Consider the following 72089-nt stretch of genomic DNA (forward strand, 5'->3'; position numbering starts at 1 on the left):
CCGGGCGTTCCTGGGCTGGGCGGCACGGAGGAGACTGCTCGGCCCTGCGCGGGGAGTGTGGGCGCCGCAGCTGGAAGCTTCCAGCTCCTGATCCCCCCCACCCCCACCCCCCACCGCGTGCGGCCTGGCCCCGCCAGTTCGGGGGAGCCCCGGGGTGGGGGCCGTTCCCCAGCTTCGCAGGGCACTCGCGGCCGATGGGGGTTTCAGAGTTGGGCTCCTGGTTGCACTCGGACCAGAGCGAACGAATCCTGCCGCCCTCCCTTCTGAGCCTTTGCCGCTCTGCGCCTGGCCCAGGCCGGGTGAGAGGTACTGGGCTGCACGCGACCCGCAGGCGTTTGGGGCCTTAAACTCGTCCCGAAATTCTTCGGTTTCTGGCCTGGCCTATTGTTCTATAAGTACCTCCACAAGTCCACCTACATTTTCTGGACCTAATTCACTGGAAGGGCTTTGCATTTCCCTGGCGCTTTCCAGAAGTCAAGGATTACTAATAAAAAATAATTATTGGGACTTCTTACACAATGAGTACTGCACTTGGGCCTTCTCGCCTTCCAAGGCTCCTTGAAATTTAATGTAGTTCAATGAAAGACTTTCTTTGAGAATTTTAAAGATAAAGCATTCTAAATCAAGGGCCTTGTATCTCTTTGTAGGATTCGGATTAAATTCTGAAGCTTATTTACTGCATTTTAGGCATGGAATAGACAGATAGTGCCATTGCTGTCTACCCCGCCTCATGATTTCAGGAGGAGCTTCAGAGTCATGTTCCGGCCACGATGGCATCTGTAGTATGGACGCTTCACTCTTACCCCAGCTGCTCAGAGTCTGACTGCAGCACCACCCCCCGCCCCCGACTCTGCTCCCACCCTGCTGTATGCGGGCCCTTCCACGCTCCTTCTCCCCATCTTCCTCCCTCCTTCCTGCCTGGCCCGAAGGGTGGATTGGGCCTGGAATTGGAGGTCTGGGGCTGCAGTCTGAGGCTTTGATGTGGCTTTGAGAGGGAAGGTTCCAGTTGCAGAACAGGGAGATCTGGGAGCACAGTGAATGGTTCTGATTGGGTGGTGATCTGCCATGAGCCAGTGGTCAGTGTAGGGTGATGGCAAGTCCATAACTTTGGAGTCAGATGGACTAGGGCTTCAGCTTGGGTGCCATCCTATGTTCTCAGACTGGCTTGGGGAAGGTGAGTTTCCTTCTCTAGGTCTTAATTTTGCATCTATAAAATTGAAACACTAACTTCTTCATAGAGGCTTGAATAAGACACTGTGTAAGACTTCCTTACCGCCAGACAACGGCTCAGTAATGCTCATTTCCCTCCTTTTCTACTCATTACCCTCCTTCCTCCTCATCTGTGCAATTACCTTGGGTATGAGGCTAAGAGCCAACGGATTAGATACCCATCGAGGGGTACGGAATGTGGATAGGGAAGGTTTTTTGAATTCCATAGCATATACAGTAGTTCTCCCTTATCCACAAGAGATACATTCCAAGACCCCCAGTGGATGCCTGAAATCACAGATAGTACCGAACCCTTTGTGTGTACTGTGTTTTTTCCTATAATACATACCTATGATAAAGTCTAATTTGTAAATTAGGCATAGTAAGAGACCAACAGCAATAACTCACAATAAAATAGAACAACTGTAAAAATATACTATATTAAAAGTTATATGAATATGGTCTCACTCTCTCAAGAGCTTTATTATACTGCATTCACCCTTCTCATGATGCTCTGAGATGAGAAAATGTCTACGTCATGACATGAACCAGGTGAATGACATAGGCATTGTGACGTAGCTTTAGGCTGCTATTGACCTTCTGAAGATACGCCAGAAGAAGGATCATCTGCTTCTGGACCATGATTGACTATGGGTAACTGAAATCATGGATAAGGGAGGACTACTGTACTTTTAGCACATATACTGTTCCTCATCCATGGCTTTAATGGCAACCCAAATATTGGATACTGAGGTCTTATCAAAGTATACACACACACACACACACACACACACACACACACACACACACACACACACACAATGGAGTATTATGCAGCCATCAAAAGGAATGAAATCTTGCCATTTGCAACAACGTGGATGGAACTGGAGGGTATTATGCTGAGCAAAATAAGTCAATCAGAGAAAGACATGTATCATACGATCTCACTGATATAAGGAATTCTTAATCTCAGGAAACAAACTGAGGGTTGCTGGAGTGGTTGGGGGTGGGAGGGATGGGGTGGCTGGGTGATGGACATTGGGGAGGCTATGTGCTATCGTGAGCGCTGTGAATTGTGTAAGACTGTTGAATCACAGACCTGTACCTCTGAAACAAATAATACATTATATGTTAAAAAAAAAAAATGAGGGGCACCTGGGTGGCTCAGTCGTTAAGCGTCTGCCTTCGGCTCAGGTCATGATCCCAGCGTCCTGGGATCGAGCCCCACATCGGGCTCCCTGCTCAGCGGGAAGCCTGCTTCTCCCTCTCCCGCTCCCCCTGCTTGTGTTCCTGTTCTCCCTATCTCTCTCTCTCTCTGTCAAATAAATAAATAAAATCTTTAAAAAAAAAAAGATAGTAAGTAGGAAGGGAGAAATGAAGGGGGGGGAAATCGGTGAGGGAGACGAACCATGAGAGACTATGGACGCAGAAACAAACTGAGGGTTCTAGAGGGGAGGGGGATGAGGGATGGGTTAGCCTGGTGATGGGTATTAAAGAGGGCACATTCTGTGTGGAGCACTGGGTGTTATATGCAAACAATGAATCATGGAACACTGCATCAAAAACTAATGATGTAATGTATGGTGATTAACATAACATAATAAAAAAAAGCTACTTTGGGGCACTTTGAAGAATATCTTCTTGAGTAGCTAGATGTGTGATCTGATTTTAGGTTTCTTTCTGACTTCCTTGGATGATTCAGGCTGTTGCTTTGAAGAAATCTATTTGTCAAACGTAGGTGAACTCAGCTCTCAGTCCTTGAGGGACTAATGTGTCCTCACCTTGGAAAGTCTCGCCACAGCAGGGAGCCACTTCGATAAAAAGATACTGTCTCAGTAAGAATATCCTTAGCATACACCCTCAGCATATCCCTATTTGCAAATAAAAGAATCAGTCCTACTACCACTAACTACTTTCTCAAGGTACTGCGTGTACTTAGCGCTAGACTCACGTTGTCAATAGTTCAGTAGTTTTTGACTACCTTCTTATCAGATCCCATTAGAATATTATTGCTCAGACCTTGTACCAGCGCTGATGAAGAGCTTGAACAGGAAGAGGAGAAAGGCTAGCCCTTCCAGTTCCTTTTGCATTTACTGGTCCTTGCATTATTTCTCTATATTTTTAATCTTTGGCTTACTTGCAGGAATTTTAAAAAGCAACTGGTCCTGTTAGTGAGGATGTGTTTAGTTATGGTGAGATAACAAAATTGTAAGCCCAGTTGTCCAGGCAGACCACGTGTGGTGCGTCGCTGAATGCGAAAGAGAGTGAGGGCATCAGCGTCCATCTTTCTGTCGGTGTAGTTTCCACTGCTCCCTCAGGGAGACTTGTGTACCCAGCAGGTGACACATGGCTGGTCTCACCTGGGCAACTGAGGCAGGATGCCCATCAATCCGTATATTAGAGATGAAGAAAGAATTCTTATTGTTCTAGATTCTTATTTTTTTAGATTAAGGCAGCCTGTGAATTCATAATATTTTCTTCTGGCTCCACAGTGAATATCTTGGCACCACACTTTGCTATTTCTGTCTTTCTTTCTTTTCTTTTCTTTTTTTTTTTTTTTTTTTTCACTTTGCCATTTCTACCTAAGGCTGTGGTGTCCGGACCCAAATGCTCACTGTGGCCAGAGTGTCACGGTGAGCCAAGCACCAGCCGATGCAGCAGGAGGGGACCCAGGGCGGTGGCCCCTGGGGCTGGAACATCCAGCCCCACTCACAGGTGCTGTGCTGTGAGAATGGGTAGGTCCCGGGGTGGCCTGATCAGCCGACTCACACAGGGAAGCCACAAAGTCCAGGTGTTTGATTAAAATCGCTTTTATTTAAAATATCTTAATTTAATATTTAAAAGTAGAGCTGCACAGGCCATAAAAAGCACAAATAAAACTCATAACCTCTGCTTCTGTGGCCTTTCCCAGTGCTCCTGCTTTATTCCCCTCTGTATTCCCGGCACGTAGTCCAGGACCTACAAATGACAGGTGCCCAATAAATTGGAGCACCTGAATGAGCGAATGCACCTGGGCACTGTGGAAGGCAGAATGACAGCTCCCCAGGAAAGTTCACATCTTAACGCCCAGAACAGAGAATATGTTGCTTTACGTGACAAAAGAGTCTTTCCAGCTGTGATCCAATTAAGGATTTTGAGATGAGGGATTACCTCCGATTATCTGTGTGGGCCCTAAGCAAACACAGGCTGTTATAAGAGGGAGAAGATGATATGTTGGAAGCAGAGGTTGGAGTGATGTGACTGCTGGCTGGGGCCACCAGCCAAGAAATGTGGCAGTGTTCTAGAAGTTGCAAAAGGCCCAGAAACAGATTCTCCCCTCCAGCTGCCAGAAAAAATGCAGCCCAGCCGACACCTTGATTTCAGCTCATACGGGACTACAACAAAATACCACAAATATAATGGCCTAATATGTTTGGACTAACTAGTCTCCAGAATTGTAAAGCAACAGATGGGTGTCATATTAAGCCATTACATTTGTGGTAATGTGCTGTAGCCGCAATAGGAACTGGGGCCATGGGCGGGGCATCGAAGCTAGGACATGGGCTCTGTGTCACTAAAGAGGGAGCTGTCAGCTCAACCAGCATCCAGCCAGGGACCAGGACTGCCTCACAGCTTCATTCCAGGGCTGCTTCGGAAGCTACGGAGCCTACAGGAATAGCTCTCTCCCTGGAGTGGTGCGGGCCCCGTCTGCGTGACCTTATGCGGAGGCAGACGGTGGAGGATGCCCCCCCGAGAGGAGCGCAGGGTGGGGCAAGGGCTGGTTTTCTCTTTGCAACCTGAGCAGTTGGCATGGAGACTCCTGTTTGGGAAGGGAATGAAAAGTGAGAACGTGGTGGGTCCTGTTCTACGAGAAGAATTCCAAACCCCAGATTGCCCTGGCCCCACCTGCAAATCCAAGATTTGCATCTTCATGGTGGTCGGGGGCCTGCGACCCACTCTTTCCCCGCCCTCCTGTGGGGCCAGCAACACGTTTGGCCCAGAGATGTGGTACCAGAGGCCCCTGTCACCCTCTAAGCCGACTGAAGCAGCTGCCCATCCTGCAGCCATGGAGCCAATACCTCTTCGCTCACTGACTCTCTTTCCCGACTTCTGTATCAGTGGACCTGAGTTTTGTGGGAGAGACTCTTAGAACTTCCCTTGTTGGGGATTTGCTTTTAATGAACCCAGGAGGTTGGCCTCTCTGGCATGTTAGATGTTTATACTAAGTTATTTCATACTTGGAAGTTTTCTTCTTCCTCAGAGTGTTCTGGATGGTTAGTTACCTCTTGAATAAAAATTCAGCTTCGGTTTGATAAAGCATGCAACGTCAGTGCCACAGGAAAACCTCGGAGCAGATTTGTGAGGTAAAAATGTGGCTTTTCTTTCCAAGTGCAGTGACTCGCCTCACAGGGTCGGTGGGAGGAAGAGCTGCTTTGTAATATTGGCGCTCCTCGGAGCACCTCATCTTAGGACTTTGTTTTTTCGTTGTTGTTGTTGTTTATTTTATTTATTTATTTTTAAGATTTTATTTATTTCTTTGACAGAGAGAGACACAGCAAGAGAGGGAACACAAGCAGGGGGAGACGGAGAGGGAGAGGCAGGCTTCCTGCGGAGCAGGGAGCCCGATGCAGGGCTCTATCCCAGGACCCTGGGATCATGACCCAAGCTGAAGGCAGATGCTTAACACAACCCAGGCGCCCCTCATTTTAGGACTTTTATAATGCAAACACTTTAGCAGAGAAGTTTGTTTTTGTGGTTTTGTATTTTAATTTTTAAAATAAGCTTCTATGCTTGTGATGTATCATCTATACAATACGTTTGGAAGAAAGGCGATACATAAAAAGGTACAGTATAAAATTGTCGACAATGTGATGTTATGAAAAGGCAGCTCTAGTTTTCAGGGAATACAGACAGTTCTGAAATCTCGTTTTTGTAAATACTTTCCTAATTAGTTTCTACAGTCACCAGGCCGGACTGATTGTGTTCTAAAATCCAGAACTGATGTGTCTCCTCCCAACTAAAAACGCATCTTCCCCATTGTGTGCAGCATAAGGTGCAACCTTCTCAAGATGGTGTGTAAACCTCCCCCCCACCGCCGTCAGTGGGTCCCTGCCCATGGGGATCCAGTTGGTCAGTCAGCCATTTGCTCCCCAAACGTTCATTGAGAATTCCTCGCCATATATGTACCAACAAAACAAAGCAAAACAAAACCAAAGCTTCCCTCCCAGGATCCCCCTCTCAGTAAGTGGATTCCTAGCCAGAAATCCGGAAATTCATCTAGGTTGCTCCCTTGACCTTTCCCCTTCCCTCCTAGTCAGTCCAGCTTCTAAAGTATCCCTTGAACCCACCAGCTTCTCCCCCTGCCTGCTTCCCTACTCCCTACCATCCCTTTGAGGCCATTTCCTGCCCTTCAGCCAGAACCATCTAAATTGCAACCCGGGCACAGCATTTCCCTGTTTGATCCTTTTATGGCTCCCCTTGAATAGAGTCTGAACTCTTACCTTGGCTTCCAAAGTTGTCATTTATTGGGTGCCTCCTATGTGCTGAGCACTCTTGGAGGCACTGAGGACTGAGCAGTGAGCAAGACTAGCGAAGGCCCTTGCCCTCAAAACCTCACATTCTGTTTGGGATGGTATGGGACTGGAGCTGGATAATAACCCAGGAAACAAATAAAGAAGGTAACTAGGGCCTAGAAAATAGTCACCACTTTAAACTGACAGTTCAGAGAAGGCCTTTCAGCCCTCTGACCGTTTGCCCCCCGACCCCTCATACCCCTGCCGCACCCACCCCGGCTGCTCCCCCTCACACTGGGCTCAGCCAGAGTGGACCTTTGGCTCCTTACAGTCACTGGTCTCTCTCTCTCCTATCTCTCCACTTGTGTCTCTCCTCTTACTCTCGCCCATCCCTCATTAGGTCTTTCTGGAAGCCATTGTCTTGCCTGCCAGAAACACCCTCAGCCCATCCCCTTTGACTGGGCCGAGTGCTTCTGCTGTGCTCTCCATTTCCCTGGTACTAAGCCACTCTATTCCTTGACTGGCAGTCTATGTCATTCACCTTTGAATCCCCGTGTTTGTGGTTTATTTGGTGTATTTGTGGACAGCACAAGTACATACATAATGGGCCACTTAAATCTGTCAGGGAGAGACACTTTATAGGCACAGTACTCCTTCCCTCATACCCCAGCGGGGCCCCGAACAAGCTGCTGTTGTACCAACTGTCTAATATCCTGGATCGGACATACTCTTCTTTTTGAGCAGCTTTCCTGTCTGATAGACTGCAAGCCCCCATAGTCTCAGTAACTTCCTGCTTCCAACTCCTCATAGTACCTGGCACGTAGTAGGTGCTCAATAAATAGTAAACCAAAATACCCCCAAACAAGCAAAACCCAAATCAAACAAACATACATACAAACAAAAACAGGAAGATGTAGTTTGGAAAAAGAAGTGGGAACTATTTCTAAGGTAGATAAAATGAATCAAATAATCACTAACCACCCTTCCCCTGGGGAGAAATTATAGAGAAATAGAAATGTTTACTTTCCCTGCAAAGTTTTTTACCCCCCTTATTGCCAAACTTTGACTTCCATTCAACCATTTCACCTTTTACTTAAGCACATAAAGCCAGGAAGTTGCTCTGATTTTTGTTCACCTTGACTTGCCCTACCCATGTAATACTGAAATCACACCTTCTCCTTCCCTGCAGGTGGAGATCACCTTTCCTTTTCCTAGGACCCAGTTTTTCTTGTACTTCGATTGGCTTCTTACTATTAATTTGAGGCACTTACTAGGAGCCACAGAAGTTGAAGTCCGTTTGGAGATCTGTGAGCATGAGACTGGCTTCAGGCTGTCAGACCAGTGGTTTTAAACCTGTTTCCTTGTTTTCCCCCTGAGGCAATGGAAATTTCTAGCCACCAGCTGATCCTGGAATTGATTTAGTGCCAAGGAGGTGAACTGTGGGAAAATATATTACTTAGTCATTCTCAGCAGTAGATTTTATGATTTAGAAAACATTTCCTGGTTTTGAGAGCTTAACAATACAGGCTCTGAGTCTGTCAAAGTCAGAGTGAGGGGACTCAGTAACCAGAGGCCAGGACCATACACTAGGCAGGACAGCTAGTGGGTTTATAAATGCTTGTTTCGTCTTTCTGACCTTATTGCTACATTCTCGTTTTCCTGAATTTAATTATTAATGGCTGTTTTTTTAACTAGAGAAGAGTGTTTATACCTACCTGAGAAAGTTTGTAAGAGACCATATTCGTCTCTGTGTCAGCTTCGTATCTTGGTGAAAACACTGGATGGGAGGTGGGAAATGCGGGGGTTTTGTCTTAGCTCTGTTGTGAACAACCTGTTGACTCTACATAAGTCCCTAAGGTTCTCTAGTGACTCTACATAAGTCCCTAAGGTTTACTCAGATATTGAATGAGGGTCTCCGAGGTGAGTGTAGTTTGGTTCAATAAATGCTTGCTTGCTACTTACCTTAGATTGGCTTCCCTAAAGAGAACAGCATAGGCGGGGGTTCTTGTGCAAGTAAAATGCTGAGTGAGGGGACCAGGAAAGAGCTATACGGAAGGCGGGAAGCAGGATAGGGCAGGAGAAGAAACCAAGCAAAGATCTGGGTTTAGCTGACCTAATCTCAGCCTGATCCCAGAGAGCGCTCTAGGATACGAGTAACACAGAGCTCTACGTATTTTATATGTCTGTTTCAATCAGTCACTGGCTATAGGTCCCCCTCTAGGGCAGGGGTTATAATTTCACTGAAATTTCTGGATAACACAGTGAAACAGCTGGAGGTTGGGTATACCAACTTGTTAAAAAGGGATCTCAGTGGCCTACAGAACCTATTATGCTACCTGTGGCCAGGCACTGTGCTAGGTATCGGAGAGGGAAAGATAAACAAAGAGATGGTTCCCAATCATAGGAAACTCATGGAATATTCCAGGAGATAGATGAATAAACAAGGAATTTCAGTACAACATGGTGAATGCTGGAATAAAGGAATATGCAGAGTGTTGTAGGAACAGAGAAGCAGACATTGCAGATTGGGTTCCTCAGGAAGCAGAATCTAAGATGGAGATAATCATACAAGAGCCTTATCAAGGACTGCTCTTAAGGATCAACATTTGTTCTCAGGCCCGTATATTACACCTCCTGGAGATATAGCAGGAGGTGTTTAAAGATCTTTAATTTAAAGACCATGTAAAGATCTTTCATTTAAAGCCTTGGAAGATGGACCCTCACTCCAATAGAGTATTGCTTCTGAGGTTGTGATTCACCTGTACCTTGATCAGGTTGTTTAAACAGTCTGTCAGGTCCTCAGCTTCAGCCGTGTAATATACGATAGGCCAGTGGATCCTATGGTCTTAGGCCCATTACCACACCTTCCTTGGAGTAAAGGGTGTGTCTTTGATTGATGTGATGCTATTTGGCCTCCCCTATTAGTGGATTAAACACTCCATGAGCTCTTCATATAATGGCGCTATCTAGGCAAGAAAGGCAAATATATACCCAGAATATGAGTCTATTTTATTTTTTGAAAGGAATCATTGGTCATTCTAAAAGGAAAGAGTTTCACTGAAGTCAGCTCAACACCAAGTGGACAGTTGGTCTCTCTTCAAGGGATAGTAACATATTAGAGGTTGGTGTTGGATCCTGTTGGAGGCATGTTGGGCATTCAGCAGGAACAGCACCTAGGAAAGCCTTGGGAAGAGGGAGCCCTGACTATTGGGTGCATGCATAGACTCCACCCCTGCCACCATGGCTACCTGTTGTGCCAACCTACGGGGGGCAGATGACAGAGGCTGGCTGAGGTCAACTGACCAAGTCACTCTGTATGCCTGTTGTTGAATGCATATTCTGTGGTGGATGTTTTCTGGTGGGCATTAACGTGCAGTATCATGATTTTCCCACTTAATGCGTCAATCCCAGACCTCCTTATTCCTACTCTTTCAATCTTTTGCATCCTAGGCTCTTGACCATTTGGGCAGGCCATCTGCCACTCTCAATCAGGTTTTATTTATTTGAACCTCTGTCCACTTCTCTCTGTGTGTAAAGTGGACGATTAAGTGTTCTACCCAAAGTTCTATCCCCTTGGAGGGTTTTTTCTTCCTAGTGTTTTTCATGGCCGCCGCCAGAGGGAGCTATGGTGCAGTTGGAGTCTATTCTCATTAGGCACCCATATGATGAAGCTGACTCATCCGTGAACCATGCTCAGGTGTTCTGTTTCTCCATCAGCTGGTACCACGGGATTTGCCCATGCAGCCATATGTGTGAGCCGAGGAAAGGTGCTGGGGCAAGAATGGCGATGATGGAGCTCCGGGGCTACCATCTTGTATGCTCACTTGTGCCTTCTGGTCCTATTTATGCTCAGTTCCGGAGGTACCACTTTCATCTCTTTCATCCATCTGTCATGGTAATTCTGTCGTGTCTGTCTCAAAGACATTTTCTATGCATCTAGGAGCCACTTTAGCAGTGGGTTCATACCATTTCTGGTAGTCTTTGCCAGGGTGTTATAGCCTGTATCCTTGGAGAGTGCTCCCAAATCTATAAACTCTTCCTTATCCAACTTCACGCTTCGCCCCCTTGATCAGGTACCCCCAGTCGTCTGCGTATTCTGGCAGCTACAGGTAGTAGGATACACCTGGAGAGGTCCCACGGCTACACTAGGGTCCAGTCCTTTTCCACCCATATCAAGCCCAACATGTCCCCACGCAGGTTATGTTGTGACTTAACCTTCGTTTTTGGTCTAGTGGCCAGGAGGAGAGATGGGAGTGTAACTTCAGAGGTCAAATGCTGCTTGTGGGGAGAAGCCTCTGCATCCTCCTTCAGCAAGGGCCATGCCAGCCTTAATGGGGGAATAGGCCACCTCTGCAGGCGAAGAGGTTTCAGGGAGAACTAGGGACCCAAGGTATTTGAATGCCTCAACCTAGATGTCTCCAGTTCCTTATGTCAAGGTTCTATTCTTTCCCAACCAGGGTCTTAGATTTGTCAGAGCAAGCCTGTCATAGATGGGACTTTAACTCTATTTGCAGCTGACTAGTCTAATGATTAATTCCTGGGTGGGCATCTTACCTTCCACTGGTCTCCTGCTGTAGGAAAGGAGGACTCTATATGCTACCAGGGAAGCCCTCTTGCTTTCACACTTAGCTTGTAAATGTGAACTGATCTCTCCTAGCTTTTCCTTATCTTTTTCCAAAGCTTCATTCAAATTTAGCAATAGACACCCGATCCCATAGTCCTCATAGCTACTATTTGCACTGTATCTTTCATGGCTTGATCTTTCAAGCTGGCTAATGTGTTCCCTTCTGCTCTTATACCAGTTCACCACCAGTGGTTTGGGATTATCCCTGTGACAGGGAAAGAAGCAGGATTGGGTACATGGAGAAGTAGACTTGCAGTTCAGTTTCAACAGAAGCCTCGACCACCCTTCTTGAGAGTTCTGAAGATAGACTGACCCATCAGAGCTATTTTCAGTTGGGGCAAGAGAACACAGCCTTTGTACGCCCATATCAGATCTGTGGGCTACCCCAGGAATCAGCTGTGGCCTTGGGCAAGGCAGCTTCAGCAGGGTCAGTCCCTGAAGGGAGATGACAGTCTAAAGTGGAATTGTCATTGTGTAATATATTTACTCCTTTTTAAAATTTTTCCCTAGCATCTTTTTATGGTGAAAGCTATGTGGAGCTCAACATCATAGAAGTTTCGCCTGAGTTATCTCTTCAATTAAAATTTCAAACCAGCAAACCACAGGGATTACTTTTTCTTGCAGCTGGGAAAAATGACTACTGTATAATAGAACTTCTATCAGGAAACTTACGGGTAAGATTTTCTTAAATCTTTAAAAACGTGTAAGTTTTCAATTACTGGAGGAAAAACCGTGAGAAAGTAAGGGAACAAAATAGCTATCCATTTGATTACTGTTATTTTACTAGAATAAAATCATGTGCCATTTGAAAAGTTGGGATAGCCTCCGATTTTACCAGCATGCCTGAAATATTCTGACTCTGAAATTTTTAAACTTCATTGTGTAGTCCATACATGTGGAAAGTGGTTTCAAGTCCAAGTTTCTCTCTATCTGTGAATGGCCCTGTTTTCTCAATAAAATACTATGATATGAGATTGATTAATTATGATTCTTTCTATTTCAGGTGAGGGTGAATTTGGGTGCAGGTGAACAAGTGCTCCTTTCTGAGCAAAGACTTCGTGTGGATGACCTGGTTTGGCATTTAGTGGAACTATACTATGTTAAAAACAATCTCTCTCTGGTTATCGACAAACAGTATGAGACAACTGGCCAGATCACTGGTGAGATACACAATTTGCACTTTCAACATGGAATCTACATAGCAGGCCATGGTGGACTCGACGTCCCTTACCTAGATGGAGAGCTTCCCAATTTCCGTGGATGTATGGAGGATGTAGTATTTAACCAGAGGGAGATCCTTGCATCCCTCAGGACTTACCCTGGTTTTAAGAAAGTTTATGAGGTGTCACTAGGATGCAATGATGAATTTTTTGCAGGGGAGGATGAAGCCATCAATTTCTTTAGCTCCAGATCCTACGTTGCCTTCCCAGAATGGAGGGTACAAGGGGAAGGGCTGTTGGAATTTGCTTTGCAGACTGGAACTCAACAAGCTTTGCTTTTTTTTCAGTCAGGTAGAGAAGGAGATTTTGCTGCTTTGGAAATAGTGAATGGTCTGTTGAAGGCTCGTGTAGGAAGGAGGAATAGTAACACCCAGCTCTCTTCTGTTAGCTTAATTAGTGACAACAAGTGGCACGTTATTCAACTCAAATTCACTGGAAGGTATCTGGACCTGATGGTGGATGAGCAAGGGGTAAGGACGTTGCTGCCTTTGCAAAGCGAACCATTTGTATCGGAAGGTCCTCTCTTCGTGGGAGGTCTTGATAAACATAAGGGAGAAGAAGTTAAGAAGTTAGAACTTGCCTCTGTGTCCAGGAAATCTGCACGAGGAATCTCTTTCAAAGGGTGCTTAAGAGGCTTGGAAACCAACTCAGAAAAGAGAGCATTAAAGAATGCCCTTGTGTCCAAAGATGTAGCTGCCGGGTGTAAATTGCAGAGTAGTGATAATGAAAACCCTTTCATAACGACAACAGAAAACCTGCTTCGGTCAGAAGTTCCCCTTTCCACTACTGTCCCCGAGGCAGGCAAGCCTTTTCTTCACCATGCGAGTAGCTATTTCTTGAGTCTGAATAACTTGGAGGTCCAAGAAGGTGGGCGAGTGTTACTGGAACAAAGGCATATGAACGTGGATGTGGCATCAGAAGATTTGGGCATCTATCCTTCTCAAATACTATTTAAAATAGAGGAAATGCCCCTTCATGGGTTCCTTCGAATCAATGTTTCCCCCGCGCAGAGAATGGAGGAGGCTTTCACTATGTTAGATTTGGGGCAAGGGAAAGTTTGGTATGTCCATGATGGTTCAGAAGAACCTAGGGATTTTTTCACATTTTCAGTCTCATCCCAGAACAAGAAGGAAATGCCATTATATCTGCAAGGACATGTTCCATATGTGTTTAACATTACTGTCCTTCCAGTAAATGATCCCCCAGTCCTTAAGCTCCCTGAAGGAAACTTGCTTCTCCTGTTTGAGAATTCTAAGAAACGACTAACTCCAAATATAATACACGTGTCAGACCCTGACACAGATTCCTTGAGTCTTAATTTCTCAGTTCTTGGCAACTTCAATTCAGATGCTGGGTTTTTAGAAAACACCAATGGTCCTGGGAAAGCCATTAATGGTTTTACGCATGGGGATTTAAGAGATGGCAACATTTTCTACGTGCACAGAGGTCATCGGAACTCCCGGATCCTTCTGAGAGCAAGCGATGGAGAGCTGGTTAGCAATACGGTAGTGTTACGGGTTGTGGCTGTTCCTTGGGACTTCGAAGTGGCTGTTAGAACTGGGGTAGTTGTCCAGCAGGGTGGCACAGCTCTGATTACACAGAGCAACTTGTCAGTGGAGGTTAACGGTGAACCCCACGAGATGGAGACCCGCTATGCTCTCACTCATCCACCCCAGTTTGGCCAGATTCAGCGGCAAGGGTCAAGGGATGAATGGAAACAAGTTAGTACCTTTTCTCAGCGTTCCATTGATCAGGGTCGGGTCCGGTACCGCAGTACATTTCAAGAATTACAGCTAGAAAATGTTACAGATCACTTTAAATTTAAAGTTAACATAGAAGGAAAAATCAGTGAAGAGCTGACGTTTCCTATTACTGTACACTGGCTAAAGTTTATACTTCTGAAAAATGTTCCTCTCGAGGTCAGGAAAACAGGCAGACAAGTATTGAACTCTGATCATCTGCAGGCTGTGACGGAGGGTGTGGACGTAACTCAGAGAGAACTGCATTTTAAGTTACTGACCCCACCTAAGAAAGGAAAATTGCTAGTTGGCAATAAAGTTCTAAAAACAAACTCCGTCTTCAGCCAGCAAAACATTGCAGACTCTAAGATAAGTTATGAGGCACAGGAGAGGCCCAGGGAAGACACACAAGATAGCTTTAGGTTCTTGATTGTTGCAAAACACATAGAATCAAAAGATTATACTTTCAGAATAAACTTTGAAGCAGATAAGACATGCATTGTTGTAACTAACAGAGGATTATTTGTAAAAGAAGGAGAAGGGAAATTAATTACGAAATCGGAATTATTTGCTCAAACACTGGACAATCAGACCTTCCAATATAGAATCACCAAGAGTCCTCAACACGGGACGCTAAAACTGGTTAACTTTTCAGATCCTCTGGGAAGTCGTGACAATATCACCGCATTCACTGATCAAGACATAGTAGGCGAGCGGCTGATGTATGTCCATGATGACTCTGAGACCCAGCATGATGAATTCCTCCTTGTGGCCACTGCCACAGGACCAGGCCAAAAGGGAGTGGTCAGGCATCCTGACACGGAACATGTATCTACAGAAATCAAAGTTGCCATTTCTGTAGAGTTAAAGAATGATGAGAAACCAGTGCGTGTGGTAGATAAGGTCTTTCATGTCGTGAGGAATGGCCAGCGCCTACTGACCCTGGCAGATCTCTGTTACCATGACCCCGACTCAGATTTTGATGATGGGCAGTTGCTCTATACCCGGCGGGGCATCCCAAATGGGGACCTGGTGAGACCCACTGATCTGTCTCAGAAACTCTACCAGTTTAGGCAAGAAGACCTGCGGGAAGGGAGAGTGCTCTTCAGACATCGGGGAGCAGACTCTGCCCGCTTTGTGCTGTTCGTGACAGATGGTGTCCATTACACATCATCCCTTCTTGAGGTCAGTGTGTCAGACCCTTATGTCCAGATAGCCAACAACACAGGGCTGGTTGTACAGAGAGGAGAGGACAGCAGCCTCACAACAACTAACCTCAGTGTCACCACAAACCAAGATGTCAGAACAGACCACGAGATTGAATTCTACATGCTGCAGCCCCCAAAGCATGGCAGACTGCTGGTCAACCATTCAGTGTCCCACTCATTTTCCCAGCACGACTTGAAGCAAGGACATGTGATTTATAGGCATGATGGCAGCGGCAACTCTGATGTGTTCAACCTGACAGTGAAAGTTAAAGAGATATATGTAGACGTGGGCATCTATGTACGAATGTACTCAGAAAGTCACCAACATCGCACCCAAATTCTGCTCATCAAGACCCTTGTAGTTGAAGAAGGAAAACCAGTAAAACTGAGTAGAGGAAGACTCCAGGTAGGTAGTTGTCCTACCACCAAGCATTCTCTCTCTCCCAGAGTAATCTGCGTCTAAGAGCTGTTTTTGCGTTGATTTCTCCCTCGTATTCAGAATGACTTTTTTCTAAACATAAATGCCTTTAAAAAGAGAAGCTGGAAAGTTTCGTGATTTTGACACTACTGATTTTCCTACAGTTGGAAATGGAATATAAGTGATACTAAGCCTTACGTTAAAGCCGAGTGCACGCCAGCACACAAGTATGTATGTTTGTTTAGTGTAGAATGAATTGGGAATGAGGAGATGATGTACATATTATAGTAAATTAAGGGATCTTTACTTTTTTCATTTTTTATAGACACGCTGCCAATATTTCATTTGATCTCAGTTACATTTGTGATGTGATGAAGCAGGGTATAAAAACTTAGAGAAACTTAAACATAAAAAGCGTTCCTAAAACAGCAGAGGATGCTATCCTACACAGTTAATTTCCATAGCTCTGAAGGCGGCCTTACTTCGTTTCCTGAAACTGATGGATAAAATTGGCGCAGACTAGTGGAATGCCAGGGGTGAGACCTTATACCAGAAGCTACTTGGTTTCCTGGGGCTCTTACTTAGAAACTTCCAGCAGGCAAAGCCCTGCTGATCAGAGTTAGGAGAGAGTGTTTGTTTTAGGGTAATCCTGTACAGGGTTTGTAAACTGTGATTTATGACAGGTGGCCACAAATACAGGCTATTCTGAATATACCCTCAGGACTGCAAAGGAGTTTACTTGTTTGCTAAATGCAGCCAATGACATCAAGAAGAAATGAACTCAAATCAGAAGCGGTTTACTAAATGAGTTTGCTTGAGGAAATATGGGGCTCACCAGCATTTCTCAATTCTTTTTTAGGATCTTGGAGAGTTTATGTTTCACCACAAGGGGGCATGTGTAGTTCAGTGACTATAAATCAGTTAAAATGACAGTTTTGAGATGGATTTTGCTGAATCAGTAAATTAAATATACATTGAAAATGCTGAGCTAGTTAAAAGGGGAGAGAAAAACTTTCCTCTAAAGTCTTGCAATTTAAGTGATTCAACTTCCGCTTCTTCGACCATCTTTCATTCCTTCTTCTTATACAGTTTTATTTCTTTCACCTCAACTTGCTGAGTCCTGGGTGTCTTGCTGCTGTGAATAATGCCTTGTTAAAGCATTAGTAAGCTATTCAGGTCTTGTTGACTGTTACTTTTCTTTGCAACCATTTGCATTAAATGCAAATGTTGACACGGTCACCAGAACAGACCCAGGCTTAAACACTGTATCGACCCTGATAGTAACTTAAGCCATTTGTAGACTTTAATAGAGAACAATTTGGTTCATCAAGGGTCTTGACTCTTATTGAGTATTGATGTGATTTTCTTTTTGTGTTTGTGTGTTGTATATACAAACTCAAGGCTGTCCACGAAGATAATATTCCTTCAGAGGCAGTGTTCACTGTCAGAATTCCACCAATGCATGGATACCTCAGGAAATCTTTACCAGAAGAAGGCAGCTTGAGTGCAGATGCAAAGTCCCCTCTGATTTTTACACAACAAGATATTGATGATGGGGATATTCTTTATGTGCAGACAGCTCCTGACCAACAACAGGACCATTTTTTACTGGAAGTGGTGAATGGTTTCCAAGCTGTAAATGGAATTGAAATCTTAGTGGATATCGTCCCTAAGCGGATTCCTCTCGAGGTACAAAATTTCACAATCCGAGAAGGTGGTTCCAAAGCACTTCTGGAAGACTATCTCAAAATTCGAAACAAATATTTTGAGGGAGTTGACTGTGAATTTGTTCTACTGAAACCACCAAAACATGGTTATGTTGAACATTCTAATTTTCCAAGAGTAAAGCTAATGAAGTTTACCAGGAAACAGGTAATAATTCTCAGTTAATACATTTAGGTACATGGGATAAGAGAAAAAGAAATGCTATTTATTATTTAGATTAATGGACTCTCAGGAGTGGTAAGACTTGAAAGAGTATCTAGTTTAACCTCCTAACAGATGCTAGAAGCCCCTTCCATGGTAACCCCATAGAAAGGTCATCTAGCCATTGATTAAATATATTCAGTGATGGAGAACTCACTACTTCATGCAACGGGCACTTCCAGTTTAAAAATAACTTCAATTGTTAGAAAGTTCTTTCTGCTGACCTGAAGTCTGCTGCTTAGACACTGTCAGCTCACAGCACAAGTCGTCCCTCCTTTCCTGAAAGCTCTTTAAATGTTTGAAAGAAAAAGTTACCCAGTTCCCTCGGATTTTATCTTCTTTACGTTAAACATCTCTAGGTTCTCCTACTTTGGCTCATAAGCCATGGGTTTCTAGCCTCTGGGCCGTCCTGGCTGCCCATTTCTCGAGGAACTCCTCACTGTCACTGTCCCACTCAAAGTGTTACACCTAGATAGTTAACACAGACGTGCTTTAGTCAGTAGTGGGTTTACTCATTTATTCATTCCGGTATTCAATTAACAGATGCTGAGAGAGCACGTATCTGTGCCGTGCCCTAGGTAAGCACAGTGATAGCAATGGCTAAACGGCCCAGTCCCCACAATCCAGCAGCGGGACACCACTTCCCGTCAGTGTTCAGCATAAAATAACCACTCAGCTCAGGGCTGCCATCATGTTTCTTTGCTTTGGGCTAGGTTGGTATTATTGTGAGACCTGGCTTTCTTATCATGAATAAAATAATGATTTCCATTACTGTCTAAGTATTGAAAGTAGCTTGCCACCATTTCCTTTATAAGCTCCTGGGAATATGCACTCTTCAGGTTGGAAGCCATTAACAACCACCTGGCATCTCTGGGGATCTTTGTCCTGTTATCTGTAAACCCATGTGGGCTGCTTTCTTTTGCTTCTAAGGATTTCATCTTATCAATGGACTTGAACTGATTTGCTAAACCCTTCTTCTGTTCAAGTTGCTGTTCAAGGTTGCCATGATAAGGAGCCACATTCCTTGCCCTCAGGAGATGCTGGGGGAGGGGGCATAGGTGCACAAGCTTGACATGAGTACATCCTTCTGATGCTTCACAAAGCATTCTCACCATGGTGCTAAGGAAGTGCAGAGTTGGCACATCTGACTCTAGTTGAAGAGAATAGGGAAGACTTCACTGAGGGAGTAACGTTTAAGCAAGACTTGAGGAAAGAAAGAAAGAGCAGGGAGGTAACAGAGGAGAAACAGAAAAAAAAGGAAAAAAAAGGCAACATGAGCAAAGGGAACAGCGTGGCCAAGGAGGCATTAAAGTGAATGGGTTCTGGGGGCTGGGAAATGGCCCACAAGACTTGCAGGCCGGCTCAGGAGTGGCAGAGAGAACTGAGGCCAGACTGGGGAGAGTCTTGAATTATATGTCGAGAGGGTTAGACTGGGGAGGTCTTAGGGAGCCATGGGAAGAAGCAGAGAATCCTGAGGACTGGAAATGACCTTGGAAATCAGTGTTTCACTACTGGGGACCCAGGGAAGGTGATCCTTTAGTGACTTCCTATAGGCATCTCTTCATCATGCCTTCCTTCTCAAAGGCCGGACAAACCATCCAAGATGACCACTTGCTCTGGTGCAAGTTGAATTTAATACCGTTCACCTCAGGGATGCTAGGTGAGAGACTGAGCACTAAGTTTTTGTCCTGTCTTGGTCAGTTCATTGATTGTGCTTTGTAAGAAGTGTGCATTTAGAATGATTAGTTGAAATCTGTATGTCACGTATGTGTGCTCCCTCTAGGATCTGTGTTATCGTGTAGCCTTGTTCACAGTCAAGGTCATGTGTCCCTGCTCTTCCAGGTGACCCCTTCGTACTTTCTCTTCCTATATGACTCTAAGGTCTCCAGCTTTTGAGATATCATTATTTTCATGTAATGCGGCACTAACCCCTAACAACTGGGGGCTATAACGTTGAGTGGCTTGGAGGAGCCCGTGGCTATGTTTGCCCTTCATTCATTCAGCAAATCGTTTTTGAGTATCTATTATGTGTCAGGCATGCCAGTTGTAAGGAGTGGGGATACAGCAGTGAACAAACCCGGCAATGATCTGTGCCCCCGTGCACTGGAGGGGAAAGAAGGAGGCAGAGAGAGACAATAGAAAAAAGAAATAAGTGAAATAAAAGGTATGCTGAGTGAAGATTAGTGCTATGGAGAAAAATAAAGCAGGAAAGGGAGCTGGGAAGTGCCAGAGCCTTCAGTGGTGTGTGTGTGTGTGTGTGTGTGTGTGTGTGTGTGTGTGTGTGTGTGTCTATCTGTTTGGTTTCAAATCAAGTGGTCAGGGGAGGTCCCACTGAGAAGGCAGCATCTGAGCAGACAACTGGAGGAAGTGATGGATGGGTGAGCCAGGTAGACATGGTGGGAGAGCATTCAGGCAGAGGGAAGAGCAAGTGAATAGCTGTGTGGGAAGCAGCAAGGGCTTTAGTGGACCGCATGCCATAGGGGGAGAGCTGGAAATGAGGTTAGGGAGGTCCAGCATGGGAGGGCCTTCTACGTCACCTTTAACCCTGAGTGAGATGGGGAGCAAAGAGGGAGGGAGAAGGTGAGCAGAGGCATGACACCCTATGCCCTGAACATGATTGGTGACAGGGGACCCAATACTTTTCAGTCTTCTAAGATTTTCTACAAGTTTGTTATATCTTTTAATTTCAGGTCAGCAGATATTTTTCTAGTGTTAGAAGTCAAGAAATAGGCAAACCCCCACCCAATCTTCTCTTTGCCTTTACATTTATACATATTAAATGGCATGTAATTTGGGGGAGTGCCACTCCTTTGAAGAAATGCTATATTTCTCCAGGAAAGATACTGAGGAGGCAATTTGAATTAAATACTATGTTCCTAAAGCACTTTAGGTACAAATTCTCTCACATTCTGATCAATGCCATCTTCTGTGTTTAGTTTCAAGTAGCTTAAAACAGCATGTTTCAGAACTTGTGGTCAAGCCTATGGTCTGGAACTCCTCTGCCCACAGAACTCCAAAGAAATTCTCATAGCACCTGTGTACAAATGGCCACAACTTTCCCTTGAGACTCTTCCTGAACTTTTCAACTCTTGTCAGAAACACCTCTGAGAGATCAAAAGTATTTGCTCAAAGGAAGTGCACCATAGGAACGGGCAAAGTTGAACTGTTAAAATTTTTGGCAGTATTTTATCAAAACAAACACAACCCCAGAGACTTTTTCAGAAGTTCAACTACTCCTGTTGGGCTTTGGAAGTTCTCTGCCATTTTATATTTGGGTCACAGACTCACTGAAGCCAAGTTCCCTTCTAGCTTGAAAATTCTCTTGGTCTCTAATTATGATCCTGTGCTCTTCAGTATTTTCCATCAGAGCCTTAAAGACATGAAAGGCATTCCGATCAAATTTGTGGTTATTACAAATCCAAGAGGAATAATTAATTCATTTGATGACCATTTCAGAATGAAAATTAGAAAATGAAATCTAACAAGGATAAAAGTAAATGTTTGCCATTTGTGTTATTGGTGACAGGGGACCTGTAAGGGAAATCTGCCTTGATAAAATTTGATTTTGATATATTTTATTATATTCTGTCCACAGGAGATGTTTGGTAGCTAGTTATGGGTAGCATCAGCTAAGAGATGCACCAAAAAACGATTGTGTTCTGAAGGAGGAACAGGATTAGGAGGGAGCATGTATAGTCTCCCGTACAAAGAACAGTTAAAGGAATAATGCATGCTTAGTTCAGAAAAGAGAAGTCTGGGGAAACTTAATAGTTGCCCTGGTCCAGATGTCTCCAAACAACAAAAATCCAACAAGTGGGTAGAAGGGTAGAAGCTTCAGAGCCTCAACCTAACATTCTGAATTCTCTAACAAAGTAATCCACAACTTCAAAAATTAGTCACTGTAAGTAAACAAGTAGAGTCCAAATTTCAGTGGGTGTTGTTCCACTGAAAGAACAGCTGGATTGTATCACTTACCTATTGCACATTTCAGTGTTAGAACTAGCCTTTGACTTAGGTCTCCTGATTACCAGTCCAGTGTTCTCTTTCACACTATGTGCTGCGTCGCTCCATTCCTCCTTAAACTTACTCCTGGGATGTGGCATCACTTCATGAAAACTATCCTGTCCGTCATAATTTCCACTCTGAGTGTCAGAATCAAACCTCATAGGACGAACACATGCTTCTGTGTTTTAGAGAGACATAAAAATTAGGATTATAGCAATTTGTTCATGTTTTTAAATCACATTTCAATAAGTTGGTGATTTTTGTTGGTGGTGGTTGTAGGTAGAAAATGAACTGATTTACTACGTGCATGATGATAGCGAGGAGCTTCTTGACAATTTCACCATCTTTGCAAGTAGCTCAGAGCTTGGAAAACAGAGTCTGCCCCAAACTCTTTTTGTAACTGTGGAATCCGTAAATGATGAGGCTCCAGTAATAACAGCCAACAAAATCCTTCAGGTAAGTGCTCCATGTCTTTTGATTTATCATAATAACATTAGGGCTACCAATTTGATTTTCTTTTATATTATTTCTGATGTTAAATAAGAAGACATAGGACTATGTATGTATGGTTAACATATTCCTACTGGTTTTAAATAAATGTTAGTTGTGACTGGGACATTCTGTTGGGTAACTGTTGGAAGATGATGAATCCCAATGAGTTACTGTCTTGTTGTATTTCTTGAGTGGGTGTCCTTCACACTATATTCCCCAAGGCATGGCCTTTTCTAGTTAGGGTGGGAAGGTGAGAATCAGCTCCCTGGTATTGAATGTGTGACCTTAGGCAAATTATTTACTCCCTCAGTGTGCTCTCATCAAGGTGGTAGGAAATGGAGGCAGAGTTGTGAGGAATAAAAGAGAAAATGTTGTAAAACTCTCCCACAGTTCCTGACATGTGGTGTGGTTGGGACTCAATAAATGGTAACATTATTACTGAAAAACTCCAAGGCTAAACCAGTATTAGAATAAAACAAAAACCACTGTACAATCATGTGATGGTATTATGCTGTTTCTGGGAACTTCCGTCAGCCTTCACTCTTTCTGAGAATCCCCTGGGGGTGCTTCTTAGGCACTCACAGATAAACATGTTTTGGCAACCACATGGTGTCCACCATTTGGCTCCTGTCCTGATGTGGGAACCTGAAGCAATGTCATGGCTTCTATTGGCCACACAAAGGGCTTGATGCACAGGAGTCCCTCTGGCTCTTATGGTACCATTTCCTCCCACACCAGCACTACCTATGTCAATGCTGGTGAACCCATTTGTGCCAGTTTACACTCAAGGATCCCAAAGCTTTCATTCAGTAGATTTTTTTGGTCTTACATCACTCCTTCATACTGTCCCTTCTTCTAAGGACTTGGGCATAAATTTGCTATTCTGGCTTGGAGAAGAGTCATAGGTATTACAATAGTAAGTGCTCAAAAAATAATTGTTAGCCATTATTATGTGCCAGGTATCACTCTAAGGGCTTTTAGCTCCCTGAGAGTTGTACTACCGTTTCCCTCATTGGACAGAGGAGGAAATCACATGACAGTTAAATGACAGGCTGAGGACAGAGTGACAGCACAGGAGCCTGATGACTTGTTCATGCCTCTTTTCAGGCTCTCCAGCAATGACCGACACATAACAAACAAGAAGTATTTGTTGAAGGGATGACTAAATGAAAATATAAACTGTCAGTTTCCCCCCAACATTGGCCCATGTTTCAGAGACCAGGCTTTTGCCTTGGCTCTTTCTTCCTTTAGTACAGCTGCATTTCTGGAAGAATCCAGAAATGGCCCCTTGCACATTTCAGCCTCTAGGGGACACATTCATCAGGTATGCCCAGACGTGGGAATCTGAAGGTGTTCACTTCGAAATGTGGCAGAGACAAATCGTCCCACATACGTTTTGGACAACTTCAGCCTTGTTTACACACTCATGAGAGTAAATAGTTAATAATAGATTCTTTAGAAGTCCAGAGGAAATTGGGTAGTCAGAAGAGATGCAGAAGAGGTGGACACAAATAGCGCTCACCGGGGGCTTATCTAACTAGAAAATTTTATATTGTTAAACATGGAAACAGGCTGGGGTTTTTAAAATCTGTTTTTATTTGCTCAAAATAATTGGATTTAGGAATAAGCTTTTTAAGGCTTTTAGGTATTTTACGGCTTGGCTCATTATTCAGCCTCTGTATTTTAAGTGAAAAACTAGTGGTGTTTACACCTTTGGAACGTGTCGCTTTATCTTTAGTTTACTCCAGTCATTGTCTAGGCAGCCTGGGAATGGGACGTTCTAGCTGGTCACATTTGTAGGCCTACCTCTGTTTTCACAGATTCTTGTGGTGTTACTATCTACTGAACTCATTCTCAGCAAAGCGATCTAAGACTAGGTTGTTGGCTCTGGGGAAGGGATCGTAGGCGTCAATGATTATTAAGCACAGTTATAAAAGTTTACATTTATTACGTGCTTACGGAGTACAGTACTGAACATCTTCCAGAAGTGGTATCATTTTCACAACGCTCAAAGCAACTGCTGTTCCTGATGTCCTCATCATAATAGGAGCAGCGAGGCCCAGAATCACCAAGGGAAGGTGTGAAAAGTCTGACTGTCTCACCACCATTCTCTGCCACTTGGCCCACTACTCATGACTGCCTCAAGCTCTCTCAGTGCATCCACATGATCAAGGGCTGTCTTTATTACAAAGAAAAAAGCCCCAAAGCTGTGGTGCTTCTTGCTCCCCCTCACGCAGACTTCAGGGAATAGGTCCACAGCAATTGTATTGAACACACATGTGTTCGCCCAGGAACCTCAGCAGAGGAGTTCGGCATTTTGCTGTGTGGTGCGAAACTGCAGGATGAGAAAGATCCATGGGAGGGACCTAAAATCTGGACAGATATGGGAGAAGAGCTGGAGCTGGCTGAAGGAGAGGAAGACCAAGGAATAACGCAGTGAACTCTTGGGCTTCCTCCTGAAAAGGAATTGAAGCCTTGTTGTGGGTTTGGCTTTCAGTTCTGAGGTGCCATTAGTTATAAGAGGCGCCCTCAACTTAATAATAGCTTTATTATATTGAAATATTCCTGTCAATTTAAGATCTTCAGAACATTAGATTGTGAGAGGAAAAAATGTGTATGCTGGCCTTTGTCTCTGTCTTCCCTTTAAATTAGGGAAATACGGTCACTGCCGAGAACCTTGAGCTTGCTCAGGCAGTTTGCCCACACCCCCTCCCCCATCCTTGAGTTCAGAGTGTTTTTCTCAAGAAAAAAGGAAGAGTCACTGGGGGCAAGGGCCATTTCCTTTATTCTTACCTTCTTCCCTGGAGAGCCTGGATCTAGGCCAGGAAGGGTGCAACTTCCCAGTTTCAATGGATGTGGTCATTTGACTCTGGCTCTTTCTGAGTTTATTCACTTATTTATCTGGTAAGAATCGCATTCCCTGTCTTTAAAATTCTGGATTGAAGTTAGAAGACCGGAGTTCAAGGTTTATAAATTGCCCAACTTAAGCAAAATTTCTCTGAGCCTCATCTTCCTTGACAACAAAACCATGACTGAGTTGTGGGTTGGTGTGTATGTGTGTAAAAGATATATATATCTGGATTTATTATAAGGAATTGGCTTATGTGATTATGGAGGTGGGCAAGTTCCAAGATCTGTGGGGTTAGTCAGCAGGCAAGAGACGCAGGAGAACCAATGGTTTAGTTCCCATATGAAGGTCAACAAGAAGAGCTGATGTCCCAGTTCAAAGGCAGTCAGACAGAAAAGAATTCTCTTTACTCACAGGAGGATCAGTTGGTTTTGTTGTTGTTGTTGTTGTTGTTTCTACTTAGGCCTTCAACTGGTTGTATGAGCCTCACCCACTTAAGGGAGAATAATTCTGCTTTACTCAGTCAACTGATTTAAGTGTTAATCTCATCCAAAATGTTAATCTCATCCATTCTCATAGAAACACCCAGAATAATGTTTAACCAAATATCTGGGTACCCCGTGGCCTAGTCAACTTGACACATAAAATTAACCATCATAGTTTTGAGATTCTATGCTGTCTTTGACTTTTCAAACAGAACTTTCTCAAGACCTTCAGATTATCCCATATGACTACCCAGACTCCTTACTTGTCATCAGAGCTTGGAGCAAGTGGCAAGAAGGGTTATCTGTAGTCTACTTGGGAAAAGGAAGTGGGAGCCTAGGGGGTAGACCCGCTGATAGCATCTCAGACTCTGGATAGGAGTTCAAAGGCAGAAATCTGAATGTTAACCGCTCTATCCTAGCATAGGATACACTCCTTTCTCCTAAAGTACTTTAAACAACATTTCATTTAGCCACAGAACTTGTGGCTGGCTGGTCTCCAAAGTCGTTCAGTGGTGCAGGGAATCATTTCCGATGTGACAGACTGGTGTTAGGAATTGGGGTTAGACCAAGTCCTGAAATGAATCCTTTGCATTTTACTCTGAAATATAGTCTACTGAGTACTTTTGTCTTCAAGCATCACCAGAAATTTTGGTGCATACCTGATCAAATGTATTTGTGTCCACAAGGGGGCTTCACTTTCCTGTTTTTCAACTTTGGCTTTCAATACTGTACATTTTGTTTTGTTGTTGTCTTTTACACCAAAAATAGAATCATTTGTTTGTTTCTGATAAGCATTTGTCATCACTAAAAAGAGCGTTGAGAGCCAGGGACAGTGAAAGAATTAAGGCAGCAAAGCCTGAGATTTTGACAGAAGGCTTAGAAGGGTCAGACAGTGGGATAGTAACTTTATAAACATTTCACATCCCTCATCTGAAACTCAAAACAAAGGTCTGGGTTTTTAAACATTAGAGTCATAATTAGGATTATATTGGATTATAATTAGGTTTCTAAATCCCATTGACCTTCGGTTTAAGTTAAAGGTGAATTTTTAAAAATGTGTTCCAATTAATGTGCTAATTACTTTTTCAAATATGAATTCCTTAAACCATTATTTCTTGGGCTTTGGGTCACTTTTAATTCTGCATTCAGGTCTGCAACCTTTGTTTTTCTTCACCCCATCTACCTGAAGTTGCAATGACCAATGATTTGGCACTAAATCAAGCCTCACCCAAAGCAGTGCGGCTGTTAATTGAACTAAATTTGATTTGAGTGGAAATAAAGAACTAAAGTTACCAGCTCTTGTTTTGAGTGGCAGGTTTTCCACTTGTTTTGAAAGATGGTATATTCCAGAGGCAAGAGGGGGCAAAAGCAGAGTTGCACGGAAGAGTAGCTGCAGTGGAAAACATGCTTCATCCAGCTTTTGTGTGCATGGTGCTGGAAAAAATGAGTATCTACGAGTCACGAGAAGAGAATGGCAGTACATTTCCAAATCAGCTTGAGTTCTTAAAGGAAAATAAGATACATGGATGGATTTTAAAATGTAAAAAGTGAAAAAGTAGAATCAGTGGCTTTGGAATTTTGTTAAGTAGTCCAATTGTGTATTTTATACACACTGTAGCCTTTCCATGGATTAACTGAAGACCAAAACCTTATAATTTGAACATTAGGTTGATGAGCATTTCTGGTAGCTGTTAAAAAACTGACGTCCTTAGAGTTTAGGGCTAAAAAATCCTCAGTGGCCATATTCCAAAAGCCAAGACATAGGAGCATCCATCGACAACACAGTCATGAAACAGATGAACTATCTCACCCCAAATTATGGAGAGATGCTGTGGGATTAAACAAAATCCACAGTACATGTTATAGAATGGCTCCAATAATCATAATCAGGACACTCCAAATGACTTTTGAGTAATGTCTTAAAAAATCATATTTATCTTCAGAACTGAATCTGATGAAGAAGATGGGTGACATAGAGCTAATATTTATTGAACTCTTACTATCTGCCAGGTGAAGCTTCTTCTAAGTACTTTACATATTTTAAATCACTCATTACACATAATAATTTTATCATTCCTAGTTTACTAATGAGGAAATTAAGGCATAGGTAAATTAAGAAATGTGCCCAAGGTTACATAGCTAAGGCATATCATGCCTCATATGAAAATGTAGGATCCTATCTTATATATTTTCTGATATTCCTTTCTCAGATTCTGTTTAAATAGTTATTAGATAATGAGTGAGCATGAATTAAGATATTTCATTAACTCCTTGTGCCACTAAGGAAAACAGCCTCTTAGACCAGAAAGATATCTATTAAATCACTTAGGATTGAATTTTTAAACAAGTTGGTAACAAGCATAGAAGATGATAAGGTTCTAGTCAGAGAGCAAAGAATGACATAAGCTCGAAAATATGCATGGTGTTTCTATAGGGAAGACATTTATAAATACAGACAGAAATGTGAAAATTTAGTTAGTGATAATGCCACCCATTTTTAGTGCTCGTCAAATACCATGTGACTGCATGATTATAGAAACTCAAAACAGCCTCCTTCCTTCAAATGGGATTCAATGTCTAAATATGCGTTTTTCAGCTCAACAAGTTCACAACTGAGCTCCTGATCTTACTTCCCGAATCCACTCCCTGTGCCGCTCTCCTCATTTCAGTTGATGATAACTCCGTCCTTCTAGGTGTTGAGGTCCCAACCATGGAGTCATTCCTCCACCTTTCCTTCTTCCACACCTCACCATGTCCAATTCGCCAGACAGCCTGTTGGCTTTCCCTTCAAAACACACCCAGAATTTGACCCCTTCTTACCACCTCAACAACTTCCGGCCACTCTCTTCTCTCATCTCTCTCCAGGATTATGGCAGTCATTTCCTAACTGGTCTCCCTGCTTCTACCGCTGCCTTCCCATGGTCTGTTCTTGACACAGAAGCCACAGGGTTCTGTTAAGACCAAGTTACTCCTCACCTAAAGCCCTATGATTCTTCCCCATTGCACTCAAGTAAAAGCCCAAGTTCTTACAAATACAATGGCTGTCAAGACCCTGCAGGATTGGGCCTTCCATTACATTTTTGACTCATCTTCTTGCCTTCCTCATCTCACTGCTCCCGCCATACTGACCTCCCTGCTGCTCCTCAAACGGATGACGCTTGCTCCCACCTTAGGGCTGTTCCCTCTGCCTGCATGTTCTTTCCCTAGATAGCCATGTGGCTCCTCCTTCACCTCCTTCCAGTTTTTCTCAAATGAGCCTCTGATTTAACATTCTCCCACCCCTGAGCCCCTTATTTAGCTTTATTTTACATTTTTTTCATAGTGCCGGTGAACTTCTAACAGACTGTATAGTTCATTTCATTACTATGCCTGTTGTTTGTTCCCTGTACTCCTTCATCCCCTCCTGCCCGAATGTAGGCTCTATGAGGATAGGACTCTGTTTTGTTCACTGATGGATTGCAGGCACCCAGAACGTTGCCTGGAACATAGTAGATGCTCAATAAATGATGAATTGTGGAACTAGGATATTTAAGCAAGGTAAATAGATTTTAAATGTAATTGCAAAATAGAGACTATTACTCAGAAATAATTGTAGATGAGCTATCAGCACAGCAGACATTGCAAGGACATAGGCCCCAGATATGTGTTTTCCTGCAAGACAGGTAAAATAAAGGAAAATTCTTAAAATACACAACATGTGTTTTCCCTCAAATATTTAAGAGCTGATGAAATCATTCACTTCTTAAAACGATGAATAGAAATCCTTAAATCAGCCCTGTGAGTAGGTTCTATGATGATCTGAGATTCCATGTAGAATCTTAGCCTATGCTTCCATATTTAGCACATGCCAGGCATACAGAAGGTGCTTAGTTACCATCAGCTTTTATTGTTATTATACTTTATATAAGTATTCTCTTTAAATAATTAATTTTGAATAAATAATTATGAATACTATTTTGGGGGGGACCTTATAAACCTCACAAATTAAACAAACACTATAGCATGCCCTGAATTTCATCTGGTATTTAATTATATGTCTGTTTTGAATTAAGAATCTTCATGCTTTAGGGATGCCTGGGTGGCTCAGTCAGTTGAGCATCTGCCTTCGGCTCAGGTCATGATCCCAGGGTCCTGGGATCAAGCCCCACGTCAAGCTCCCTGCTCAGCAGGGTGTCTGCTTCTCCCTGTGCTCATGCTCTCTCTCTCTCTTAAATAAATAAATAAAATCTTAAAAAAAAAAAGAATCTTCATGCTTTAAAAGCTCTAGTGAATTGCTTTAGTTTCTAAATCTTTGTGCAAGAGGCCAGAGTAGCATAGCTCTCCAGTTTACTTATGTGTCATGATTGGAATTGGTCTTTGCAAGATCTGTGCTTCTCTTGTTTTTAAGGTGTGGGCAAATTCTGTCACTGAGATTACCAGGGGTGACCTCTGTGCAGAAGATGAGGACTCCTCCCCGCAGGACCTCACCTACTGGGTCACTCCACCCAGCAACGGGCATTTGGCTCTCCAGTCCTTTCCTGGCCGAAGCATCCAGAACTTCACCCAGGCTCAAATCAACAAGGGCCAGCTAGTGTTTGTACACACTGGTATGTCATAAAGAAAAGTAATGCGAAACTAAAATGTGTTTGAATCAGAGGTTAACATGATGGTCAAACCTAGTAGTTGCTGCCTGAAAACCACAAGCCATCTAAAAACTTTCTGGGGTCTGTCATTTTTTTTAAGTGGCACGTTGTCGTAAGGCTAATGATAGCAAACACCAGAGAGCACCTATAACTCACACATGGCTTACTCACATGGTCATGTAAGGTCTATGCTCAAATATAACGTTCCCAGAGAGTCTTTTCCGGACCACCCATTAAAATAGCATCTCTACTTGGTCCCTCTCCATCCCTTACTGACTTCCTGCCATTGTAGTATAGATTGCTTTGTTTGTTTGTTGTCTGTCTTCCGCGCTAGAGGGTACAAGAGCAGGATCTTTGTTTTGTTTGCTCTGAGATCCTCAGCACCTCAAAGAGTGATGAGAACAAGTAGGTGCTTAATAAAAATGTGTTGAAAGAATGAAATAATATTGAATACCTTTTATGTTCCAGGTCATGTTCCAGATGCTAGGGATACTTTAGTGAACAAAACAAACATATTTGTAAAATAAATGAACACATGGATAAACTAATGAATGAATATAGCTGTAATTCCAAGAGCCTCGGACATTAAAAGGCTTGTTTTCTTCCTTCTGTTAATCAGTAAGCCAAATAGCTCCTATAAATCTGAGGAAGGGGTGATCCAGTCTGGCTTTGTTTCCAGGTTGCCCCTGTCACTGGACGGAGAGGGGAAGGAGCCTACTCCCATGCTGCTGAGTGAATGGGGGTTGGGCATGCATGAGCCAGGGGGCATGATGGGAAAGCTACCAGTCATAGCTGGTCAGCCATTTTTATTAACTTCTTTGAAAATATAGTCAAGAAAATAAAGATAAAAAAATCTTCTAAATTCAAATGTAGTATTTTCCTGATTATCTCTGCAGTTAATACAAAGAATCCCCAAATAATCTGAAAATAATTTACTATGTGAATGCTCTCAACTAGTAGTTCCAAACCCATAACCTGGGGACCTAGGGGGTTAATTTTATTGCAACAAGATACTAAATCTACTCACATATGTACCAAAGCCTTGATTCTAGACCGGATGATCTTTTCCACGTATGGATGTTCTCATTTTTAAAATGTGTACAGATGTGCCGATTAATAAAATATGATTCATTTAAAGAGGTACTGAAGTAATAGGAAATTTCCTCCAAATTTTATGAGGTTTTGATTATTAGATACCAACAATCCAAGTATTATTAGATGAAGGCCTAGAAAGGTTATTTTTTTGAAAGGATTATATTTTCAAAATGGAGAGAACCACTCTGGACACTCCCCCAAGGGAAGTTTCGGATTTCTACAACGATGCAGTTGGCCAGGAAAAGGAATCCTTGAGTCTCTGGCCACACTGACATCACAGGAGGTGCGGTCACATGACCCATTTCATTTACTCTGCACAAGTCCTCTGAGCCATGTGGAGTAGTGACCCCATTTTAGAGATGAAGAAACTGAGGCTCAGAACGATGTAAGCTGAGCTGACCTTGAAGCTGGGCTTTCTCCGCTGGCTGCCACCCACTGAAGGACAGAGCAGGTTAAAGAATTGCACTTACTAGTTGCAGGACTAAAATGATAATTGGCTCTCTGGATTTATTTATTTGTCAACAACCAGATCCATGTTCACTTTTGGCTGGTAGAGGAAATAATTTCTCCTAAAAAAAAAAAAAAAAGCAGGAAGGAGAGTTAGAGGCAAGCTCTTTGAGAATCAATCCATTACATTCTCTAAATGGCTGCGGAGGCAGTAATGGCCCGCAAAGGGACTGGAGCCCTGCGCAGACGAGGCTGTTGCTGAGACCAGCTGGTTCTCCTGCTACATCTGTCCATTATCAGCCCCAAACAAAGGCTTAGGTTTAATTAGTCTCTCTTAGCATTTATATTTGCAAAGTGCTCTACCACTAATCTAATTCATTTTTCACATGACAACCTAAGTAGGTTGATAAAGCCAAGATGGGGGAGGCTGTGTGATTTAAGGCCGCCCTTTGCAAAGTTCTGTCGGAAAGATCTGAGGTTGTGCAACAGAAAATCTACAGGTCTCCCCTCCTTTCATGTTTCCCTCCTTTCCGCTCTTTGGTCATAGTGTTATAAGTTAGGGTATTCCCAGGACACTATTCTAGTATGTATTTTGATAGGATTCCTTTTGATTCCGTTTCCACGTTGTTTCTGGATTCATGAAATGTGGAAAGTGCCTGGTGGCAGAAAGTATTCTCTTCCTCATTTCATGTTTCATTAAATGCAACTTCAGAGTGCTATTTCTAGTAAAAACAAGCAAACAAGCAAGCAAACAAAATTTGATTGTGGGCCCCTATTCGAAATTAAGCAGACTCAGAATTTTCTCTCTCTCTTTTTAAAAACGATGACTCTTGAGTGTATTGGGAAATTTTTAAAAGTCTGTAACCCTTTTTCGTGAGGACTCGGGGAACTCTGGGTGTGCATAGATAACAGAATCTCAAGAGGCTGTCAAGCCGTCAGCCAGCCGTTTATTAAATTGTGTTATTAAGGGAGTACTTGTACGTAATTGCGGAGTCTGACCCTGCCTTCTTTGTTCCTTGCCACATGTCCCTGAGGGCAACAAAGAGAACATTTCTACCCATTACATGATGCAAAGACATGTGGGCCTCCAGATTTACTGCTGGCTGAACATTTTCAAAGGGTGATGGGAATACGAACATCAGGCTCTACATCGTGAGCTCGCCTGGTGCTTTGTGAGTCAGACTGGGAAAGCACTCCTGGGGACGGGAGCCATAGGGGGCCTGTCTCAATTTCTCTGACACACATAAGTTATTTTATAACTTTATTGATATCACTAATCCTTTGACAGCAGTGTGGGAGTACAGTTCTCTTCCTGCAGGAATTTAACAAAAGCTGACCTGGATCTTTCCCCACTCTTTACTACCTTAGCAGAAAACAGCTAGTTCGAGATCAGTGAATAATTAGAAATTATTTGGAGGGAGGAGCTAAGTGTTTTTACTTCCCCCTAGTTTTGATTTTCGGCATTATTAAGTCAGCGTTATCAATATTTCAGGAATTGCTTGTGTGTGTGTGTGTGTGTGTGTGTGTGTGTGTACACGTGCATCCGACATGTGTGCAATCCAAAGGAAGAAAATGCAGGTGATGAATATGTTTTAAAAGATTTTTTAAAATTTCTTAGAGGTAACACCTTTGCTTTCTTTTGTTAGGTCACAGGGAGGGGGGGAAGGGGAAGGGGGAAAGGGGAGGGGGAAATATGCATTTTAACCTTTATTAATGTTCTTTTAACTTCACATTTTGGCAATATTTGGTTTGGTGAGTTCAGTGACTCTATTAACACATCCTCCAGTTGATAGGGGTTGATTTGCGGGAGAGAGGGTGAAAGTGGGTGGCTTTTGCTGAATAGCCAAAGTGACCAGAATGTAATTCTTCTTTTGAAGGAGCCATGTCAGGAGGCTTTAATTTTCAGGTTACTGATGGTTTGAACTTTGCACCACGACAAATTTTTAGCATCACCGCTCGAACCCTGACCCTTAGCTTAGAAGTAAACCGAGGACTGAGCATCTTTCCAGGTAAGATTTTATTTTTTTTTTTAATTTTTACTTATTTATTTGAGAGAGAGAGAGAGTTTTCGAGCACACAAGCAGGGGGAGGGGCAGAGGGAGAGGGAGAAGCAGACTCCCCTGCTAAGCAGGGAGCCTGACACGGGACTCTATCCCAGGACTGCGAGATCATGACCTGAGCCAAAGGCAGCCGCTTAACCGACTGAGCCACCCAGGCGCTCCTCCAGGTCAGATTTTAACTTGAGTGCATTTGGGGTGAAGTGGTTTTCAATTTATTTAGAAAGCTCTACCTGCGTGGTAAAAAAGTGTCATGGTTTACCATAGAGTGATTCCAACAACAGTTATAAAGCCCCAGAAAGAATCCTCTCTTTGCAGGAATTTAGCAAAAGCAAGGCTGTCTCTGTCTACCCCCTCTCTCTTTGCCCTCCACTGCTTGGCAGAGAGGGTGTGCTGGTGAAGGGCTGCGGGGGAGGAGGCCCATGATCCACGTGCACTCTTCCCATCCTTTCTCTGTAGGGTCCTTGACAAAGCAGGGAGAACCAGGCTCTGCAGTGACCATCGAGATCTTGGATTTTATTTTTCTAAATATAGAAACCCTGTGCATCCATGGGGGCTGTGAGGGATTTCACTGAGTGTTGGCTTCAGGGCCCTGAAGCCTCTAGACTGTTGTTGGCCCAGAATCTCAGCTTGGCTGAGATGGAAAAATCAAAGTGAGCATCTCTGGCTCAATACCCTCACGGCAGGGATAGGGAAAGATTTACCCCATGGCAGGGGTAATAAAAAAGAAGGACAAACATTTAAACTTGCTATTTTTTTAAAAATGCACTGAGGTAGATCGAACAGAAAACAATAAAATTTATATTACAGTTAAAAAAAAAAAAAAACCCTTACACTGTGACCTGTTTACTTGATACTTGTTACCAAACAGAGATGGAGAAAGATAGTAATCACTTTATTAGTTATGGTTATTCTACGGTCACTCTAAGCCAGTTGTTCTCAACCAGGAAGCTTCTAAAAATAGCCACGTCTGGGCCTCACCTTACCCCAGCTGAACGGGGAGTCTCTGGCATAGGCCTGGCCATCATATATTTTTTTAAGTTCCAGGTGGTTCTGAAGTACAGCCAGGATTGAGATCCATGGGGCTGGGCATGGAAGGTACTAGTTTTTTACTCCTTACACACATGTGAGGTAGGTGATATATTTACAGGAATCTGGCAGGATTTGTGGCTTAGAGAGATGATGTCATTCGGCGGTGCAACCGGTAAATGGTGGGTAAAGCTCGCATTCTTCTAAGGGAGACCTGGAGAAAAATCACTGTAACTTTAACAGAAACACAGTGTTTGAGGAGAAATGTTACAATTTTTAGTTGTCTTAAGTGCTTGAGCTCATGAAAAGAAATCTTATTAAAAGCCAATTAAAGATACGTTAACCCAGATTCTTCTATTCCAAATTCTTTTTATATTCCATAATTTTTCTCTGGGAATAACTGTGATGTGTCTATCGATTTTTTTCAGGGCAATGAGGGTGCCATTTAGTGTTTAAAACTAAGCAAACTACTACATCCTAGTAATCTGAAAAATGTAATAACCTACCGGGAAAAAAGTGTTCTAAAATCAGAGTAAATCTGGCTGCTGCAAAAGATGAAACAGTTTTCATCTTTTCATCTCTTCTGGCTCAACTTTGGGTTAGTAATTGATGAGAGTTGTGTCAGCTTAAAGGGGAGTTGTAGCCACTACAGCCTAGAAAGTTTTGTGTTTCTGGCACCCGTTTTACTGAATATTAGGTTAGCAAGAAAAATATATGAAAGTGGCCCAAATTCCCTTGTCACCTTTGTGGAACTATGCAAAACATAGAGTTTTCATAGCCCTCTGTCTAATATTCGGACCCAGCCCTGAGTGAGCAGCTCCTTTCTCCAAGCTTGCCCCTAGCTAGCACCTGCGCTCTGTTATTCTTGGTTCCCGCGTTGCCCTCTGTCCCCGGGCTGTGACTTGTCTCCAGCTCCAGCGCCTGGCCAGTGGGAAGGACGATGGGTTTTCGTGTCCATTTCCATTAGGCGGCTGTTACATTTGATAAAATCTCCACTCGAGTGGGTGTGGGAATGACTACTGCAGAGTCACAGGTTTTAGAGTTGGGATGGACCTTATGGCTCACTTGGTCCAGTTGTCCTTGGGGTTTTTCCTTTCCTCACGTCCCCGGTGGTGGGGGCCCACTCGGTTCTGCATCGGAAGTCCCTGGTGTGGGTGTGGTTCCGATGACCACATCTCCTCCTCTCTCTAGGGACACAAGTGAGACTTGCTCAGCTGGCTTCTGCAGTGGCCACCCGAGGGTGTTGGTCCCTGCTGCTGTGTGAAGTTGGGCGGGGGGTGGGGGGAATGATGACAGATGCCCCACTCTCCCTCCTCTCTCAGGACCGCACCCCCTGCATCATGACAGGTCCTGCAGGGAGCAGGCTCTGAGTGACCTCTGCCTCCCTCGTTATTAGGTGGTACTTTGGTTGAGAGGGGAGGGGGGCCCTGTACCCTCCTTCCTGTGTGACTGCAGGTTTCAGCTGTCAGCTACTACTCCTCTTGTCATACTCCAGTTGACCCATATGTTCTGAAATATCAGGGAAATCGTATTCCTTTTTATAGAACAATAGATTTTATAGAACCATAATAGCAGGAAATCTATTCCTGTTCTAGAATGGACATCCAGATACTATTAATACCTGTGCTTTTGTTGTGTTTTACATTTTCGTCTACTGCCCTGGATTGTTTGAAGGATTTCAGTGAAATAACGTATATAAAAGTAAGTTGCATCATCCCTGTTTGAGCATGATGCAATGTTGATAGAAAACACTGGGGCTCAGGCAGTTTCAAAGCCATATAACTAACAGAAATCATAAGCCCCAAGAGCGAGTGCCAACTCCAACCCCAAATCTTGTGCTGGAATCACGGCAGCTTCTCTCCTTTCTGGGCATGCCTGTGTTCCAGGCCCGTCTCAGTTTTTAGAATACCAGTTCTCAGAGAATGCAGTCATCATGGAGGCTCTTTATTTTTGTCTCCTTGATATTATTGACGGATTGATATACACAACCAGGAAAATATGCATAGCAATTTAATAAACAGCAACAGACATTTTGTGTGGTTCACTCCCTTGAGTAGGAAAATCTTGCAACCCAGCATCAGTCCACATTTGTTTTTACTCACACTGATCCCATACCAGTTGGACTCTCTCCAGCAGACTGGCAGACTTTGGCCGGGCTCCTTTGCCTTCCTTGTGGACTTAGTCTTAAAAAGTGGCCCTGACTTGAGACCTGTAAGAATTTGTAGGGTGAGCCAAAATACTTATAAGAATACTGAATGTTTGAATATTTTAAGGTTAACCATAGCTTCTGTGCCCTGCCAAAATTGAAAGTCATTTTTAACTCAGTTATTTCAAAGTAGGAAGGACTGCAGTTCTAAATGAACTCTTTGTGTGTGAACGAAGAAAAAATGTCTACGCAATGTATATTTTCGTTATTTTGCATATATATGTGTATACATAAATACACATATACACGTATGTACACACACACACACATACACTCACGTTCTACTTCTTCCTGCAAAATTTATTCCCCAGAAAATTTTATAACGAGTTTTTCACCTTGAATGCTACCATGAAATGCGTTTGTTTGTTTATCTTTAGTCGTGACATATTAGAACATGTTGTGGTCTTAGGACCTAGTTTTTCTGCATATCCAAATGGTACTTGGCTCTTTTACAAAGAGTGTTGAGGAGGGGTTGACCTTGAGAGTTTTGTCAAACTGGTCTAGAGTATAAGCTTACACAGTAGCTGATCAGTGAAGGGTATTCATAGCAGACTGTGTCACTCCAATCCCCTTGGGGTTCCGTCATGCTATAGAGGGAATCACATCTCACTCATGGGCCATCTGTCCTTTGTGGTGGGAATGGAGGGAGAGAAGAAAGCAGAAGGAAATCACAGTGTGTTGCTAGAGTTTAGAGCAGAGATTTGTAAAACCTTTTAGTCAGCTAGTCTTGCAACACTGATTTGAATATTGCAAGACTTAGTGGGAGATAATCAAGAGCTCTAAGAAAAGGCTTAATCAAGCCTTAAGGAAAAAAAATAAAGGCTTACTAATTGGGGAAATAGGAGACTTACCCTCAAGAGTACACTAACCATACAAAACATATGCTAAGGGTCCAGTGAGTGGTACAGACTAGGTGAGCGACACGAGTTCAGGGGAGGGAAATTCCCCATAGACCGGAGTAGTCAGGGAGAGCTTGTTGGCTAGACAGGTCCTGAGCTGCCTGTGCAGAGGGAGTAGCATTTCAATGAGTGGCAACAAAGAGGGGTGAGCACACCAGAGAGCACAGAATGGCTGCAGAGGTGAGGACCAGGGAAGAGGTTTGGCAGCGTGTTCGGAAGGTGGAGAGGAGAGTCGGCTGAATTTGTTGAATGATTCATCACATTTCCTAACTCAGTTATCATTCCAGCACTGAGCTTAAAGTAGTACAGTGTAGACAATATAGCGTCAACTTTAAAAATACTCATTTTGAGGGGCACCTCGGTGGCACAGTCGGTTAAGCGTCTGCCTTCGGCTCAGGTCATGATCCCAGGGTCCTGGGATCGAGTCCTGCCTCGGGCTCCCGGCTCGGCGGGGAGCCAGCTTCTCCCCCTTCTCCCTGCTTGTGTTCCCTCTCACTATCTCTGTTGCTATCCTCTGTCTCTTTCCAATAAATAAACAAAAATCTTAAAAAAAATAAAAATACTCATTTTGGAGTCAGTGAGACCTACATCTGACCATTAAGCAAATCGCTTAACCTCTCAGAGACTTGTTATCCCTTCTTAGTGAGGACACAAATCTGTATTTCTTAGGATTATCATCATATCCAAAAGAAATGGCAGGACTGTCTGTGCTGTTCCTAGTACATTTCTACTCCTTATTAGGGCTTGTCCCATATGAGACACTTGATAATGTCTGTTGAAGAAATGAGCAAGGCCTCCTAGCCTGGTGGCCATGAAACTCTTGCTGTTATGGAGGTGGTTGTTTTTCATGAAACAAACACAATGGGAGATAAGTTATGTTTGAGAAATGCTGTATTTAAAAGAAGGATAAAGTAGATTTCTTTACCCCAAGACTTAAAGTCTGTAACATGCTGATTTGCTTTTCAAAATCTCTAAGAGGTGAATATGGAGTGAGGGCTTGCCAAACAGATTTGGTTATGAGCCCTTTTATTACCACACTTCTTGTAGGATGGTTAATTTATGGAATATACAGTTAGGTGGCACCATGGAGAAATCCTTCCCAAATTAAGTTCCTGGAGCTTACCGATAAAACTATCAATGCTTGGATAAAAGGGGGTGGGTTGGGGGGCAAGTGATGTTTGGCTTTCTGAGAATTGGGCTGAATGCTAAAAGATGCTCATCAGGCAGTTACAACATGGAGCTGGCTAGTCTTGCTGGCTGAACATGCCCAGATGACTTCTGAATAGGAATTAAACCCTAGGAACACTTCTGGGTTAGATACCTGGACAAGGGGATGAGGGATCGATATACCCTGGCTGAGGAAAAAAGCACCCTTGGCCTGGAACATCTCTGGTGGGTCCTCTCCCCCAAAAGGCTAAGACAAATTAAATGGTACTGTTTTAAAGAAGGAGCCCCTCCCATTCCCCCCACCTGCCAAAGGTAGCCCTGGACCGGGAGGAATAAGTGAAAAGTTAAAGTCCTTTATACGAAGGAGATAATTAAGAAGGCACAGTGGGGGAAGTTCTAAAAAAAAAAAAAAAGGCTGAAGATAGAGAAGTTTGGGTATCCAAAGACTGCACACATGAAAACACGATCCACCTGACAGGATGAGGGAAACCTACGTTGGCAGGTAACAAAGAATGGGCCTCAGTTTTGACTTTATGTAACACTGACTGCGGGTACAGAATAATTCCTCTTGGCCTTCCTGGGTGACCTCAGATCCTGGGCCCCCAGCTCCAGAAGCTGGAAGAGGGCAGTGTCTGCAAAAATTTCAGTGGCAAAGACGTAAGAGAAATGTGGGAGGCAGTTATAAGCATCACCTGAGTACTTGTTTGTAACAGTCAAAATTGTGCCAAGACAGTCCTGAACCTGGGGCCCAACTGTGTTCCTGAGGCTGACATCACCAGGCACTCCTGCCTCACCCGCAGAGCCCCAGGACCTAGTGCCCATCCCAGGGGCTCAGACATTTTGTTTTGTTTTGTTTGGGTTTTCAGGTTTACAGAGGTATAATTAACAAAATTTGAAGCTATTCAAAGTATACAAAATGATGATTTGATATACCTCTACATTATGAAAGGATTATTCCCCCCATCAAGTTAATTAACACATCCATCACCTCATATACTTACCTTTTGTGTGTGTGTTTGAGAACATTTAAGTTCTCCTGTCTTAGCAAATTTCAATAATGCAGTATAGTGCTATCTGCTGTAGTTACCATGTCAGACATTAGATCCTCAGACCTTATTCATTTTATAACTGAAAGTTTGTACCTGTTACCAACATTTTCTTATTCCCCCATCCCCTGGCAGCCACTTTTCCACTCTCTGTTTCTGTGAGTTCAACTGGATTGGTTTTGTTTGGGTGTTTTTTTTTTTTTAGATTTTTTCTTTTTTTTTAAGTAAGCGATATCATGCAGTATTTGCCTTCTCTGGCTTGTTTCACTTAGCATAATGCCCTCCAGTGACATCCATGTTGGTGCAAATGACAGAATTTCATCTTTTTTGAAGCCTGAATAATATAAATTATATATGTAGTTACATATGTAATTATTTTCTTCAAGATAATGGTTTTGCTTCCTTTGGATGTATACCCAGAACTGGGATTCCTGGATCGTATGGTAGTTCCGTTTTTAATATTTTGAGGAACCTCCACACTGTTTTCCATAGTGGCTGCACCAATTTACAAAACAAGGGTTTTCTTTTCTCCACATCCCTCATCAGCTTTTATCTCTTGTCTTTTCGATAATGGCCGTCCTAACAGGTGTGAAGTGGTATCTCATTGAGGTTTTGGTTCTCATTCCCCTGATGATGAGTGATGATGAGCACTTTTTCATGTACCTGTTGGCTTTTTTTATGTCTTCTTTGGAAAATAGCTATTTGGGTCCCTTGCTGATTTTTAAATTGGACTATTTGGCTTTTTTGCTATTGAATTGTATCAGAACCTTGTATATTTTGAATGTTAATCCCTTATCAGCCATGTGGCTTGCTAATATTTTCTCCCATTCCATAAGTTGCTTTTCTATTTTGGTGATGGTTTCCTTTGCTGAACAGACACTTTTCAGCTTGATGTGGTCCCACTTGTTCATGTTTGGTTTTGTTGCTAGGCATTTTCAATGGAGCCTCCATATTGAAGGCTCAGCACAATCCTTGCACATCTGAAAATCTTATCCAAAGCTGGCTTCCCCTCGTGTTAGCTGTAGTCTGTTCCCGCTTTTAAGAGCCTGATATGGTTTAAACACTGTAATTGGTGGCCCTTGCTTTCTAAGGCTACGATGCTCAGTAAGTAAACCAAAACAAATGTCGTTCAGGAGGCTTAGTTATTATGGGGTGGTTGACGCAACTTCATAAACAATTTATCAGATGACTACTCCAAGGGCTACCCTGTATGAGGCAAAAGGCTAAAGCCCTTAGCCAGGGCTAAAACAGAATAGATAAGGTGAGATTCTGGGCCAGGAGGACTATGAGAATCTCTTCCAGACCTGTCACTCTCTCTGGCTGGGGACATTCCCCAAATCCAAGTGAACTAAAGGGATATGTACTCCAACTCTGTGCCCCCAAACCGTGGTCCACGGATCTTCTAGTCTGTGAACTGGTAAGAATAGAAAGTATTTAGAATTTTTTATACCAATCTGACATGGCTGGGCATTTCATTGTATTTTATAAAATTAGAGGGGTGATTGGGGGAGGGGAAAAACACTGCTCCTTCACCGCAGACCGTTTGAGAACCATGTGTTCTAACCTGAATGTCCCCAAGGCTCTCTAGCTCTGAGTTGCCACATTTGGTCAAATTAGCACAAACACTTGTGTGTTCCCAGTTCTTCCTCCTGCCTGTCTGGGGTCCTCTGGAGATGTCTCAAGTTCGTTCAAGAGCCAACTTCTCCCCCAAATGTCCACAGAGGGACACTCCATTGAGCACCTGCAGCTACCATCAGGCCAGGGTGCAGTCTGTCCTCCTGGGGTGCGGAGGGCGTTGTCTCTTGTTCTCTCGGGGCACCCAGCCAGCTCCCCTTCCTGCACTCTGAGCCAAGCCCCCACACACTGGCCTTGCATCTTTTCTCTGGGGATCAGTAAGCCACGCAGGACTGGCAGGGACTGAGGAGCTCATCTCATCGGGTTTTCCTCATTCATCTCCAGCCCCAGGAGCAAATCACATCCTTAAATAGATGTTGTGGAGATCACTAGCCTCTCACAGCACAATTTCTTGCCAGCCAGTACCCCCCATGTGACCATGTATTTTCCAGAATTTTCAGGGGTCTATAAAGGTCATTTTGTTAACTGGCAGCCTTCCTATGCTTCATACTTCAGTGCCTGTTTTAATCTTCACTTAGGTTCCATGAAGCCCCTTTCATCTGGTGACCTGAGAGCTGTGACCAGTGATGCGAACAGCATAGGAAACAGAACTGTAACGTTTACGGTTATAAGTTCCCCTAGACTCGGGAGGCTGGTGCGAGTCAATTCTGACAACAGCACAGAGGATATTTCCGTGTTTACGCAGAATCTGGTGAGTCCTGATGTCCGTGCAGCTGGGCAGGGCTGGGTGGCTCTGCAGGGTGGCCCCTCGCTTGTCTTCATCCTGTTAAGCCCAGCCGATGTGCTCCTTTGCCCAGGCAATGACCATTTCAGCTGTGCTGGTTTTCAAACCAAACACTTTGTAGCGAGCACAGCATGACACAATTGTCAGAAAACTCTAAGCAACTTCAAACTCTGTGTCTAATAAATGAAAAGGAATCCTTTTATCACGAAGACAGATTTAAAAGGAAACCCAAAGCGGAGGCGCAGGAGTAAATTCCGCAGGATATGTCATATTTTACATATGATTTAATATGTAAAATTATATACATTATTTAGCATAGTATAGTTATACGTATACACATAAATCTGTATGTGTGTGTATTTAATCTGTATCCAGAACCATCTGTTTTAAACTTCACCAGCGTTCTACCACCACCACCATCCACATACCTTTTTATTTAAATGGATAAACATTCAAGCCTTTTGATATATATTTTTTTTTCTTTTGCATCCTAGGAATGTGAATGACTGTGATATGTGATTTCATTTTCTAAAAGTCTAGGTTCCCAAATGGTCTTCGTGAATATAACTAATTCTTGCTTTTTCCGTTCTTAAACATTGTGTACATAGATTTGATCGATGATTTGGCTGTGGCTTTACATTGTAAGGAATAAAAACACTCCAAAGTCAAATTTAGAGACATAGTAAGAGTGAACCACATGTCTGCCTTTAACCTTCATGCCATTTCTCTCCTATGTGATGTAGCAAAGTTGAATTTGGCTTTTGCCTTGCAACTGCCTTTCGGATGCATTTAAGGAAGCAGATCATGAGGCTAGCAAAAGCTCTGAGCATAGCACTGATAAAGAAGAAGTATGAATTCTCTAGTTTACAGATGCACTCTGGAGGAAGAAAAAATAAATTAGGCTGAAAACTAAATTCTGTGAGGAACTTAATGTGTCCAAAGGCATCAAACCCTGCCCAGGCTCAGTTTGCATTTTGAATAATGACAAGAATGATATCAGCCCTATAAAGATGCCTTGGCTCTAACCCTTGTTCTTTAAAACAAAACAAAACAAAACAAAACCCACTTTTTTAGATGGTGATCAGTTCAAGCATGAGTTTCCACTAGTTTTCATTGCAAATATATATGATTTTAGATGAATCTGGTCTACTAAGCTGCAGTGAATATGGTAGCCAGCATCCACTAGTTATGCTGCCGTAACAAATAACTCCCAAATCTCAATGACTCACAATAACAAAGTCGAGTTCTCCCTTATACTGTGTATGGGCTGTGGGGTGGCTGTGGGTCTGCTCTCCATCTCTCCTTCATTCCAGGACCCAAGGTCAAAGGGCAGACCCTCTCTTGGGCAGTGGCTGTATTTACTACAGAGGAAAAAGAAGTGAGGGTAGAACCACATGATGACTTTTTTGAAGTTGTGCTCAGATGTGCCATGTGTCACTTATGCTCACATCTCATTGACTAAAGAAAGTCACATTAGCAAACCTGATGTCAGTGGGGTGAGGAAGGACAGTCAGTCATCCCACAGAGAGGAGGGCCTGAATAATTGGAACAACAGAACAGTCTACCACAGCGGGCTAGCCTGGTAATCTGAACACTGTTTGTAATACCTTTTCCTATGAAAACAAACCGCTTTTATAATACAACACACTTGTAAACAGGAACTAAAACCCCAAACTAGTTATAAGGCTCTGGGGCAGGCAGTAAAAGTCTTGATCAATTAAAATCCAATTATTTTAAGGTTTTATTTTTCCTCTCATTATTCCTTCCACTTTAAAAACCAAGAGGCAAAGTGTCGAAGAAATGTATTAGCAATGGCAGGTGGTCGCTGGGGCAAGTGAGGTGTTAGATTGGGGCTCAGGGCTGTAAGGGACCTGTAAAGGGGTGTCTGGGACCAGGAGCCTTGGGCCCAACTGTTGGTCTTTCCTGTGGAGATAGGGGCAGGCTGGTCTGGAAGCATAGCCTGGGAAGTGCCACAAGTCAGGTGTGGTGAGATACGAGCTTCATTCTTCTCGAATGGACCGGGTGAGTGGCTCTTCTCAACACACAAGGCTTTTTCCTCTCCAAGGCCAGCACCCACCATGCCGGCAGCCCAGCCTAGTGCTTTTGTCTCGGAGGACAAAGGCAAGCTCCTTTTATTGTACATAAGGCACCAAACTGTGTATCAGGCCTTTTATGCAAGTATACTCCTAGATGTGACAATTCCTGTGTCGGAAAGCAATATCTAAGATATATGTAGATGCTGTAGAAATTCAGCTCAGTGGCCCACACTCTCTGTTGCCTGTGATGTGTGAGTGTGAGGCAAACACCTCACTTAGGAATTGGGCGCATTGTGGCTGCTCCTTGATCTTCTGCTGACTGCTCGTGGCTGAGGACAAGTCTCTTGGCCTCTTAACATCAGACCTGGATTAGCTCTGTGAGTTAGAGCAAATTACATATCTTTTAAACCCCAGTTTCCACATCTGTAAAATGAGGAAAACAGTAGTGATCATAACTGAAGCCATTTTGAACATTCAAGTCCCACGTGCTGTCCTAAACTTGCTTCTTTACTACTCATCATCTCACCTTACAGGCTGAGATCCTAAAGCACGGGGACGTTCAGCAACCTACCCACAGTTACACAGCTCAGGAGCAGCAGAACCTGGATTTGAACCCAGGGCTTCTGACACTAGGTCGTGCTCCCCTCTACCAGGCTGTCCTTTCTTCTAGGAGCTTGTGTATGGATTAACATGGATCGTGGGTACAAAATGCCTAGCACACTGCTCCACATGCCGCAGACATGAGCTAAATGCTGGCTAAGGCTGTTACTATCTTTTTGTTCTTGGGAGTGTGAGAGGTTCCTTGCCTCTCCCAGTAGCCAAAAGACTGGTTTCACAGGGGAAGGCAATTTTTCTGGGACACCAGAATTGGCTGCCATGTTTATCCTAATGTGCTACAGTGATTTAATGAATTGAAATGAGGTCATTAGAAGAGGGTGACATTTGCCTGTCACCCCGTAACCCAACTACCCTTCCCCTTTGGGGAAGAGCCCCCTGGTGTTCTGGAACACACTTCCCTGAGTGATGATGAGAGCAGGGGGCTGAGGAAATGTCAGGTCCTCCTGCCTGGATGGAGCACTTCGACCTTGAGCGGACCAGAGGTTGGAAGGCAGAATGAGGCCCGGGGGCTGGGGACCGGGTCCTAAGATCCCACCCTAGCGGCCAGAAGGAGGAGGACCCAGTGGAAGGGCTCCTCCCCAGAGCAGCTGCTGTGGCAAAGTTGAGGTGGGTCTGGCAGGACATGTTTGACTAAATGTCTATGAATAAATGTCATTGAAATACCCTGACCACTCTTCTGCCTCAGTAGTCACAAAACACATCAGTGATGTGGGGAGAAGAGAGAGTATGCTGAGGAAACTCTGTAAAGCTAGAAACCAAAGTGCTCACTCTGAATCTTTCCATGTGCATGTGTTTCTGAGTATGAAAATAACATGTGCTATTATCAAAATAAAATTAGAAGACATTAAAGCGGTACATTAATATTGGGGGGGAAAGCAGGGCGTTGTCAATAAATTCAGTACAACTGACATTAATCTGAAGACATTCCCATTTTGTTTAGGCTTGTGTGTTCAAAAATGCAGTTTTATTTGTGACTTGGGAAGAGGAAGAAACTTATTATTCATCTTCCTGGCTTTCCAATTTCCAGATCCTCTCTCCTTTTTCATGTGCAAATGGAATGTAAATCTTTTCCTAAAATCTGCAATTTTATGGCCTCTGTCAAATAGGACCCTGGTTGACTCTGAGCCATTTCATCATGGCTCAGATTGACTACCCAGCAGCTCCAGAACAATTTGGGACATAAAAGAAGTGGTCGAGACAGACTTTGGAGGTGAGGAGATAATCACAACCTTTTCTCTGAAATTACTTACCAAAGACATTTATTGAGCATGTATTTCGTGCTTTGATCAGCCCTCTTCAGTCTGGTTGGTGAAAAGAGATATGACTCAAGCAGGAATCAAGTTCAATTGTAGAAGGGAGTTCAGAACTATTCAGCCATGTTCATGTCATCAAATGGCTTTGATTGCTTTTTGGCATTCTTCACCAGTTTTTCTAATTTCAAATTTTCTAATTTCAGTTAGCCACTGCTAAGTGTCCAATTGGGAAAATGTTTTAGGCAGTTGATGGTTGAGTTCGCTTTCACGTCTTTACCTTAAAGGACAAAATTGTTTCTAGTCCTCTACCGTCCTCAGCCGGGGAGGTGAAGCCGTTGTACCATTTTGCACATAAAACCCACACCCTTTCTTGCTTTTTCAGTGGATAAATAAAAATGACCATTTTAATCAGTGACTCTGGATGGCTATAGCTTGTGAAAGAAATCTAGAAATTATGCTTAATATCATATGCTGGAGGTAAGAGTAATTGAAAGGATACATTTGTTATGTTATAGCTCAAAATATTTTCTTATCCCAGAATAAATTCACTATTTTTTAAACCATACCATGTCAACCTACCAAGATAATCAAGTAACAAATGTTTTTCACCATCAAAACCCACCTGCCTAAATGGGAAAAGCTAAATCACGAAACTTGTGCTGAAAATCTTATACCCTGAAGAGATAAACACACACAGACACAGAGAAGGTGAATCATCAGATTTTATGAAATGAAAACTTTTTACAATTTTAGAGATTTATTGTTCATTTCAAAGAATGTGTGAACAAAGTATGAGTTGAATTCTATAAAGCACTCCAAGTAGAGCAGAGGGCCAATTGAGTGATTTTCATTCCAGTGCATGTTTAGATCATTTGGAATCATTAAAAAGCAAAGTGTTTTGGTTTTGAGGTTTCTGATGTCTGGCCTTTTTTTTTTTCCCATAAAGGCAGTAATTGCGTTTAAGCCACTGTGCCATTGTGGAGGGAAAATCATCCATCTTCGTCAATGTTACTGGAACACAACAAACACAGCCTTCCAGGCCCACACTTAGAAAATAATACAATGCATTTGTGGTGTTGTGAATTCTGTCCAATTACCTCTTCTCCTGGAGTCTGAGTTTGTACTCAAGATAACACAGACATTTTAAGAAATTGCGAGCACATTTCCCATAGGATAGAAATCAATTCATTACAACTTAATGGAGAGCACAATGGGATCATTAAACTTGGGCCCTTTCATTTTCTGAGCAGAGAAGGATCAGTGTCTTTGTGTTAATGATTACTCTTGCCCTCGCCCCTCAGTTTCTTGGGGTCTCTTCAGTAGCAAGCTCAATGGCAACTAGACTCAGTGATCATTTTGGACATTTCCCACCAGTGTTTCATTTTGGCAATTTTGGTTTTGCCATCACGGTTCACTGAATTATGTGCCAGCATATTTCCCACGTGTAGAAATATTCAATTGTCACTTGCTCATCTATTCATTGTTCAAACTGAAATTTGGCTCATGGGTCCTGGCCCAGTGACTTTGAATAACCAGAAGTGTTTTTTTTTTTTTTTTCTTAGAACTTCTGGCTCTTCCTTTGAAAAAGCAGATAGAACTAATTCCCATTTCAGTGAGAGTGGTTTCTCTTTGCTCCTTGTATTAATTTCCTATGGCTGTTATCATAAATTACCACAAACTTGGTGGCTTCAAACAGCAGAAATGTATTACCTCATAGTTCTGGAGGTCAGAAGTTGAGACTCCATTTCACTGGGCTGAAATCAGGCTGTTAGCCTCCCTCTGGAGGCTTTAACGGGCAATTCCTTCCTTGCCTTTTGAAGCTTCTGGTAGCTGCCAGCATTTCTTGGTGTGTGGCTTTATCATTCCAATCTCTGCCTCCATTGATCACTTTCTTATCTCCTCTTTCATCTAAGTCAAATATCCCTCTGCCTCCCTCTGGTACGGATGTCTGTGACTGCAGTTAGGGCCCACCTCGACAGTCCGGGGTAATTTCCAATCTCAGGATCCTTAATCACATCTGCCAAGTCTTTGCCAAAGAAGGTAATATTCGGGGCGCCTGGGTGGCTCAGTCGGTTAAGCACCTGCCTTCAGCTCAGGTCATGATCCCAGGGTCCTGGGATTGAGCCCCGCATCGGGCTCCCTGCTCAGCGGGGAGCCTGCTTCTCCCTCCCCCTCTGCCCCTCCCCTTACTTGTGCTCTCTCACTCTCTCTCTCAAATAAGTAAATAAAATCTTAAAAAAAAAAAGGTAATATTCACAGGTTCAAGGGATTTGGATCTGATATTTAATGTTGGGGGTACATTTTTAGCCTACTACACTCATCTATAAAAAAGCAAGATGTCCCATACTACCTAATGAATCACCTTTTCTATGATCTCGTTTGGTAGTTTTATTAAAGATTTCCATTGCTTATAATGGCATAGCCCATGAGAATCAATGTTCACTTCTATATAAATGTGGATTTAGACCTTTCTGCCAAGTAGGGCTATAGATGGCTATATTGCTGGGCTCCTTGAAAAGCTTTCCAATCTAGTTTTTTTGTGTGGAGATTGGTTCAGTCATGGAGAGGCATGGGTAGTTATTTGGACCTGGTTTTCAGTTGCCCATTTCTAGCTGGAGATCTCCAGGTAGCACCCTTTAGGAACTTAGGTCTTCTATCCATTCCCGTTAAGGAAAATCTCTTCTAGGACTCAACCCAGTTCCGCTTTCTTTAGCATGGTACCTGGGCACCCTCCAAGCTGCCACTCCCTGGGCTGCCCCAGACTTCTGACCTCTTCTGGGAACCTTGAGCCCTCCAGACCCAATTGCTCTCTGCACACATGATAGTGCCAGTCCTGGTAAAAGTAAGGAAGGGCACATGAAGAGGAGTCATTTGTCTGAGCTCATCCTTCAGGAGCGCTGGACCTTGTAGCCTTCCAAATCTTAGCTTATAGGACTTTTTGGTTAACCTATATGGAACCTTAGAGACCTGACCTTTCTGAAGTGTTTGGCTTTCTGCAGCCTCCTTTCTCCATCAAGATCTGCCCAAGATAGAGACTTTTTGGCCAGTTCTGTTTCCCTTGCTTCTTCTGGACAACAGTTATCCTATCTAGAGACTGGGACCTTTAACAAAACCATCGTGTTGTGGAGAATCAAGTGAACGGACTCCATGTTTCCCTTTCTCTCTCTCCCTTTTCCCAGCTGACTCCAAGATAATTTGGTTACTCTCTTCTCCAGTGGGAATTTCAAAGCTGTGAGTGACTTTTAAGCCCCACCGTGGAAGAGATCAGTGTGAAAGACTTATGTCTGATGTTCTTATCAGGACCATAGGGAACTGGATTTATAAAGACCCTCAGAATGAAGAGATGCTCCAGAGCATTCTAGCCTGTCTTTGGCCAAGTCTGACAGTTTTATTCTCTTAACACTCAGTCCTGTCTGCATGTACTTTTGTGGATCTAGAGAATGTGCACACGATTTGGGGGAAAAAATTGTCAGATTCTATGTCATGGTTGACTTCACCAAGCATGGTGTATCAAAGCTCCCACTTCACCCCTGGGTTCATTCAGGGCACTCATAATGACCCTTTGTAATATGTGAATGTTTAATAATTATATCTTGCCAAAACAAAAAACAAAAAAACTATATCCTGCCCACCCACACAAAAATATCTGAAGAACACTGAGGTTTGTGTTTTACACACATGTAAAATCATGTGGTCAAACAATGAGGAACTATAAAAATGTCTTCAGGTTTAAAGAGCTTAGCTTGAAGAAAATAGCTGTCTGCCAGTCACCTTGGGGCCAGAAAAGACTTGCCCTCAGCCTTGATCTAGATAGAAACTCCTTTCCCCTCAATCCACGTTATTTCCTCTAAGGTCCTATGAGAAAGTTTGTACCTGATATACAATGGCAGTAGTATAAAAGAAAACATAAAACACAGGTTTTCTTTAACTTTCCTTTTGTAATAAATGCAGTATATAGAATGAGCTGTTTCTTTGAGTCCTTACAAGTTCTGGCCAATGATGATTATGTCCTAGCCAGGCCAGACCACAAAATGGCATTTGTCTGCCCTAGCCATACCTACCAACTGACTTTTGACATTACTAAACTCCTTAAAGTTGGAGCACATATCTTGCGAATTTCTTAGTTGCCTAGAATCGCATTGAGCTTTCCATGGTGAAGGAACAGTGCGGTGGAAAAAAAACATGAATTCTGGAGTCACATGGGACTAGATTAAAAACTGGGCTCTCTCACTTGTTGGCTGTGAGTGAATTATTTAAATTTTCTGAGCCTCAGGTTTTTTTTTTTTTTAATCTGTCAAGTGGATATAATAAGGCCCTTAAAACAAAATTAAATAAAGTGAGTTACATAATATGCGTTGCAGAGTGTCTGGCACATATTTAGGACTCAGTAAAAGGTACTGTTTGTGTTTTTGTTAAATAAATGGGTAAGAAATGTCTTGGATTACCTTGTTTCTACTGCTTCATGATATAAACATACTTTATAATTAAATTTTGTAAAGCACTTTTTAACTAGCATATTCATTAAACAAATATTTTTTGAAATGTCAAGTATAGGATGGTGAACTAATACTTATTTACAAAGCAACTGGAAGTAAGTTTCTGGAGTATGTGCCAAAATTCCAGTCTAACTATTTCTTTGCTTTATGAGAAAAGATTTATTTTATTAGGCGTGTTTTAGAAATTTCTAATTGCTTAATATTTTCATGCCATGATTCTTTATTAAAAATAAGTATAGCCTTCCATCTTAACCAGAATCCGCTGATGTCCTAGTAAGGAATTGATTAGGGAGGACTTAGATGCTTTCCTGAAAGACTTAGAAATGCTCAGGGCATGTTGTTTTGAACATTAATATGGCAAAAGACTAACTAGGTTAAATGCATATTTACAAGAGAGGTGTTATTCCGTACTTTAATGCAGAAATGTAGGCTCAGAGAGATTAAATTACCTGCATAAAAGCCACAGAGCTGAAAGTTGGAAGCATTTATATTTGAATGTAGGTCTGATCAACCCATGGTTCAAATTCTACTACACTCCTCTCCTTCCATTTTTATATTAATGTGTGTAATCATTCAGGCAGCTGGAGCCACACGGTCTCCAATAAAGTACTCTAGGAGAAAGGGTTCTTATCTACAAGTGTGGAGATCTGGCTTCTGGTCTCAGCTCTGCTCCCAGCTAGGCCGATGATTGGGGGGATGGAGAGGAGTTCGCTAAATTCCCACCCTCTCTGAGCTGCTCAGCAGCCTCTGAGTTGTAAACTTTAACCCAGCACAGAAAATTCAGTAGGGCCCCTGGCTTTCAGGGAGCCAAATTTATCCCTTTGGCCTCTAACAAATATTTTTCTTTGTGGTTCTGTAGGAATCAAGGATATGAAATCCAGAAGATTTAAATCTCAGAGATCCAAGGGGTGTTATCATATTGTCATTTCAAATAAAAGGACTACTCAGGTCTAGGATTTTGACCTGCATATTCACCCACTCATGTGTTAGGTAGGAGTACAGCCGTGTTAAGGTACTAGAGAAATGGACCAAGTTGGAGGTGGGGGGAACGATGTTGGGATAGGAAATGAGCACTTCTTGATGTCGGAGTGCCCAAGGCATGCAAAGGTTACCCCCTCCCCCATTCTGCACGTACGTGGTGATCAGAGGAAAGAAATTATTGGTCCCTTCCTGAAGCTGAAATAGTAAAACACTATGGGATTTACTTTTTAGAATTATTTTTTTTAATTTTTTTTATTTTGAGATAATTTCAGACTTACAGAACGATTGCAAAAGAGTACAAAGTATACTATTCATCCATATTACCCAAATGTTAGCTTTTAACTACCTGCTTTATCATACCTGTTCACACACACGCGCACACACACACACACACACTTCTGAAATTTTAAGAGGCAGTTGCAGACATGATGTGCCTTTACCTCTAAATACCTCAGTGCATATTTCTTAAAAATAAGGCCTTTCTCGTATAACTACAGTATAATTTTCAAAATCATGAAATTAGCATTGATACAATCTATTATATAATCTATAGACCTTATTCAAATTTCCCAAGTTGTTTCAATGCATATCCTCTAGAAAAAAAAGAATATCCTAGAATATCCTAAAGAAAAAAATTCACAGTGTAAAACACGGCATTTAGTTTTCAGGTGTCCTTGGTCCGCTTTAATCTGAAAGCATTCTGCAGACATGCTGACTTTTGCGACGTGGCCATTTTTTGAGAACAGGCCAGTTATTTGTAGTGTGTTCCTCAGTTTGGTTTCATTGGACGTTTCCTCACAGTCCAACTCAGGTTGTGCATTTTGGCGGGAATGGCCATGAGAGATGCTGAGGTCTCCTCTGGCCTCATGTCAGGAAGCACCGATGCTCACTCCACCCTGTCACTGATGATGTTCGCCACTTAGTCAGGTGCCGTCTTTCAGGTTTCTCCTTGGCGAACTTACTATTTCCCTTTCTGTAATTAAGTATTTTGTGAGGGAATACTTTGGAACTATTTAAATATCCTGTTTCTCATCACAACTTAGCTCGCTAGTGTAAGCAATCATTTAGGATTCCTGTAAGATATTTATTACTATGGTGATTGCCAAATCGTGATTTTTCTCATTCTGTTTTTCCCTCTGCATTTACTAGTTGGAATTATACAAATTTTAACTTCTAATAACATTCTAGAAAGACTCCGTCTGTAAAAGAGAAAATATCTGGACTCATCTAAATCCATGGGAAATAAAAACCTCCCCTCTCCTCTCTCCTTAATCTCAGAGTCCAGGTATTCAGCTAAGTGGTTTATTGATCTATATTTAATACAGCAGAAATATGCAGAGCTGTTGGAAGTTGCCCCAAGGCCACTTTCTATTTGAGGTAACAAAATTCCTAATCCTGTCTGAGATACTTCTTTCTTGAGGTTTACCTTACACTTTTTCCCATAAAGTCTTGGGCTTGTTCTCCCTTTTCCAGCCCTCTCCACCACACACACACACACACACACACACACACACACACACGCATGCACACACACACACACGCATGCACACACACACACACACATGCACACATGCATACACCCGTGCACACACACCTTAGAACCTGGTTCTTATTTATTTATTTTTTAAGTAGGCTCCATGCCCAGTGTGGAGCCTGACGTGGGGCTGGAACTCACGACTCTGAGATCGAGATCTGAGCTGAGATCAAGAATCAGATGCTCAACTGACTGAGCCACCCAGGTACCCCTAGAATCTGATTCTTAAAGCTCTCTATCTTCTAAATGTTAAAGACTCTACTCACCTCAAACCTCCTTCAGGGCATGACTGCCAAGTTGACATTCCACAGGCACACTCATTCCCTTTTGCTTCTAGCTCAGCACTTTCAATTACCTGCTGTCCAGTCCTGAAGCTCATACACTCAAGATGAATCTAATTCAATTCTCTCACTCTCCAGCATAAAATGAGTCAATAAGTTATTCACAATTTCTCACTTTTGGAATGACTTTTCAGAAAAAGAACTGATAGCAGACCTCTCCTCCAGGAGTCTTCCAAAGTACACAGCTATGGTTAGGGCTCCTCTCCAATTAATTTCCCTCAGATTTTTGACCTTCATCTCAACTGTTCTCATTTTTGAGAACCATTCTTTCCCTGGAACAATCACTCCTCATCCTGTAGACATCAGAAGACCCTTAGGTTATTCCAGTAACTTATCTTATATTTTGGGGGAAGTTAATTTTTACTTAAACCAAAGAAGCAAAGGACAAGATTGACAAGCTTCCAAGAAAATTTTTCCTCCTGGTCAGTAGACTATGTTACTTTTAACATTAAGAAACTGGATGTCTCTTGTCTTATAATATTATGCTTCTTTCAAGCAGAATGGGAACATTTAGGAACAATTCTCCAGTCCAAAATCCATGGCACAGTTGCTTGTTTCTAGGAAGAGGAATACATTTATGATGAATATTTCATCATAAATCTTTAGCTGAGACTAGAAATAGTAGAACTGCTAAATAAAACTGATTTATTTCCCAGAAACTTCTAGGGAATCAAGTCAGTAGTCAGTACCAGAAATTATCTTTGGGGAAACCAATTTTTTATGAATGACCTTGCTTCTTGATGAGGAAATGTTGAGAAACAGTACTTTCTTCTCCCCATTTAAAATCCCCAAATGACAGCATTTCCTTGCCTTAACCTTGAATAGGAAAGGAACAAAAAACTCACCAACAGTTTTTGGGCACTCTGGAAACAGGAAGCTCATATTTTGTGGAAACTCACTAGACCAAAAGCCTTTCTAGAACTCTGATTCTGGGTACATCCATTGCACCAGTGTTGAGCCAGAGCAATACACCACCAAACTTCTGTTAATTAATACAGTATTTCCAAATACTGACTGATGAAATAGACTCAACTGCTTTGTAAATTATATGATAATTTATCCTAGACACTTTTGACATGGACATAAATACCTTGAAAAACCATACCTGTAAGTTCAGATACTATAATAGAAAGCAGGTCAGAAAAAGATGTGACCTATAGGAATTAAAGGGTGAGACATTTTATCTCTAGCCTTCCCTTCTGTGGTTCGAGATTTATAACTTTCAGTCACTGTTGTTAGGGGAAGGACTACCCACATGGGATCTGGACAACAGAACACTGGGTGGGGCCCATCTCCATCAGTTGAGCTAGCAAGGACATTGATAGGCAACAGGCATCAGGAACTTAGATTAAATCTGGAAAAATACCCTAAGCAAGGTGGGAAAATTTGAACATCAAGGAGAGTAAGAACTGCAATGGAATGAAATACATCATATATTAAAACTCATGAATTTATAATGATCCCAAAACAAACAAAACAAAAACCAATGGATATGTTTAGATATTGGAGCCAGGGGACTCATTTTTCTAAAAATTTGTATAAAGAGAAAGAATCAAGTACTTATTCTGTCTTTCCTGCATACACTGTACCTCAGCAAAGCCAAATAGCTGATGAGGGAAAGTTCTTCTTTATAGAAGAATTCCAGATAAGAATGAAGAAGGGACAATTAAAAATATCAATGCCTTGCCACTGCAAAAATAAGGGACTTAAGCAATCATATCAATGACTCTGTAAAACTATCAGGTGACAAGGCTGATGGGGAATTCTAAAATAGATAGATCAACCTGGCAGCACTTGAATTCACCTATTAATACTAACATATCCAAAAGAGAAGCAGCCTTGTGATGAGATGCAGAGGAAATATAGAATACAACCTGTAAAACATTCTTAATAAAAACTTAAATCTGATTCTTACTACATTTCTAGGTTTAACTACTAGTGTATTGGAAATATAGGGGACAGAGGAACATGTTAAATAATACCATTGGGAGGCAAGCAGCAAAATCTAGAATATAAGAATATTTAATAAATAAATAAATATTTAATAAATTAAATAAATAATAAATAAATTACAAGAAAACAGTAGACAAGGAGAACCTATAGGCTAAAAGACACCTATGAGAAGCATCAAACAAATGTGATGTGGGGACTTCTAAGGATCCTGACTCAAACAAAGCACCTGTGTAAAAAAAAAATATATATATATATACTAGATCATCAGATATATTTGAACACTAATTGGATATTTGATGATATTAAGTAATATTTAGATGTGATAATGGTATTGTGATTATGTTTTTAAAAGAGCCATCTTTGTCAATATTCACTACAATATTTACAGATAAAATGGTGTTTGGGGTTGGCTTCAAAATAAGCTGTTGAGCAGAATGTGGGTAGGAGTATTATATGAAATAGGATTGGTTGTGAGTTGATAGTTTTTAAAATTATCAGAGAGGCATATGAAGGTTCATTATATGCTTTCTGTAATATACAAACCATAGCCTTAGTCATCTCAAAATCAATGTGCTTTTCTTTCTCTGATAAATGAACTATTTTTGCAATTGAACACCAAGGTTTGACAAATAGGTTACCACGTTGTTATTGTTCTTGTGTTTGCATAGATATGTGCATAATTTGAGCATGAGAATAAACCCTGAAAAAAACCTGTATCTCCTTAGGATACATGTCCTCATATTATCCCTGAAGCCAGGGGCTGATTTTTCTTCATGTCTGGACAGGTCAATGAACGGCTTATAGTATACCAGCATGTGGACCATGAGAACACTGGCTGGACTGCAGAAGACTCTTTCACGTTTACGACATCATCCCCACCGGCAGCTCTAGGCCCTGAGGAGTTTCGTATTACTATTTCATATGAAATTACTGAACCTGGTCGGCAGAGTCGTCTGCTTGCAAATACAGGTAAAGCCACCAGAAGATATGGCCAGTGGCTTATCTATAATTATTAAAGTAGGGATAATTTGGAAATAAATATTCCCATTATTAATTAGAAATGCCATGATATCATATCAATGCCATGATATCAACCTTTGAAATAAAACGTATATGGTTATAAAAATTTATTTCTTTTTGTGTGCTCTTTCTCTGGGCCTCTTCTTTTTCCTCTCATAAGCTTTAATAGTTGTAGTTGGGGGGAAGATGGAAAATTAACTCTAAAGAATTTTATTTGTAACTCCAAATGGGGACTTTACCATGCCTATTACTGAAAACCGTCTATAGAAAATGAAAATAACAAATAGGGCAAGTTCCTGAAAGGAAAGGGGTATTGAAAGCTGCACTTGTTTCCACGGCAAGAGAAAGTCCAGTAGTAGATAAGTCAGGAAATTAACATTCTATAAGTGAATCTCAAGATTTTAGAACTCTCTTGCCTGAAATATTGACTTATTAGTTAGGATATGTATACTTAAAATATAATTTGTTATATGCCTTGCATAACAATGCCAATTCAGGTCCTTGAGCAACCCAGGGGTTTAGAATAATCCACTCAGATAGGGAAATTTGAGAGAGAAAGAGCTTTACAGGTGTCATCTGAAAGTTCTAATGGAATGTCACTTTGTTCTTTATATTTATATTTTCACAGGAGCTGCTGTCAAGGAGGGAGACAAAGTTCTCATTGACCAATCTAATTTAGATGCTTCCAACCTCTTACTGAAATTACCCAAATCTCAGCGATCTTCCTATGAAATCTGGTTCCGGGTTACGTCTCTTCCTCACCATGGAACCATTATGGTTGGAGAGAGGAATATTACCAAGGAAAAACCCAATTTCTCCCAGTATATAGTTAATAAATTTGGAATCATATACCTTCACGATGACTCTGAATCGCTGGCTGATAATTTTACCTTTGCTGTTTGGCCGAAACAAAAGAGCAAGTCCACCACCAAGCCAGAGGCTGACTTCCTTGAAGAGATGTTTAACATCACCATATCTCCTATTAATGACCAGGCACCAGAATTAAAGACAAAAGGGCTTCGGTTGAAAGTTCTGCAGGGAAATAGGTTGGTTGTGGGACCAGAAAACCTAAGAGTGGAAGATCTCGACAGTCCTCCAGAGGAGATCAGATATATGATCATCCGTAATCCTAATAATGGCTTTTTGGCAATGGCTCACCATCCAGACATACCTGTTCACCATTTCACACAAGCTGACATAGATAACTCTCAGGTATGGTTTGTACAAGATGGAAGCCCATCTTCGGGTGTGTTTTACTTTAGTGTGACTGATGGCCAACACCGCCCACTCTATAAGCTCTTCCACCTGGATGTCATCCCCATCTCCATCACCCTTGTGAATCTCACGGACCTACTTCTCCCACAAGGCCAGACAACTGTCCCCATCACCAATACTCACTTGTCAGCAACGACCAATGGGAGAAGCCCCCAAATCACTTACAAGATGACATGGCCCCTCCAACATGGGCATCTGCTCATTGAAAACCAGGTGGTTGTTAGCTTTGGGCAGGAAGATCTACATTCAGGAAGACTTTCTTACCATATGACACATCTCAGGGCCTCAGAGGACCAGCTGTATTTCTCAGTATTTACACCAGAAAGCAATCTGACGGGACAGACACTGAACATCAAAGTGCAGCCTTTACTGTGGGTTATGTCAAACCTGACAGTCACCAACAGGGAGGTTTATCAGCTGAAAAGAAAGGACCTTGATGCTACTGAGCTTGCTAATAGGACTAACAGTGATCCCAAATTTGAAGTGACCGAACTCCCTGTCCATGGAAGACTTGTACGAAGAGTGGGCCAAGGCATGGCAATGGAAAACGCTACTCTGTTCACTCAGAGGGACATTGACCAAGGGCTGTTGATGCTTCATCCACATGCCAACCTAACAGGCATTGATATGCTGAATGACTCCTTCACTTTCTTGCTCAGGGCAGACCATGTGCAGCCAGCAATAGGTCATCTACCCTTCACCATAGTGTCACCTGACCCCTTATGTTTGCAAACCTTTACCCCTGATGTTTCTTTATTAGTCACTGCAGATAACCTTGTGACTTTAGGTCTCTCTCAGGAAAAGCCTGTGGTTTCCTCAGGACCCACAGCAAAGACAGAAACTCTAGGGAAGCTGACCCAGACCAGGCAGCAGGAAGCAAGTCCCTGGGGACGACACCCTGGTGAAGAGTCTACTCTGGATGGCAAGGCTTCTCCAAACAGGGTCATTTGGCCACCAGACACAACCAGTGCCAGTCCTGGGGCACCCACCCAGCCCAGGGAGAGCAGTTATCCCCTGATGGTCATTGTACCCTTGGCTGTGGTGGTCTTCCTGCTGATAATAACTGCAGTGGCCTTGTGTGTCTGGCTGCTGGGACAGAAGGTAGAAAAGACAAAACCTCTTATCAAGTCCCAGACCAATCTTGAACCTACAACCCCAAGTCCTAGACCAGAAAGGAGCATAACTGTTCCCACTGTCACAGTGACACCCCTTCTAAAAAGCTCCAGAAATCCCCCAGTCAGTCTTTTCAGGGACCCACAAAGTGAGCAAATGGCTTCTCCAGCCACTGAGCCAGTGGAGAAATGTGCTCCTTGGGAGACGTGGATGAATCTGGATCCCAATATGGTCAAGTTCTGCCAACAAACCAACCCAACACTGAAGCACAACCAGTATTGGGTGTAGACCGAAGGCTTTTGTTCCTGATTGACCACCTACCGTACTGGGGTAGACACTGGGGTACAAAGGCAAAGAAATGTTGGTTGGATCAACTGAGAAAAGCCTGGCCCTGCCAGTCAGTCACTCAGTGCTCAGTTATGGCCCCATAGATGTGGGCAAGTGTTTACTGTAACTCGTACAACACTCATCTGATGGGCTTTCCATAACGAGCTCTGTCTGCCTTCTTCTGGACCTGACTCTAAGTATAAGATTTTATCGATATTTAAATCCTTTATCAAGGTGCTACCAAACATGCTGGTCCAACTGGAAACAGCAGTATTAACTTGGGTGCTAAAGTTAATGGAGGAAGCCTTTGGATATTTTCCACTAAGGATTCACTCTCTCTAAGTGAGTCAGAAAGGAAATGCAGGAACTGTTTCAGCAAGCAGAAAAGGTAATTTATCAAATCAGCAAGTTTGTTCGTGGTGTGTTTCTGTAATGTCTTTTCCTCTTTGGGGTCTCCCGGTTTGACTTCCTAGGGCAGGAAATGCCTTGGTGCTCCAGACAGTAGGACAGTCTGACCCCCTTTGAAGGTATTCACTGAGCCTATTGTGTTTCATCAAGAGGCTTCATCTATTCTGATTTGTAAAATTAAGCCTCTGGTACAAATATGATTTGAAGCCCTAAAAAATAGAAAAGTCTGTTAAATGTTTTGTGATGCCTCAATTTGGCTTAACTTTACAATGAATTGAAATAATGGCAAATTTGTATTTGACTTGTCTGGTTGAGCCTACCATTGGCAGATTCAATCTTCAGTTTCTATAATTGTAAAATGAAGATATCAGTACTTGTTTTAGTTAAGAATACTTTGGGTTGCAAATCACAAGACATTAGCTATGAGTGGTTGAGATTGGGGATTGGCAAACTTTATCTATGCAGGGCCACATAGTAAATATTTAAGAATTTGTGGGCCCCATATGGCTGTTTATTTTTAACAACCTTTGTTTCTTAACAGCCTTTTAAAAATACAGAAACAGTTCTTAGTTCCTGCATTTGACCCACAAATCAGAGTTTGCCAACTATTGATTTGGCTAAGCAATAAAAGTGTTGAATTATTTCAACTAACCAGCAGCCTGAGGTGGACATTCCAAGGCTGGTTCAATGGTTCAAAGATATCATCAAGGACTGAAGCTCTTTTGTTTTTTTCTGCTTTACCTTGCTCAAGATGTTGGCATTTCTTTTCTTTCTTTCTTTCTTTCTTTTTTTTAGCTCCTTGTGATTGTGAGGGACTGCTCATGCTCCAAGCAGTACTATCACATTCAAAGACAGACTTTCTAGTGGGAAAAAAACAGATATGGCAAAAAGGTTTTTTTCTTTTAGAGAGGATCTTATTTATAATTATTATTTTTTAATCTTATAAGAGGAAAACTTCTCAAACATTTCCCCCCTTTTATGTCTCAATCTAGAACTGAGAAATGGGTAAAAGGAAGTAGAATTCTCATGACTAACGATCTCTCCTGGGGCTGGGAGAGGATTCTGCCATGTCAGAGATCAGTGGATGAGCCCACCATGTAATTAAGGGAGGCTAAGCAATGAATAAGATCTACTAAAATACTCTTCAAATACGAAATACTTGGGAAATAAGAATTTTGATCTTTCTGATGGATGTCTGTCTACTTTAATATCTCCTTTTCATAGTTTAATGATTTCCTTAAAGCCAGTGGCTAGTGTTTCTAGGGTGGAAGGAAGAATTGCCCCTGGAACGGGGGCATTTGGCAGGGTCTGGAGACATTTTTGGTTTTCACAACAGGTGCTATTGGCATCCATTGGGTATAAGCCAAGGATGCTGCCGAATATCCAACACTGCACAGAACAGCCCCAACAAAGAATTTTCTGGTCCAAAACTTCAACAATGCCAAGGTTGAGAAACCCTGGTTAATGCCACAATGAAGAATCTTCTTGTCTACCCAGTAAAGGATTAATAAACCCATTACCAAGTCTAAGCAGCAACTATATTCTAAAAACAGAATAAAAGGGTGAAAATTCCATTGTGTGGTTGAAACTCTGACTGGCAAATGTTTTTAAAAGAAGATGTATTAAAAAAACCAAACAGGGGGTGCCTGGGGGGCTCAGTCGTTAAGTGTCTGCCTTCGGCTAAGGTCATGATCCCCGGGTCCTGGGATCGAGCCCCGCATCGGGCTCCCTGCTCCGCGGGAAGCCTGCTTCTCCCTCTCCCAGTCCCCCTGCTTGTGTTCCCTCTCTGGCTGTGTCTCTCTGTCAAATAAGTAAATAAAATCTTAAAAAACAAATAAAACTTGCAGGCAGACTCATTTCCTTATATTCCTTGATAAAGGAAAAGATTTTACCTGGTATTAACAGGTGGGACACATCAGGAGGAAATAAAAAAAGTGAGGTAGGGTATTTACAAAGGTAAAGCTGAGGTCAAAGTGTCCCCAGAAGTCTGTCGCCTCTGATGTGTTCCATGTGCACAAGAATTTTTTTTCTCATCCTTTCCCTTTTCTGCTTCTCTAGGTTGCTTTTCTGTCCCAACCCAATTTTAACTGCTCTTTGTGGAAATAGACTTCATAATCTACAGAATAAATGGAAGCATAGCATTTTTCAGCCTAGAAATAACTACCCATGTCTTAAGTCCCTGGATCTAATGCTATGGACAGCCGGTAAAACTTCTCTACTCTTCTTCTAAAGTGATTCTCCCCTACCTGTCTGTATTCCTGAATTACATGTAGCCCCTTTCAAGTGTTTTTGTACTTGATCCTTTTAAAAAAGAGGAGGACTGAGAGTCTTAACCCAAGGTTGGTTTGATCACTGTGCAACTCAGAATTTTTCTTAAGCTTTTCTAAGCAGCCAGGCACTCAGAAGGAACAGATGGCAGTGTGTGCATGAGGCTGCACACAGAAAGGGAAGGCTGAGGAACATCTTTGCCTCCAGTTAGTGGGTTTTGTTTTCTCTCCCGGCTGGGCAAGGAGAATGCCTGTTCTTTGTGGAAGAGCCAGATAAAGTTGGCTCTATGACTATGTTGGCCTCTTCCTTGCTTCAACCATAAGATCTGTGAAGTTAGGATTACCAACCTGGCCAAACAAAAAAGTCTGATTTCCCCTCCTCTTTTCCTGTTAAGTCTGCAACTTCATACGAATAAAATTAGTGCCCATATTGGAATGAAACATACACTGATGATTTGAAATGATAATGCACATTGTTTGTGAGTGTGCCTGCTAGAGCAAGAACATCAGTGTGAGGTCCAGATGTCAAGACTCAGTAATTAATATAGAGTTTGGAAAGTTTTCTTCCAGAGCATCTAGAATATTCTTCGGATACAGATGGATTCAATAAAAAAAAAAAATGCCTACCATTTGGTGCTGGCTCAAATAAAAAATGAAATAATGAGTTTTGGCAAATCCTTGTTTAGTGTTGAAAATTAAAGTTTTGGGAATTGAAAATCAGTTTGAAATGGTTTCTCCCATACACAGAGCTACAACTCCATAGTCTCTGTCATAATTAATTCACTACCTCTTAACAAATGACTGGAGAAGTAATAAGTGGATGCCAAAGATTAATATCAGAAGAATGGCTGATTTTGCTTAAAAGAAGGTATACTTTGGGGGTGGGCTGGGAGTGAAAGGTCTAACATTTTTCCATATCTGGAGGCATTGACAAATTCTAATCTTTCAGGGACCCTGATCCAACACCTGCATTCACTGCCTTAGAGCCCTGCATTAATTAGGTGGTGTGGGACAGGTGCTATCCTTACTCACTAGTTTTTCAGATTTCCAGGACTGTAGTAGACACGTTTGGGTAGGTAATGGAAGGTGATGGTACATATCAGATGACATTCCCTTAATTTGACAATGGGACTGTGCTACATACCTCCTACATCTTTCAGAAGCATTATAATTAATAATGAGTTTGAGTTGGCCATGTGTAGGGAGAGATGTAGGGTGGAAAGTAGGCATGGACCCCACTGTGGGGCATGCTTAGTGAAGGAGCCTTTGGCTGGGGTGCTCAAGAACACCATTGGCTGCTTGACACAGACCTGGAAGAGGCTGCCTTCTCATAATGATTGGCAAACATTTATTAGGCACCCACTGTATGCGAGACACTAAGTATTAGATGGTGCTCCTAGATATTGCAGATGCAAGATGTTGTCCTGAAAGGATCTTTCTGGTTTGTTTCCTCTAGTAGGTTCTTCCAGAATCACACAAGGAGTGCCAGGAGAGAGGAAGTTATGGAAAAACAAGGACAAAGAGAAATAAAGTTTAAGAAAGGGTTTTGTGTTTTCACTTGAAGCACTTTTAAGCTAGTATTGCCCATCCAGCCGTAGAGTGAGAATGAGGGAACTCACTGGCCCGCTAAATGCCACATCAGCCCAACCTGCACCACCTGTCCCTCAAGGTCCCCCAGGCCTAGTGACACTGTCTGTGTCTGTTTTGACCCTGGCTCTCTGCTTCCAAGCAGTGTGGCTTTGAGTAACTTACTCAATCTCTCTAAATTTCAGTTTCCTCAGCCAAAAATTGGGGATAATATTAGCACCTACCTTTTTGGGTTTTGTTAGGATTTAGTGATGTTAATATTATCATCATTATCATCATCATCATATTTGTACATTTTCAGTGCACCAGGCAATATACTAACTGCCACAAAAACATTTTCTTACCTATGGTTTTAATGCACTGTAAAAGAACTGATGCAGGGTGCCTGGGTGGTGCAGTCTATTAGGCCTTGGACTCTTGGTTTCCACTCAGGTCGTGATCTCAGGGTCATGAGATCAAGCCTTGCATTGGATTGGGCTCCATGCTCACTCAGCATGGAGTTTGCTTGTCCCTCTCCCTCTGCCCCTCCTGCTCATGCTCTCTCTCAAATAAATAAATAATTTTTTAAATTAATTAATTAAATATTAAAGAACTGATGCATTAAATCACTTAAATAAACCAGAGGCTTGCATTCTACTCAAAGCAGTACATTACTGGTAGTAGAATTTCAGTGGGTGAGTTGAGGATGGGTGATATGTTCTTAAGAAGAGGAGCTTCCCCAGTGCTTGTGTTCCACTGGGCAGACAGTGCTTTCCCCTTCATCCGTGGATGGAGCCTTGGCCAGAAACTGGGTGAAAGAAAGAGCACACCAGGAACATTTTCAAGGGCCAGCCTGGAGCTCAGAGGTTTTGACGGTTCTCTATTTTTGGGGGGGGGAGGGCGGTGAGGAACTGTTGATGAAAAACCCTGCTTTGTTCCCTTCCTGTCCCAACAGGATCAAATCCCCACATCCCCCAGGCCTTTGATTTTAAACCTGTACCCCTTCTCCTACCTCCCATCCCATTATTCTCAGGCATTCACAGGACAGTAATTTTCTTTTTCAGTCCAGGATTGACAAAGTACTGCCACTTAAAAAGAAATGATTGTCATACCTTACCAAAATAAAAAGTGCTATTTACCATCACCATAATTTCATTCCTTAAGTAAGGACAAATTCTTACAATAAAGAACTTTATGGAAAAAAACTAAGCAGCTTTACGAAAACTTCTCCCCTTTGCCCAGATTTGACCATGGCCTGGAAAAACCTCAACACGCCCCAGCAGGGTCAGGAACCCCCATGGAGGCCGAGCTTACAGTTGCGTGGCCAGAGCTGAGGGGGAGACAGAGACAGGGAAGAGAAAATCAGCTCCTCAATGTCGGTGTTCCTTAGGAAGACGTGGTCAGGCCGTCCCTGGGTGTGTGTGTGAGAGGTAAAGCATGGGGATAAGGGGTAACTTGCTATTTAAGAGTCCAGACGAGGCCAGCTCCAGGGGCATAGACAACCAGTGCAGCCAGACAAGGCTCAGGAGGACCCTGGGCTTGGCTGAAGGCTCTCCGGGAACCATCTTGAAATTCCAATAATTTTTGAACAAAGCACCCACATTTTCATGCCTCCCTGGGCCCTGCTAATTCTGTAGCTGATCCTGAGACCTCACAGGACTTAGTGGGTGGTTGTTGCATCAGACACCTCTTAAGCATTGCTTCAAATTCCCTCAACCTAGCTTCTTCTTCCAGCTATGCCAATTGCAGGCATCTTTACAGCTCTCAGTGAATGCACAGTGTTCCCGCAGTCCCTCTGTCTCCACAGCGGGCCTGTGGGAAACTGTGCTGGTCCAACACAGAAGTGGGAACTCCCCACAGGACAGCCCTTACCCAGTGGCAGAACAGTTCTAAAATGCATTCTGTGGGGCTTCTCAGAATGTCCTTCAGACTGAAGACAAATCATAAGGGTGTGTGGACCCTCTTCCTGCCCTGCGTATTAACCCTGCCCTCACGCCTGCTCCCACTCACAGATGAGCCCTTGCCGTTAAGGAAACCCAGTCTAGGACAATAGGCTAAGACACAATTCTCCTTGTATCGTGTGCCCTGGGACGATGAACCCTGCTGCTAGGGGTCCACTGCCTCCCGGCTCTCACGGGATCCTTAGGAACAGTTAATTCTGGGTTACTTACTTCGAGGGCCTGCACCCTGAGGGACCCCTTATCTCAGGCAGCCCAGGTGTGCTGGGACAGAGCTGTCTGTCTGCAGCTGGAGCCAGGAGGCCTTGTATAGTGGCGGACCCTAACCCAGGGCTCTGTTTTGAAATCAGCCAAGGAGTCAGGGCTTTACCAAACCACCATCTAGTTAAAAATCTCACTCTTCATTGCAGTTTCTCTGCTGGTTGTGTTGAGTTTAAAAAACAATAACTTATTAACCGCAACTTTTAGCAAGACCAAGATTTACTGCATTTTGTAATATTTTAGAAACGCTCTTCTGCATTTCATTTCAGCACTGCTCATGGCTTCTCAAAGTAAAGACTACCTCACATTTGTTTTAATAACAGCTTTCCTGAGATATTATTTACATACCAAATAATCCACTCAAAATATACAATTCAATAGTTTTTAGTATTTTTGTGGAGCTATGCAATCATGTACTTGGCTGTTTGTACATCTTCTTTAAAGAAATGTCTTTTGAGGGTGCCTAGGTGGCTCAGTCAGTTAAGCATCTACCTTTGGCTCAGGTCATGATCCCAGGGTCCTGGGATCGAGTCCCACATTGGGCTTCCTGCTCAGCAGGGAATTTGCTTCTCCCTCTGCCTCTGCCCCTCCCCCCTGCTCATGCTCTCTCTCTCTCTGATAAATAAATAAAATCTTAAAAAAAAACAAATGTCTATTGAGATCCTTTGTCCATTTGAAAAATTAGGTTATTTGTTCTTATTCTTGAGTTGTAAGAGTTATTTTCATATCATGGATAGTAATCCTTATCAGATATGTGATACTCAAAAATTTTCTCCCATTTTGTGGGTTGTCATTTCACTTTTTTGATGATGTCCTATGAAACACAGGATTTTAATTGTGATGTCTAATTTATCTTTTTTCTTGTTGCTTGTATTTTTGGTCTTGTATCTAAGAAACCATCCCTAATCCAAAGTCATAAAAATGTAGGTCTCTGCTTTTTTTTAAGACTTTATAGTTTTAGGTCTTAAAATTATGTCTTTGACTCATTTTGAGTTAATTTTAATATATGGTGTCTATGGTATGAAGTAGGGGTCAAACTTCGCAGGTGGATAATTAGTCCCAACACCGTTTGTTGAACAGACTGTTCTTTCTCCCATTTAATTGTCTTTACTTCCATCTCAAAAATGAGTTGACCATGAATGTGAGATTATTTCTGTACTCTCAATTCTATTCCATTGATATATATATGTGTGTGTGTGTGTGTGTGTGTGTGTATCCTGTATGACATATATATCATATATATTACATATAAAAATATATACAGTTATACCAGTACCACTTTGTTTGATTACTGTAACTTCGCAGTAACTTTTGAAATTGGGAAGTGAGTTCCTCTAACTTTGTTCTTCTTTTTCAAGATAGCTTTGACTGTTCTGGGCTCCTTTAATTTCCATATGAACTTTAGAATCAGCTTGTCAATTTCTGCAAGGAAGGCAACAAAGATTTTGATAGAGATTGCACTGAATCTGTAGATAAATTTGGAAACTACTGTATCTTTTTAAAAATTTATTTATTTATTTATTTATTTATTTTAATTCCAGTATAGTTAACACACAGTGTTATATTAATTTCAGGTGTACCATACAGTGATTCAACAATTCTATACATTACTCAGTGCTCTTGATGATAAGTATACTCTTTAATCCCCATCACCTGTTTCACCCATCCCCCTACCCACCTTCCCTCTGGCAACCACCAATTTGTCTATGTATTTAAGAATCTATTTATTGGTGGGCACCTGGGTGGCTCAGTTGGTTAAGCGACTGCCTTCGGCTCAGGTCATGATCCTGGAGTCCCGCATCGGGCTCCCTGCTCAGCAAGGAGCCTGCTTCTCCCTCTGACCCTCCTCCCCTCTCATGTACTCTCTCTCTCATTCTTGCTCTCTCAAATAAATAAATAAATCTTTAAAAAAAAAGAATCTATTTATTGGTTTGTCTCTTTTTTCCTTTGTTCATTTGTTTTGTTTCTTAAGTTCCACATATGAGTGAAATCACATAGCATTTGTCTTTCTCTGACTGACTTCTTTCACTTAGCATTATACTCTCTAGATCCATCCATGTCATTGCAAATGATGAGATTTTATTCTTTTTTTATGGCTGAGTAATAGTGAGTCTTCTGATCCATGATCATGGGATGTCTTTCCATTTATTTGGGTCTTTTTAAATTTTCTTTTTCCCTAATAATGTTTTATTGCTTTCAACGTACAAGTCTTACACTTCTTTGGTTAAATTGATTTCTAAATATCTTATTCTTTGTGATGCTATTGTAAATTGAATTATTTTCTTAATTTAATTTTTGTTTTGTTTATCGCTAGTGTACAGAAATACAGCTGATCTTTGTATATTGATTTTGTAACCTGCAAGTTTGTTGCAGTATTTTTAATTGTTTCTTAGTGGATTCCTTAGGATTTTCTATATACAAGATTGTTTTACTTGCAAATAAAGATAGTTTTATTTCCTCCTTCCTAAACTAGGTGCTTTTTATTTAATTTTCTTTCCTAATTACCCTTGCTGGAATCACCAGTACAATGTTGAATAGGAGTGGTGAGAGTGGACCTCCTTGTCTTGTTCTTGATCTTAGGGAGAAAGTTTCACTCTCTTGTCATTATATTGCTAACTGTAGGGTTTTTGTAGATGCCTTTTATCAGGCATCTACAGGTTGAGGAAGTTCCCTTCCATTCTTAGTTTGTTGAGTGTTTTTATGAGGAAGGGATGTTGAGTTTTGTCACATTTTTTTCCTGAATCTATTGAGATGATCCTGTGGTTCTGTCCTTTATTCTACTGGTATGATGTATTTCATTAGTTGATTTTCTTTTAGATATTTAGCCAACCAATCCCACTTGGTTGTGGTGTATAATCTTTTATGTATATTGCTGGATTCAGTTTGCTAGTATTTTTTGAAGATTTTTGCTTTCTGTTAGCACTCTTGCTATAAGCTTCTCATTTCATGGGCATGAACTCAAACAGAAGAATGTATATTAAATGGAAGTCAAACAAGTTTTATCTAGGAAGGTTGGTTTTATTGTGGAATAGAAATAAGATGAATTTGGGCATTTGAAATGTTTGAATCTGTGAAGAAAAAGCAGAATATTCTGTCTTGGTTTAGTGCACAGATCACATTTGGAAAGATAACTGGCATTTGAGTAGGCCTCTAGGACAAGAGAATCCACCAGAAATATACTGGAGAAGTTGATCATATATTGTTCCACCATGGGTGGCTGTGTCTGCTGCTGTCCCTACCCCAGCTCACCCCAGATGATTGTTGAAATTTAGGTTGTTCTAGCAAGTGGGAATAGCCAAGAGGTATCATACAAGTTTTTTTTTGCTTTGAAGATGGATATCCAAGCATCATAATACGTTAAAAGGGAAGATTCAGCTAAAACACCAAGCCAAGAGATGCCACAGCTGAAAGCGAAAGGCTTTGCCATGCTGAAATATTTTCAAAAGAAATGACAGAAAACAGGCAAGATGACTCAAACTCCTCCTTCACATTTTGGCTGGAAAAGAGTCAGGAATTGGAAACAGGTGAAGAATTATTTTAGAGCTGTTTTTTTTTTTGTCATTACTCCTACCTTCAAGAAAAGGGATTGGAGTGTCTGAACTTTTAACTTAAGCTTAGGGAAAGGGGCTTCAAGAGGTCTACACTGAACTTAATGTATGTTCCCTGCACCTGAGGAGGACAGAATAGTCTAAAGTGTGAGAGAAAGACTACTGGTTGCTTTGACAGTGGTACAATGGAGAAGTGCCCATGATAGGAGGGAGGTCAGCCCTTCCAAAATCTGTCAGGCCAATGGGTGAATAGATGAGTGTTTTTTGGGGACCAGAAGTGGATCCACAGAGCAAGCTGGTGTGGGGTCATCTTAGGTCCTATGCAAGAGGGTGGCCTAGAAACCTAAGACTTGAGCAGAGAGAAGCTGAGGATCTCCTATATTTCTAGAAAATGAAGGCAAAAGGAAGTGACCAGCCAAAGAAGATTTGCATTTGCCCTGCCAAGGAGTTGCAGATAAGAGATCTCCAAAATCTCTGAAGAACCATGTGAAAGCTCATGAGAAAAAGTCACTTTAAACTTGTGCAAAAACAGAGATTACAAAATCTAACTTTACGGGTAAGTAGAAACTTTTTTGTTCCCTTGACCTAGTACCCTTACTGTGTTTCAACCCTAGAGAGGCTGAAACATGATTAGTCAGAAGAACAGATGTGAGGGAAGAGTAACCCTTTCCTTCCTTGACTTCAGGCCCAAACCAGAGGAGGGAAAGAAGGCTCAACTTAGAAGCAGATTTGAAATTTTGACTATTACGTAAGGCTGACATTTTAATGCTAATCTGAAATTATAATTATGTGACTTGAAATGACCCCTAGAATTGTGTGTATTACTCAAGAGTGACTAGAAAATTCTTGAGAACTTCTCCTACCCCTGACTGAAAACTAGTAGACTAGTAGGCCCCACAGAGTTGATTGAAAGAATCAGTGGAAGACAAAAATAAAGTGGTTTTCTCCTTATACTTTATGTACTGCTTGTTCAACATAAATTTTGTGTGAGAATGATGCATTTCTATTTATCAGAATCTCACCTCCACTATAGGGCTGAGTGCAGAATGCTGTTTAGTTTTATTCCAAGTCTGGTCTCACTACAACACTGCCCTACCTACATTCTACTTCCTCCAATGGGCCTTGTCTGACCACTCCAGTTAGATGACCTTAATCAACATAGTGGATCCTTCTTTCTGGCCAGTAAGCATACTTATGTCTGGGAAATCTCCTATTTTATGAAATAGAGCTCCTTTCCAGAGCTAGAACTGAAATGTCAGATACTCAAGTCCCAACCTCCTTGCAGCTAGTGTGTAAGCATAGCCAGCAATGGGAGGAAACAGGGGCTGTCCCAACTCCATTCTGGTGACAGATGGTGGTAGCAGAAGTGACATCCAGTTTCTAGAGGCAGCAGTGACACATAAGGGCCCAGTTTTGTGGTGTTGGTGGTGAAGCCTGTAGTGTCTGTGCCCAGCATGGGTTCTGTAATCTTCATTGGTCCAGTTCTTTGGGCCAAACACTGTGGGTTTGGCAACAGTTCCTGGCTCTGTAGCCACCACAACTGGTCCTCTGGTGCTCCTGGAGATTCACGGAACTTCTCAGTAGTCGTTTTTTTTTTTTTTTCTCCTGAAATAATTATAGATTTACAAAAAAGTTACAGAGATAGTACAGAGAGTCCTCATATACCCTCAATCCAGCTTTTCCTAATGTTAATATCTTATATAACCATGGTACATTTATCAAAACTAAGAAAGTACCATTGGTGTGACGCTATTATCTGAGCTACATACTTTATTTGGATTTCACTAGCTTTTTCACTAATGTCTCTTTTCTCTTCCAGGATACAAATCAGGAAACCACTTTCCCTTTGGTTGTCATGTCTCTTCTGTCTCCTCTCATCTGTGAGAGTGGCTTCTAGTCTTTCCTTGTTTTCTAAGAGGACTGGCCAGTTATTTTGTAGAATGTCCCTCAAGTTGGACTTATCTGATGTTTTTTTCATTATTTGATAGGAGTTATGAATTTTAAAGCAAAAATACCACAGACGTGAAGTGCCTTTCCCTTCAAGGGGTAAATATCAGGGGGGGTACATGAATTTACATGACTTGTCACTGGTGGTACTCACCTTGATCAATGGTTATGGTGACATCTGCAAGGTTTCTTCACTCTAAAGTCACTATTTTTCCTTTTTGTACTCTGTTAGAAGGGAGTCACCAAGTCTAGCCCACACTTAAAAGGAGGGGAGTTAAGTTCCATTGACTGAAGGAGGAATATCTTCATATGTCTTGTGGAAATCTTCTGTAAGGAAGATTTGTCCTTTCTCCTCCATCTATTTATTTATTCATTTCTCAATCAAGCAGAAGAATAGTGCATTTGTTAGTAAATTTCAGGGAAATCTCTAAGAGTCCGACGGCAGGAAAAAGAGCCAGCACGACACAGGTTGCACAGATATTAGAAGCTGAGACAAGAAACCACATGGAGAAAACAAGAAAGATGCTCTCTGTGGCCTGCTCTGTGCTGTCAGCAATGAACTGGCTTCTTCCACAAGGTGTTTAGTTTTGCTTT

At 42.3% G+C, this 72089-nt stretch overlaps 1 protein-coding gene across 1 annotated transcript; it reads left to right on the forward strand.

Annotated features, from left to right (window-relative positions):
- The first annotated feature begins 4930 nt into the window (after positions 1 to 4930).
- On the forward strand, positions 4931 to 59501 carry LOC114211831 (chondroitin sulfate proteoglycan 4-like). The gene is made up of 10 exons (XM_088023188.1): positions 4931 to 5300; positions 11836 to 11999; positions 12329 to 15898; positions 17312 to 17782; positions 22121 to 22297; positions 30054 to 30252; positions 33708 to 33839; positions 42388 to 42560; positions 56591 to 56774; positions 57454 to 59501. The coding sequence occupies exons 1-10, from the start codon at positions 4931 to 4933 to the stop codon at positions 59499 to 59501; spliced, it is 7488 nt and encodes a 2495-aa protein (XP_087879314.1).
- The last annotated feature ends 12588 nt before the right edge of the window (positions 59502 to 72089 follow it).

The sequence above is a fragment of the Eumetopias jubatus genome, unplaced genomic scaffold (assembly GCF_037043125.1).
Source record: "Eumetopias jubatus isolate StellerSeaLion01/CBP00866 unplaced genomic scaffold, mEumJub1_p1.0 scaffold_5, whole genome shotgun sequence".
NCBI classification, from domain to species: Eukaryota; Metazoa; Chordata; class Mammalia; order Carnivora; family Otariidae; genus Eumetopias; species Eumetopias jubatus.

Coding starts and splice junctions, on each gene's coding strand:
- LOC114211831 (XM_088023188.1), top strand. CDS start 4,931: ATGCCCCCCCGAGAGGAGCGCAGGGTGGGGCAAGGGCTGGTTTTCTCT. Junction 12,000..12,328: donor TTCTATCAGGAAACTTACGG/GTAAGATTTTCT, acceptor TTTCTATTTCAG/GTGAGGGTGAATTTGGGTGC. Junction 56,775..57,453: donor TCGTCTGCTTGCAAATACAG/GTAAAGCCACCA, acceptor ATATTTTCACAG/GAGCTGCTGTCAAGGAGGGA.